This window comes from Rhododendron vialii, chromosome 2a (genome assembly GCF_030253575.1).
Source record: "Rhododendron vialii isolate Sample 1 chromosome 2a, ASM3025357v1".
In the NCBI taxonomy this organism is placed as follows: domain Eukaryota; kingdom Viridiplantae; phylum Streptophyta; class Magnoliopsida; order Ericales; family Ericaceae; genus Rhododendron; species Rhododendron vialii.
In genome coordinates, this window is record NC_080558.1 from 14814077 (window position 1) to 14886165 (window position 72089).

General features: G+C 39.6%; 2 protein-coding genes and 1 long non-coding RNA gene across 4 annotated transcripts; 1 reads left to right on the plus strand and 2 right to left on the minus strand.

Moving 5' to 3' along the window:
• Positions 1-13475: 13475 nt before the first annotated feature.
• Positions 13476-14857, minus strand: LOC131314176 (acyl-CoA--sterol O-acyltransferase 1-like). Its single transcript, XM_058342671.1, has one exon. The coding sequence runs from the start codon at positions 14751-14753 to the stop codon at positions 13554-13556; it is 1200 nt and encodes a 399-aa protein (XP_058198654.1). The 5' UTR covers positions 14754-14857; the 3' UTR covers positions 13476-13553.
• Positions 14858-31919: 17062 nt separating this feature from the next.
• LOC131314183 (acyl-CoA--sterol O-acyltransferase 1-like) lies at positions 31920-33206 on the minus strand. The gene has a single exon (XM_058342682.1). The coding sequence runs from the start codon at positions 33196-33198 to the stop codon at positions 32005-32007; it is 1194 nt and encodes a 397-aa protein (XP_058198665.1). The 5' UTR covers positions 33199-33206; the 3' UTR covers positions 31920-32004.
• Positions 33207-52430: 19224 nt separating this feature from the next.
• On the plus strand, positions 52431-54774 carry LOC131314191 (uncharacterized). 2 transcript variants are annotated; one of them, XR_009196327.1, is made up of 3 exons: positions 52431-52955; positions 53475-53558; positions 54203-54774. It is a non-coding gene; the product is annotated as an uncharacterized LOC131314191 (long non-coding RNA). The 2 variants fall into 2 exon arrangements; XR_009196325.1 differs by having other exon boundaries at positions 54216-54774.
• Positions 54775-72089: the final 17315 nt, after the last annotated feature.

Sequence of the window (72089 nt, forward strand, 5' to 3'; positions counted from 1 at the left end):
CGTGTACAAAGTACACTCCTCCCCCCAACTAGAAACAAGCGATGTCCCCAGAGCATGGAGACACAGCAAAAGAAAAACAAAAGGGAGAAGAAATGGACCAACGGATGGCAGCCAACCACCATGACCTCCGTGCAAGTCACCACACCCTGCACAAGACATTAGTACCGCTCAGGTTGTGGTATCCGTGCTCCCAAAACAAAATAAAAATATGCCACCAAATCTTCACACAATCAACGTGTTATACTTTTCTCTCCATCCTTCACCGGTGCACAAGGAACATGTGGCTAGACAAGACCATGATGCTAATTTTTTTTCTTTTCAATGTTCTATTTTTTTATCTTTTTGTTTTATAAAAGAAAAAAAAAACTAAATAAAAGACAAGAATTAAAGAACTACGAAATATAAGACAAATACACATAGAGTGTGTCAAAAACAACAGAACTTAGTAAAATTCTACGTTATCGACACAAAATTGCCCTTACCAACCGTAGCTGGGCACACGATCCTTATTTTAATAGCGGTGTGCGAAGCTATAAAAAGCCAAGTCAATGATGGGTACCCCTATTGCTAGGGGCCGGGTCGACTTCTCAATGAAGAGAGTGGTATGGAAAGGCTACCCATCAAAACGTAGCCATAACGGCTATACAACAAGGTCATCTGAATAAACATGATCGACCAAAACCTCATCAGGTTCACCTACTTCCACATATTCCAAAAATGATTTTTGACGCTGCCCATTAACCTTGGAAACATTGTTATTCTTGGGGTCACAAATATTGACCGAACCATTTGCATGAACCTTATGTACAACGTAGGGACCGTCCCAACGGGACCTCAACTTACCAGGAAACAGGTGGAGGCGCGAGTTATACAGTAACACTTTCTGACCAACACTTAAAATTTTGCGCTGAATATTCCTATCATGATATGCTTTAACCTTAGCCTTATAAATACTCACACTCTCATATGCGTCATACTAATCTCCTCCAGCTCACACAACTGGAGCTTCCTATGGGCACCCGCCTCAGGTAAACGCTCGTTTAGCGTCTTAATGGCCCAATAGACCTTATGCTCCATCTCAACGTGCAAGTGGCAGGCCTTACCATAAACGAGTCGGTAGGGTGAAGCACCCAACATGGTCTTGTAAGTAGTGCAGTAGGCCCACAAGGCATCGGTCAACTGAAGTGACCAATCTTTCCTATTCGGGTTTATGGTCTTCTCGAGAATCCACTTGATCTCACGATTCGCAAGCTTAGCCCGACCGTTAGTTTGAGGGTGATAAGCAGTAGACACCTTATGAAAGATGCCATACTTGCTCATCAACGCCCCAAAGGACCTATTGCAAAAGTACGTGCCTTGGTCAGAGATAATGGCACGTGGCATGCTAAATCGCGATAGAATGTTAGTCTGCAAGAACTCTAGCACGACTTTAGAATCACTAGCCCTAGTGGGGATCGCTTCAACCCACTTCGACACATAATCCACCGCCAAGAGGATGTACTCATACCTGTATGACACCAGAAAATGGGCCCATGAAATCAATGCCCCAACAATCTAAAACCTTTATCAAAAAACTGTTTTGGAGGGGCATCATATTCCGCGGGCCAACCTTGCCTAATTTCTGGCACCGATCACACAACTTGCAAAAGACGTATGCATCCTTAAAAAGAATTGGCCAAAAGAAACCACACTCATTGACCTTGGCAGCGGTCTTCTTCGCGAAGAAATGACCTCTGCAAGCCTCGGTGTGACAAAACTCTAAAATTCCCCTTTGATCAGTTTCAGGGACACACTGGCACACAATCTGGTCTGTGCAATACTTGAACACATATGGATCATCATAAATATATTACTGGACCTCTCACAAAAATCGCTGCTTCTCAGCTGTAGACCAATGGGGTGGAATCTGCCCAGTCACCAAATAATTGGCGATATCTGCAAACCATGGACATGTATTAGCAGCGAACAACTGCTCGTCAAGGAAAGTATCCATGATGGGGAGATGAGAGGTGGGGTCCTCAAACTCCAGACGAGACAGGTGGTCGGCGACTACATTCTCAACCCCTTTTTTATCCTTAATCACAAGGTGGAATTCTTGCAGCAAAAGAATCCACCGAATAAGGCTAGCCTTCGCATCTTGCTTAGTCATCAGATATTTCAAGGCCACATGATCGGAATACACCACAATCTACGAACCCACCAAGTAGGACCGAAACTTGTCTAAGGCAAACACCAACACGAACAATTCCTTCTTGGTAGTGGTGTAGTTTATTTGTGCGTCATTCAACGTCCTGCTCGCATAGTACACAACGCAGGGATCTTTCCCTCGCCGTTGCCCTAAAACTGCTTCGACAGCATAGTTGGAAGCGTCGCACATCAACTCAAAAGGCAAACTCCAATACGAAGGTTGTATGATAGGCGGAGTACTGAGACTCCGCTTCAACGTCAGGAATGCCTCTTCACACGTCTCAAACCACACAAAGGGCATGTCTTTCGACAACAAATGGCACAACGGTCAGGAGATAGCACTGAATCTCTTAATAAAACGCCGGTAGAAACCGGCGTGACTGAGGAAAGATCGAATGTCTTTAACAGACTTTGGAGTGGGAAGATTTGCGATTAAATCAATCTTCGCCTTATCTACCTCAATACCCTTGGATAAGACAATATGTGCCAAAACAATCCCTTGGGTCACCATGAAATGGCATTTCTCCCAATTAAGCACAAGCTACTTCTTCTCACACTGTTGCAAGACCTTTTCTAAATTCTTAAGGCATTCATTAAATGAATCCCCGAAAACTAAAAAGTCATCCATAAATACCTCCACGATCTTCTCTACCATGTCGCTAAATATTCCCATCATGTACCTTGAAAAGGTTCCGGGAGCGTTGCACCAGCCAAAAGGCATGCGACGGTAGGCAAACGTACCATAAGGACACGTGAAGGTGGTCTTCTCTTGATCGTCCATGGCTACCTCAATTTGATTGTAGCTAGAGTACCCATCCAAAAAGCAATAAAATGCTTGGCCAGCCACCATCTCCAGAATTTGATCAATGAATGGGAGAGGGAAATGGTCTTTCCGAGTACTCCCATTGAGCTTCTGATAATCGATGCAAACTCGCCACCCGATTTGAACACGGGTCAGCACTAGCTTGCCCTCGTCGTTCCTCACGACAGTCACTCCAGCCTTCTTAGGCACTACCTGCACCGGGCTCACCCACTCACTATGGGCTGTCATGTAAATAATTCCCGCAACTAAAAGCTTCAGCACCTAAGCCCGAACCACCTCCTTCATATTAGGGTTTAGACGACGCTGAGGTTGCCTAGAAGGCTTCACGTCCACATCTAGAAAAATGCGGTGTGTACACACCGTTGGACTAATTCCCTGTAAATCCGCTATCATCCAACTTATTGCGCCTACGTGCTCTCTCCACAAGGTAAGTAACTTGGCCTCTTGATTCTCCTCGAGGGATGAGGAGATCACTACCGAAAAAGTATCATCGCCTTTAAGGAAGGCATACTTAAGCTTGTCCGGCAAAGGCTTTAACTCTGGTTTAGGCGGCTGGACAGACGATGAGAGAGCTTTAGGATGTGGGGCGCCCAGCGGCTCAAGAACTGGGTTCCAAGCGGCGCCACACACATCCTCCACTGCAAACATCTCCATTAAACTTCCTACCTCTAGAGAATCTAAAAATGACGTCTCTTCGGCGGTTAAGGCTATCTCCAGAGGATCCATATACAACACATTATCAACATGCTCTTGCACCAGCATGTTAATCAAACTCACCTCGTATACCTCATTATCATCTTCAACTTGGCTGTCCACATTAAAAACATTCACCTCCATTTTCAAATCCCCAAATGATAATTGGACTTGTCCAATTTTGCAATTCATGATAGCATTGGAGGTGGCTAGAAAAGGACGGCCAAGGATGATAGGAATCTTCTCAAAAACCTTCGGTATTGGGCAAGTATCCAAGACAACGAAGTCGACTAGAAAAAGAAACTCGCACACTTGAGTTAAAACATCCTCCACCACTCCCTTTGGAATTCTCACACTCTGGTCAGCCAATTGTAGCGTGACTGGAGTGGCTCTTAAATTGCCTAGGCCTAGCTTTAAGTATACCGAATAGGGGAGCAACAAAACCTTATCGAATTTTTGGCCCGCGATAGTTATAGGGATGATGGGACAACCAGGGTCCTTACACTTGGTGGGGATCTCAGCCTGGAGAATGGAGCTCACTTGCCCCGTTAGAAGCACTGTGTCTTGACTCTTGGTTCTCCGTTTTGACGTGCATAGATCCTTCAAGACCTTTGCAAACTGAGGAATTGTGTCAATGGCTTCCATTAAAGAGATAGGAAACGAAACTTTCTTGAATAATTTAAGCATTTGAAAGTTCACATTGACCTTAGGTTTCGCCACCAAGCGATTTGGATATAGAGCAACGGGTGGAGTTGGAGTCGTGGGGGCTGCATGAGCAGGCACCACCACTTCAGGAGACTCTGCTTCTTTTTCCTCTTCGGGAACACTTCCCAAGTCTGGAACGACTGCTGGTGTAGCTACCGGCAGCGGGGGTGGCACCAATTTCTTCTTTGGAGGTATGTCTTTGTCAATCACCTTCCCACTTCTGAGAGTGGTGATCACCTTAGCCTCTTCCAGACTAAGATTCGGATTACTTAGGCCAGAAGAATCGCCCACATAATGAGTACCGGCGTCAATGACTTGAGGTTGAGAAGGAAACTTTCCCTTCTCCTACTGGACTTGTCCAACTGCCGTTGATAACTAGGTCAATTGGGTCCTAATGTCACCAATTGCCTGCTTGGTCTGTTCAATAAAGCTATTCTGAGTCTGTATGAGAGCCTTTATCATCTGAGATTCGGATTACTTAGGCCAGAAGAATCGCCCACATAATGAGTACCGGCGTCAATGACTTGAGGTTGAGAAGGAAACTTTCCCTTCTCCTATTGGACTTGTCCAACTGCCGTTGATAACTGGGTCAATTGGGTCCTAATGTCACCAATTGCCTGCTTGGTCTATTCAATAAAGCTATTCTGAGTCTGTATGAGAGCCTTTATCATCTCACCAGTTTGCTTATCTTGCAGGGGATAGTTAATGCCATGGGGTGGTCCAAAAGATGAAAGACCGAACCCTTAGTGTTGCTGAGACGGGTAATGGAGCTGGATGAGTGGCCTTGAGGAGGCCGAAACTGCTAGACTGACTGCTGAGGTGGTGCCTATGCACTGGGGCTTTTTGATCCCTTCAACTTAGAAGTGGGTTTTGGGCCCCTCCAGGATTGTAGGTATTTGAATACGAATCCCAATGTTGGTTAAGCGTGTTCACCTCAGCCTGATTATTATGGTATGCATCTTTAACAATGGGAAAAGCGGGGCAAGCGGTAATTAGATGCCCCGGACACTCACACAACGCACACACCTCCTCGACTCTCACCTCATTCACGTGATGGACTTGCTTAAGGTTCAAGTCCTTTAACTGTTTAGCCATTTTTTCCAGTTGAGACTTGTCATTGTGCTCTCGCATGCTCGAAGGGAAAATGCCAGACCCATTGGGTCTCTGCGCGACCATGGCCCTATCAACAAGGTCGTAAGGTTCCCAACTTCGGTTTTTCTCAGCCAACTTGTCGAGAAAGTCCCACACATCATCTGGGGACTTGTCGAGAAAATCCTCCTCCTTACAGAGGTAGTCAATTTGTTGGACCGTAGCAACATTCAAGCCCAAATAGAAAAATGACACCAACTGGTGTTTCAAGAAACCATGATGTGGTAAGGTGCTTATCCGATTCCTAGACCTAAAATAATGGGTTGTCCCAAGCGTAGGGCTGAGACCGATGTAGCACAATACCCGGTAAGACCGGAGTCGAATCCACTAAGGATGGTGAAGTGTGTGCTGTGGAACCTCGGGTTATAGAATTAAAGTTAGCTTTTAGGTAGCCACCCCTTGTCTTTTAGTTGATTAATTAACTAATACTAACAGATAATTTGCTCAAATGATTAAAAAGAGAGGCACGGTCGTAGGGAATCCGGCGCTTGCTACCCAATCATAATCCGCTCGCTTTTCAAAGTTCTAAAAAAATGACTAAATTTAGGGAGAATTGGAAACCCCGAAGAATGCGAATCCTAAGGTTGCCGGTCCCGTACACAGCGGCGAAATGGTTTTGGTCCCCCATTCCCACTCACATGAGCCCTGGCAATGCCTTGGATTCGTCCAACGGACGTAGTTTTCACCAACTAAATTATTTAATTAAATTAATGTGCAGAAAAATTTACGAGACGAATCCTAATTGGGTCGTGGTGCGCCTTTACCCAGCGACCATCCCTCAGAAAAACTACTCACTCATTATTAAAAATTAAAGGAAAGAAAAAGAAACCTTAACTTCCATCATGTTTGAAATCTAATTTAAACAAGAGATTAAAACTAAGTTAAGATCTACGAGCAACTTTAATTAAGAACGAAACGTAATATTCCCTCCGTCCCTTTTTTTGTGTCCAGTATTCCATTTTGGGATGTCCCTTAATAAGTGTCCATTTTTTAAAGTTAGGGGGGGTAAAAGTTGGTGTATGGTCTATTTTGTCCCTAAAAGTAGATTTTATTTTGAAAAGTTAGTGAGTAAAGTGTAATGATGATGGGTAAGTAGGGAAAGTGGAGGAAAAAGTTGATGTGAAAGGTGTAATGATGATGTCTTTTTAATAAGTTGGAGTTACGAAGCAGGACACTTAAAAAGGGACGGAGGTAGTACGAGTTACCGGAAGATGAGTTCTTGAATAAAACTTGAAAACTTCAAAGGAAAGAGCTTTGGAAAGAAAAGAACGTAAAAAGAAAGCTGCTAAAATAATATCTACCCCAAAAACAAAGTTCTCCGGGGTATTTATAGGAAAACCCCTATATTCGGAATTAAAAAACAATTAAACAATCATTATTTTCGTTGCGGCCGTCGGTATCGATACTTAACATTGGGGTATCGATACAAATATGTCTGTTCAGTCTTTGACCAATTTTTGCACCACTTTGTATCGATACGGGGGATACGTGTATCGATACCGCTAAGCATAACTGCTAGCTTTCCATCCTTGCGTGGGTTTTGACCACCCGATATGCAAAAGACGTCACTCGACGTCTACGCCTCCGCTTTAGCATCCCGACAACGTATGAACCTTGGCGCTAAATCCGCCTTATTACTTATGAAAATATCATAAACACAAAACCAAAGCAAAGCACGGCATCAAGTGGAAAATAGAATAAAACGCGCCTTTAATGCGCTAAATCGCCCTACTTAGGCGCTCATATCCAAGATATCATGCGCCTATCACAAGGATAACAGCAAGTCCTTGAACCGTTCCCAGCACCTTAAAATTGACTCTCCGTCTTTCTGCTTATATGACTGAATTTGGCGAGTCAGATACTTCGATTTACTCTCCGAGAAATACTTCTTGTAAAATAGATCTCAGACAGCAGCCCATGTCGTGAGAGATTGTGGCTTCTGCATTCGCAGCCACTTATCTGCATACTCCTTGAGTGAGGCTGGGAAAAGCTTAAGGCAAGCATTCTCTCATTGAGGAGTGGTGGCAAGGGTGCGCACCAACCCCATGAAATAAGGGATGTGCTCATACGGATCCTCGTTCTCCTTCCCATAAAACAGGGGAAGGACATTATACGTACCAGGCTTTATGGTGAAAGCATTACGTGCTTCCACCATCTCGGTCTGCAGAACTATTGGACCGAGAGAAGTGGTCCTCTCAAGATGCATGTGATCACGCATCGACATTGGTGGCTCTACCATCGGTGACTCGATTATTAAATCAACGAAAAGGCCACCGATATCAAACGAATCACCACTAAAAGACTCTTCCTCCACGGTTACTCTCAGAACTCTCTCAATGGCTGACGCTTGGTATTGTCTCGATAGTACTTAAGCTTTAGAGGTGATTGCTTTCCTACGATAGAGGATTGATTACCTCTACCTATGTTAACTCGAAACTACAGAAACTAAAAAGAAAATAAAATCAAAATAACTACCCGAATTCTTAACACACGTTACCGTCCCTGGCAACGGCGCCAAAAATGCTTAACGGATTCCTAGTCCTAAATTATTGGGTTGCCGCAAGCGTAGGGCTGAGACCGATGTAGTACAATACTCGGTAAGACCGGAGTCGAATCCACTAAGGATGGTGAAGTGTATGCTGTGGAACCTCGGGTTGTAGTATTAAAATTAGCTCTTAGGTAGCCACTCCTTGTCTTTTAGTTGATTAATTAACTAATACTAACAAATAACTTGCTCAAATGATTAAAAAGAGAGACATAGTCGTAGGGAATCCGGCGATCGCTATCCAATCAGAATCCGCTCGCTTTTCAAAGTTCTAAAAATGGTTAAATTTTAGGGAGAATTGGATACACCGAAGGATCCGAATCCCTTCGGTTGTCGGTCCCGTACACAGTGGCGAACAGGTTTTGGTCCTCCATTCCTGCTCACATGAGTCCTGGCAATGCCTCGGATTCGTCCAACAGACATAGTTTTTACCAACTAAAATTATTTAATTATATTAATATACGAAAAAGTTGCGAGGAATTCTAATTGGGTCGCGGCGCGCCTTTACCCAGCGACCAAACCTCATAAAAACTACTTACTCATTATTAAAAATAAAATGAATAAAATCCTAGAATTAATCATGCTTTTTTTACTGGAGAAAGAAAATAAACGAAAGATAACAACTAATTGAATACCAACAAACAACTTTAATTAAAAACAAAAATTGAAACGAGTAACCAAAAGGTGTGTTCTTGAACAAAACTTGAAAACTTCAAATGAAAAGAGCTCTGGAAGAAAAAGAACATAAGAAAAAGCTGATACGTAATATTTAACTTTTAAAAATGAAGTACAGAGGGGGATTTATAAAAAAATCCTATTATCCAGAATTAAAGAAAAACGACGAAACAAAATTTCCTCACTAAGAACCTCGGTATCGATATTGGAATTGAGAGTATCGATACCCAACTCTTTGTTCAGTCTCTGGATCAGTTTTGCACCTCATTGTATCAATACAGGTGAGATCTGTATTGATACCGTATGCATTAGCGGTCAACTCTTGAGCCTTGCATGGAATTTGGCCACCTGACGCTCCAATGACGTCACCCGACGCCACACGCCTCCGCTTTGACTCCCTGACGACATTCAAGCCGACCTTGAGGCCACGCATTCCAACCTTGGCGCTAAAACTGCCTTATTACCTACAAAAATAGTAAAACCACAAAACACAGAAAAACACGACATTAAGTGGTAAATGGGATAAAACGCGCATCTAATACGCTAATTTGCCCTACTAAGGTGCTCATACCTACGATATCACGTGGCTATCATGTAGTATACCTGATTAACTTCATTTTTGGTACGAATGATGTACAAATGAAGTACTCGTTAATATGAAAAAGATAGGCGGTTCCAATCGGTAAGAAAATGACTTAGGTGGGGGTCGGATCTTACAATCTAATACTTTAATGTCTCGGGATGCATCAAATTGTGGTCCGATCAGGCGATCGCTGCTATCCGACGATCTTCAATGTTGGTGACAGTGACAGAATTAGTGAGACGTGAAATCCCAACAGTTTAGATTGACGATTGTAAAAATTGAGTTTGTAATTACATTTAAAATATATACGTTCAACAAACTACGTCTTGTGTTGTACTTGAATGTACAGTAGCCACTCGACCACGACACAACCGTGATGATCGAGACCATTGATTTTGTGTTTCTTGTTGATTAAATCATTCTCTTAAAAATTTAGTTTGATCGAGTTTAGAAAACTTCTTTATTGAGATAAAAATTTCATTAATAAAATAAATTTTTTTGCTCGATCAAGTGTGTAACGATACCCAATTAATTTCATTCTTAGTTCGAAGGATGTACTCTTTACTATGTAAAAAGTAGATGGTTCCAATCTGAAAAAAGAAGATATTAGTAGGTGTTTGCATGTATACACTATAAGAAAAATGAAATTTGGTGACAAAAAAGTAGCGATGAAATTTAATTTCGTCACTAAATGAGTATATTTGGCGACGAAAAAATAAATTCGTTGTTGTTTTGACAACTTCTGTGACAAAATAATTGTCACCAATTATACCTATTTAGCAACGAAAAAATATTTTCGTCACCAAAGGTACCCATTGGCGACGATATATATTTTTTGTTGCAAAAAGCCTAAAAAAGGTGACAAAATTGTTTTTCATCACCAAAGATAATAATCATTTGGTGACAAAATATATTTCGTCGCCAAATGGGACCAATTTAGTAACGAAATATTTTTTTGTCACCAAATGCTTAACTTTGGTGATGAAAAATAATTTTATCACCATTTTAATGCTTTCGGCGACGAAAAAATATATTTTGTCGTCAAATGAGTACCTTTGGTGATGAAATTTATGAATTGCGTTTTGTCACTAAATATATTTTGGACATAACTCTTTACTAAGAATTCCGATTGAGATAAATTCAAATTGGGATTGAACAATAACTCAATGCCTACAACTTTCATGTTTATCAAAATTGCTAATTTTAATATTTAAAGGTTCAAAACTATATTTGAAATATATTTTCATGTTAAACATGTATGTTATATATATTAGATATTTCAAACGTATACTGAAAAGTGTATATGGTCAAATTGGTCGAAACTTGCGTGAAAAACTCAGGGGACTCAGATTCAAAACCCAGTAGGAGCAAGAAAGAGGGATTTTTTTTCCATATGAAAACGTCTTTTGCAACAAAATTTTTTGTCACCGGTTTCTTATATTGGTGACAATCCAAATTTTTTCGTCGCCAAAAGGAATAATTGATGACAAATTTTGTCATTAAAAGCACAATAGGCGAGGAAAAAAAATTTCATCACCAATTATTCACTTTTTGGTTACAAAATATTTTGTCATCAAAAGGCACTATATGTGACGAAAAATAAATTTCATCACCAAATAAGAATTCTCGACAACCTTTAGTTGACAAATTTTTTTTTGTCACCTATATTATTTGTGACGAAAAACATGCAATTTGTAATGATTTTTATTCGTCATCCACTATAATTTTTATTGTAGTGATAGTATAAACCGAATTTAAAAAATTGGATTAAGAAAATTTTGGTTACTATAGTATAATTATTAGTAGGTGCTTCAAGCAACACAAGTACTTTGTTAGCTTAGTAGGCGCACGCGCGCAAGTGCAGGAGGTCCTGGGTTCGATTCCCAAGAGGAGCAATATTTGTTGCACTACAACGTGGGTGCGCCACACGGTTATAAGCGTTGCTAAAGCAATATTTGTTGCGCTGCCACGTGGGCGCGCCACACGGATATAACCGTCGCTAAAGAAAACATTATTAATTTTTTTTGTACCAATGCTCGTCAAAACCGTCGCTATACCTCTACAACGATGGATATCTTTGTTGCACTGCCACATGGGCGTGCCACACGGTTATAAGCGTCACTAAAGCAATATTTGTTGCCCTGCCACGTGAGCGCGCCACACGGTTATAAGCGTTGCTAAAGAAAACGTTAATAAAAAAAATTTGTACCAACGCTCGTCAAAACCGTCGCTATACCTCTACGGCAGCAGATATCTTGCGATGCTTTGGCCGACAGTTGGTGAACCGTTGATATAGCCTTTAGCGACTGTTTTTGTGTTCTTTAGTGACGCTTTTGACCATTGCTAGATCCCGATTTTCTTGTAATGCCTCTACTAGGAACCACTTTTTTTTTCATCGAAATGCTAACTTTCAAAGTTACATCTCTCAAGTGATCAGTAGTCTTTATACCTACTAGGAATCACTATTTTATATTCACATGACTAGTAGTCTAAACACTTACTAACCATCGTGTGTTTTTACTTCTATTTTCCATTCACATAACTAGTAGTCTACACAACAGTATAAAAACGAGAGATAACCACTTTTTATACTACCTAGTATATAATGCTCCAAACTTTAAACCAACAGTTCACTCCATCACTTCTTCACTCCACGCCCCATTGCCAAGAAATAATTGTTTCTGGTTTCCCAAATGTTACAGAAAACAAGTTTTGTGGACAATGATTTTAAATTCAGTAATAATAATTATTTTTCCCCAGCAAACAGGAACGTGTTTGACACGATACTTTAAAAGGTTACAAATTTCTTGATCACCAATTAATTCAATTATATATAGATGAACCCAAAAACAGTAACTTTGAAACTGATTCTAGTCAAATATCAATATTTCACTACCAATAAACAAATCTCCCACGTTACCAAACCTTGTTCAGTTTGGTATTTGGGTTTAAGACTTTCTCTCGGCGTACGGTTCTTAATAAATTTTCTCAATCATTACTCTCATTTCTCTCTATCTCTCTCCACTCAAAATCCAAATAGTTACCAAAACGAACAAGGTCCCATTCTCTGTCCTTTCACTTAATTTTCCATCAAACAAAACAAAAGAGAAATAAGTAACTTGCTCCCACCACATTACAAATACCAAATTCAATGATATCATTAGAACATCCACAATGGTATAATCAAAAACCAAAAGCTTGCTACGTTAGCAACATTTGCACAAGAAAGAACTCATATTGGAATAACCAAACTTAGCAACTCATCAAATTTTGGCTATTGAATAATCAAAACTAGCCACTTTTTGTCAATAACCAAATTTAGTTGTTATCACATTTTCTCAATCAAGTACACCATCATTACACAAAAACATTTTCTCTCTCTTTCATTTTTCAACATGTTTCTAAGAAAAATACTTTTTTTTTTAAGTTTTTTATTTTTATTTTTTCAAAAACTGTTTTTTATTAAAACTTTTTTCACAAATTTTTTTTTTGCAAAAACAATTTATTTCAAAATAGTTTTTTTTTATTAAAACTTTTTTTTTCAAAACTGTTTTCGAAAATTTGTTTTTTATGTCACAATTTTTAGATTTTTATAAGTTGAAAAAATGATGTGGTAAGTTTTGGTTATTCAATTTTGATTGTACCATTGTGGACCTCTACATTGCAAACCTTAGCAACCCTTTAAATGCATAACTGAAAGATAATGTGACAACTTTTGATTATTGACTTTTGGTTATTCGACTGTGGATGCTCTTAATGCCAAAAACAATTTCTTACTTGCTGAAACATTTTCACATATGCCAGGTTTTGAAAGAAATTAAGTTCTACATAAATTTGCTTTTCCGATTTCCCTTCATTTGAAACACTAAAAGCTGTTGCAAAAAAAAAAAACTGTTGCCCCCGGCAACAATGTAAAACTGTCTCAAAGTGTCAAACCTAGCAATGATTTAAAATGGTTTGTAACAGTTAACAAAATAAAACATGGATTAAATTGGTTCCATTCAAATTAAAAGAACCGTTTTCTGATGATTAATTTGTTTCCCTTCCATGCACAACGAAATATAACACCAACATAGTAGCAGGGATCTAATAAAACAAAATACCAACAAAAAAAATTATTGAACTCTCAATATATAATTATTGAACTCCTGGGATGGGGAGATCTTTAATTCCCATTCCATTCAAACTGTAAACTATACGATCGACTTCACAACACCAGCAACAATGTCCTTCACAAACGCTCCCACCACCGCATACTCTTCCGACGCTCTGACGTAACTTTTGCACCTCAACAGCTGCGGGAAAAACAGCCAATACCCGGTAACCATCACGAATCCGAGGGTCATTGGTGTTGAGATCAGCCGAGGCAACCGCCACCTGTCCGAAACCACCTTCTTGATCCAAATCTCCGCCACCACGCACGCCCCGTGGAGAAGAAAGAACCGTGTGACCTCCCACGTTGGCTGCAAGCGGCCGATATAGTAGAATATAATCTCGTGCATCAGGGCCGAGACTACGAACGTGCACATGACGGCCGGAAGCGAAGCCCACTTCCGGCCTATGACCTGTGACGATACGCACAGCGCCGGCTCGTATACGGTGGAACGCAGGGTTCGGGACGCGACAAGGTTCCATCTCCTACCCCAGAAGTTCTGGACAGAGGTCGAGAGGTACGGCTTGTCGAATGGCGGCTCGAGCTCTAACCCGAATAGGGCTCGAGCGGCGGCTGCAGCAATGGTTAGTACGATTTTCAACATGAAGTAGGTGTGGAAGCAGTAACTGACCAACATGACCTTTGGGTGTATGTGGTCACTATACTTGTAAACATGCCAAGACAAAGCTAGAAAAACAACCTTTATAGCATCATTCCAAATCGATGTGTTTCCATTATGTGTGATTATGGGATATGGGTTTTCTCTATTATGCCCTTTTGGAGGTGGGTTTTGGCTATGGTGGCAATCTTGATCTAATGGATATGGGTTGTCTCTATTTTGAGATGTCAGTGAATTTTCTTGATTTGCATGGGATTTTGGAGGTGGGTCTTGTTGGATCCTGATAGGGAAACAGGCAATAGCAATGAAATGAGGCAGAGAGAGAGAAGGGTGGGAGAGAGGACCTTTGCCAAAGGCAAGAAGGAGGAGTTTGAAATTGGAAAGCCAGGCTATGGCGAAAGCGGTGGGGCCGCAAAGGTTGACGGAGTGAAGTTTGAGAGGAAGGGCAAAGAAGAGAGAGACAATAGGGATGATTGAGAGAAGCCTGGGCATACCTTTTGAGATGAACTTGGCTGAAAAATAGCAGTAGCATAGAGAAACAACTACTGAAATCCATACCTTGATGAAGTTGCTGATCTCTCTCTCTAAGGTGTAGCTTGGATAGTAGATCTCACCCTCCATCTCTCTCTCTCTCTCTCTCTCTCAAATGTTTTGGCTCTTTTTTTTCTTACAGTAGGTTAAAAGAATTATACTATACTAAGTCACTTTCCAATTCTTCAACTTCTTTTCCAAGTGATTGAGGAAGTAAACACCTTTTGAACGCTACTTTGGTTCACAATTTACTCCTTCAAACATGAAAACGACATTGGCGGATGCTCAAAGCTAGAATATATTTTTCTAACACATATGTCTTGGTCGTGTCTTGCAGATAAGGAGGGCTAGGAACGTGAACCTTGAGTTAGATATTCTTGTGAGAATGATGATCCTAATTGAATTGCAGCGAAAACCTCACCTGCACACGGGGAATATAAGCAACATATATACAAATTGCACCCAAAATACTACTATGAATCTTTGAAAGTAAATAGGACGTACTTCTTGTTCTACGAAGAATATTGAAGCTCGAAGAACGTGTTCTAGATCTCTCACGTTAGTCCAACTGGAAAACTCTATATTCATGTTAACCGAAGAAGAAAATGCAAGAACGACGCAAATTAATTATTTTCTGTAGGTACAACAATTGAACCAGAAGACAAAAGGAAACATATATTTTTTTGAACGGCGAAACAAAAAATTTTATTGAAGAAAAAGGATTACAAAACGAGCTCTTGTTGGCAAGAAGTCAACAAAGAAAAACCCCAATGGAAGGTCTAAACAAGTATAAATATAACAATAAAGCCCATAAAAAACACATAACTCAATACAACAAGAAACCCAAGATGCCGAAATAGCCCAAGAACTAAAAGGCATAGCCTATAGACAACATAGGCCAAGCCGGATACCAACTCATAGACAACATAGGCCAGCCTAACCCATGGGATAGAGCCCACACCTGTTGGGCCGAAGCCCGCACCCTATGGGCCTCAAAGCCCATATTACAAACAATTCAGCACAAGAAAACCCTTAGGCGCCTCAACTTCCTACCACCGTCGCCTTCAACCTGCCACAACAGCGTTCCTCCCTTCACTATCACCATCCACGACCACCTGAGAAGACGGGCCGCGCACTGCCACTGCCGTCATTGGAACCCAAGGAACTGAGCTCCTGTTGCTGCCCATAAGAACGGCCCGACTGCCCCACATCAAGATGCCCCTCCACATTCAACCACCTCCAAAAGCCCACCAATGAGTCACATCTAGTAGCCATCACCTTCGTTCGGCCCAAACACGATCACCACAACCACCCAAAGCGACTTGAAAAAAAAACACAAAAAAAACACTAAACCACCTGCCGACGAACCTATGTGTTTCCCACTTTTCCGCCAGGTAGGCGTGAGCGGAAAATTCAATGGCGTATGCGGTGTGAGTGCGGTGAGAGTTCTTCGTTGGATGCAATGGTACAGGACTGCGTGCTTATATTTTCTTCAATTTGACCCCCAAAGGTCTGAGCAGAAGGATCATCACGCCCACCATTTTGGGATTTATGCTGTTCGGGCAGGTCTGAAGACATAATATGTGAATAGCCTTGTAACTTGGCATTAAAGAGACGGTTTACCTCATGATGTAATTGGCGATCTTTGTTTTCAAGCTTGTCAACTTCGTCTTCAAGCCTTTGAATTGCATCATTGTAGGAGTTTAGTGCGCGCATCATGAAACCAATCCTGTGTAGGTTTGAGTCGACGCCTCTCACAATCAAGGCGGTAGATTTCGTCTTCAAGCTCGTCGACTTTATCATCGTGCCAACGAATTTCTTCATTAAGACGCCGAATTTCAACATCCAATTCAACGTATTGAATTGACATGTCAGTGAATCGGCGTGATACCCTTTGAAACGATTGGGGTCCCACTGGACGTGCCAAAAGATGTTTCCCACTTTTCCGCCAGGTAGGCGTGAGCGAAAAATCCAATGGCGTATGCGGTGTGAGTGCGGGCGTGCCAGGACTTGTCATCGTCCAACGTATGGAAGGCGTGAGTGCGCCTCGATCTGACTTTGTATGTAATGCGACTGCGTGTGACCCAAAGGGTTCGGCCACAAAGAGGTTCGTGGTTTTGCCACAACAATAGTGGACTTATAATTTCCCAACCGTGTGAGAAAAAGTAGAGAACATCGTAGAATAACTTTATTATATCATCATAATAAAGTTAGGAATACAAGAGAGATATGAATAACTTTATTATGTAGTAATAATAAAGTTGGGGTCCAAGAGAGATAGAAATGGGAGAGAAATGAGATAATTGCTTCGCTGGGAAGGCTTTGGTTTAAGCGTTGAGCTTGATTGGTGTGTGGACCCATTTTCCGTCTTCGATTATGCTATTTATAGGCTCCAAGGTTGTGCAGAAAAAAGTAAAGAAGCAGCCCGTATTGTGGAAGAGTGGCCGAATAAATTCAGATCATGGGGAATGGGCTTCTTGTATGTTGACATGTGTCCCATGTTTTGGCAAAATAACTTCCATCCTTTGCTCTTTAGATGCCAAGTGTCCACAATTACTTGTAACTTCCACGTAAAAACTCAACTGCTACTGCATCGTGGGCCACTCCACTTTCTTTTTCTTGTAAATCATGGGGTAATGGGAACCCATTACTTGTTTTCCTTCTGTTGCACGTGTAAACCAAGCATAACAGAGCCATTTTGACAAAGTCAAATGGCTTTCCACTTTGATTCTAGAAGAATTCCATAACTGCTCCAATTAGGATTTCCTCTGGTAACCGAAAATAAAACATGAGCCAAGTTTCAAGACTAAAATTAATCGGGTCTTGCTCCAAATCACAAAATTAATGTGACCCATTAATTTTTTAGCTCGAGCAACTCATAAATATCGGCCCAATTTAATCGAATTTCAATTAAATGGCCTTCCAGCACTAGTCCAAGATTTGGTGCCAAAAACGGGTGTAAACAATGCCCCCCTATGCCTTGATTCTTTACTTTTAGGATCAAGGCATGTATAAAAAAGAAAACTGTTTTTGGCATCCAATCAGCCCTTTATTGTAGCATATCTTCTTTTGTTTGCCTTGTCTATGGACTTAGTAGGCATTAGGCATTTTCCATGATTCCTTCAGACATTTGACCAAATTCTTTGATTTCAAACCTTGGAAGGAGTCTGCCAGTTGTCTTTGGACAGGCCTTTCAAAAGCCTCTCTTAGAGATAAATGCCTCATTCTGCATCCTTCAGGACTTCTTAGAGTGATATGATGATGCTCGCACCTTTTATCAGGCCTCATATTGGAAGGACTGAACCTCCACTTTGAGCGCTCATAATAATGATTCAGTCCTATGGGAAAGGTCTGAACTTCTGTTTGAATTGCTTATAATATTGGCTCGAGCCTAGACAAAGAGCTCAAAAGGCCTTCAAACCTATAGCAAAATACCAATAGAGTCCTGCGTCCAGGCCTGGTTGTATAGAAATAATAGAACTTCGAAAAGGCCTAGAAAGGACTGAAAATATATTTGAAGGTCTGAACCTCTGCTTTGAACTTTCAGGCATGTTTAATGAAATAAAAGGCCTCCACCTCTGCAAAAAAGGCCTAGTAAAACTCTGATAGGGCCTACTTAAGGACTGATAGGCCATGGCCGAACATTATAGAGGTGCTAGTTCGGCCCATGAAGGACTCTTCTTTGTTATTAGCCCTTCTTGACACCACTTTGGCGTTTTTGTGTAAGCCAAGTAAACAACACTCGCTTTTGATGTGCCCCACAAATCAACGTGGGCGCAATTCTACACATTTTAGGCCTAAAATTGGCCTAAGCTGATAATGCCTTTTGGCAGTTTGGACAATGCCAAAAAGGCCTTCATGAACCGGGGGAGGAGGGGGATATCCAATTACAAATGAATCAAGATCAAGTCCTGGAGTGTCGTCGCTTTCTTCCTCTTCATTCAATTCCTGCTGTTCTGGAATGGGTGCAACTTGTAATTCAGTCCTGCCCATAGGGCTGATGGCAGGTCTGGATCGTTCATGATTTGTATCTATTATCTGCTCACTGCTCAGGACTGAATCTAGACGTGGTAACTCTTCAGACACTTGAGAAAGTTCTTGAGAGAAGAGAATGGGTTGATCTTGCCTCATAATAGGACTTTGCATGTGCTCGCTCCTCCCAGGTCTGAGATCATGTTCCCCTTGCGTTGAAGCAGACCTATCTCCTTGCTCCTTTAGGCATGGAAAGAGCTTACCATCCAAAAGTTTTTGGAAAACTCTTGAATGTTGTCTGTTGCACTCAAATCTGAGACTGTTGCCTTGATCATTTTGATGTTTATCATCCAGACCTTGCCGCTGTTCGGGAATCTTCAAAGGACTGAGCTGAGAACATTGCTCCCCGAGTTCAAGTCCTTGGCCTTCTTGCCCCCCGAGTGTAGGATTTTTAGAAGCTAAGGGCCAAGAGAAACCTGGAAGTCTAATGTGCTTGTTGGGAGCTTGTTGAGACTCTTGGCCCCCGAGTTCAAGTCCTTGGCCTCCTTGCCCCCCAAGTGTAGGGCTTTCAGCAGTTAAGGACTGAGAGAAACCTGAAGACCTGAAGTGCTTGCTAGAAACTTGTTTAGACACATTTAGGCCTAAAGTTTGGCCTAAAGTGCTAAATTGTGATAACAGTGGTGGCGTAGGAGTTGACTTCATATATTCGATGGTGTTTTTGAAATTTATTACCCATTTTTCAATCTCACGCAAAGATGCATGCAAGGGATCTATGAACTCCTGTGAGAGTTCTTCGTTGGATGCAACGGTACAGGACTGAGTGCTTATATTTTCTTCAATTTGACCCCCAAAGGTCTGAGCAGAAGGATCATCAAGCCCACCATTTTGGGATTTATGCTGTTCGGGCAGGTCTGAAGACATAACATGTGAATAGTCTTGTAACTTGGCATTAAAGAGACGGTTTACCTCATGATGTAATTGGCGATCTTTGTTTTCAAGCTTGTCAACTTCGTCTTCAAGCCTTTGAATTGCATCATTGTAGGAGTTTAGTGCATCATGAAACCAATCTTGTGTAGGTTTGAGTCGACGCCTCTCACAATCAAGGCAGTAGATTTCGTCTTCAAGCTCATCAACTTTATCATCGCGCCAACGAATTTCTTCATTAAGACGCCGAATTTCAACATCCAATTCAACGTATTGAATTGACATGTCAGTGAATCGGTGTGATACCCTTTGAAACGATTGGGGTCCCACTGGGCATGCCAAAAGATGTTTCCCACTTTTCCGCCAGGTAGGCGTGAGCGGAAAATCCAATGGCGTATACGATGTGAGTGCGGGCGTGCCAGGACTTGTCATCATCCAACGTATGGAAGGCGTGAGTGCGCCTCGATCTGACTTCGTATGTAATGCGACTGCGTGTGACCCAAAGGGTGAGGCCACAAAGAGGTTAGTGGTTTTGCCACAACGATAGTGGACTTATAATTTCCCAACCGTGTGAGAAAAAATAGAGAACATCGTAGAATAACTTTATTATATCGTAATAATAAAGTTGGGGATACAAGAGAGATATGAATAACTTTATTATGTAGTAATAATAAAGTTGGGGTACAAGAGAGATAAAAATGGGAGAGAAATGAGATAATTGCTTCGCTGGGAAGGCTTTGATTTAAGCGTTGAGCTTGATTGGTGTGTGGACCCATTTTCCGTCTTCGATTCTACTATTTATAGGCTCCAAGGTTATGCAGAAAAAAGTAAAGAAGCAGCCCGTATTGTGGAAGAGTGGCCGAATAAATTGAGATCATGGGGAATGGGCTTCTTGTATGTTGACATGTGTCCCATGTTTTGGCAAAATAACTTCCATCCTTTGTTCTTTAGATGCCAAGTGTCCACAATTACTTGTAACTTCCACGTAAAAACTCAACTGCTACTGCATCGTGGGCCACTCCACTTTCTTTTTCTTGTAAATCATATGGGGTAATGGGAACCCATTACTTGTTTTCCTTCTGTTGCACGTGTAAACCAAGCATAACAGAGCCATTTTGACAAAGTCAAATGGCTTTCCACTTTGATTCTAGAAGAATTCCATAACTGCTCCAATTAGGATTTCCTCTGGTAACCGAAAAATAAAACATGAGCCAAGTTTCAAGACTAAAATTAATCGGGTCTTGCTCCAAATCACAAAATTAATGTGACCCATTAATTTGTTAGCTCGAGCAACTCATAAATATCGGTCCAATTTAATCGAATTTCAATTAAATGGCCTTCCAGCGCTAGTCCAAGATTTGGTGCCAAAAACGGGTGTAAACGCTATGCCACCATCCCCGCCATGCCGCCACCCTAGAAAACCAGGCACCACCAACCACAACCCTAGCCGAGTGCAGGCGGCACAAAGATCACCCACCGCAGACGACCAAACCCCTAAAACTTGACCTCACCAAGACCACCAGACCCCGACGAAGACATTGCTGCTGATATCTGCCGCCACACACCGCCATTGTGAAAACTCCCATTAAAGCTTGAGCGAACAATTGCCCCAGGTCCGCGGCCAGCCCATCAAGCCAAACGTGAGCCCCCATCGCTGATAAGCCTAACCCGATTCACTTAGGAGTGAACGGGGTAGGAGCCACATCATCTCGCCCCCCAAGCCCCACAACCACGTCACGCGGTTAAGCATACCGGCGACACCAAGTGAGGAAGCCAGCAACTGTCCAGAGGAGAGGGGGCTAAGTGGGTAATAGGAGACGACAGTGGAAAGAATGGCAAGAGAAGAGATCCAACAAGTGAGGAAAAGAAGGGGAAAAAGAAAAAGAGGAATGGGGAAAAAGGCGGAGCCTAGGGGAGGAGGAAGAGGTAGCGTCCCAGCCAGGCGGTGGGAACCCTAAACAGTTTAAGAGAGAGAGAGAGAGAGAGAGAGAGAGAGAGAGAGAGAGAGTTCAAAGGCCAGGACTTGTGGAGATTAAGACAAAAGGAAACATATCGAAGAGTATGATATTGAGGATTCCAGAATTGAAGCTCCATTTTCAAATCAATGACAATTGAGTCACCAAAGCCATAAATCTAGAATTAAACTAATCACTTATCAACCTAATCGAAGGCCACCCATGCAAGTATCACTGAGAATGTAATGAAACTATGATAATTTGACTCCCATTTCAATGGAACGACAACAAATTGACTCCCATTTCAATGGATAATGTTATTAAAGACAAATCAACATATATATTTATATTTCCTAAAAAGAAAAGAAAAAGAACAAGTCATACTAATGTTGGTTTAGCCAGCATACCCAAAACAAAACAACCAATCAAATGGTAGAGCTCAAATGTAAGAAATCACCAAAACCCCCACTTCTCACATGTCGTGGGAGAGAGAACGGTGAAGGTTTTGATGTACGTGGGACTGCAGTGTCTGTGTGCTAAGAAGATGAGCATGTGAGGAGAAATTTCTTGCATGAGAGAATTCAGAAGGACCAGATAATAACTTCACCCCAAATACACACAAATACTCAAGGAGCTATCTATGGAGAACTGCCTATGCTGAAATATGCTGCTTTTGGTTGCTGTCAAATTTGGATGCTACTGGATACTAAAAGGGAGGTTTCTACTGCTACAACTAAAATCACCAAGTAACATGATAAGGTTTTACTTGGCTGCTACTTTGGAATTCTATCTTTTTGCGGCTACCCTTAGATGCCGAACATGGTGAAGCTGCTGCTATTTGAGCTGGTAATATTGCTTGGCTGACACTTTGGTATGATGGTGAATAGTTGCTCAATCATGGAGTGTAATGGTGGACAACTCCATTGCCTGGAATGCTCTTAATCAACTTGATATGAAATGTTTTTGTGGACACCTCAATTTGAACCTCTTGAAATTTCTTAATTTGTGGCTTAGTGGCCCCTGATGATGAATTTGGATTAATACAAGCCACGGTTGCAATTGAATCTTGCTTCTTGGACTTTCAAAAATCAAAATCAATTTGATAAAATCAATCCCAAGCGCTCTAGACCATTCCTAAGCGCTCAAAACCTGCTTCCAAAAACCCAAATTCCCCTCACTTCCGAGCGCTCAGAAGTGATTTTCCCAAGCACTCAGAACCATTCCAGAGCGCTCAAGTCAATTGTTTTTCCATCAAAACTTTAACTTTCAGCTTTTTTAAGGAGCACATGGCAATATTTCTTTAGATTATTCGGTCTTGCTACAGTGATTTATACCAGGGAAATCACAAGACCAAATGATGCTGTTTTATTCCCTCCCAAAATAAAATATTTTATTTTCTATTTAAATTTCAAAATTCAAAACCATTTTTCCATGGCCTATAAATAGCAGCCCGTACTGCATTTAGGGCACCACGAAAATTTGGCAACCTTACTCTCTGGTTTTCAAAGGAAAAATTCCCTTTTGCAAAGGAAATCTTCTTTTTCAAGTTTCGCCCAAAATCAAAACTATTTCAAGCACTTCAAGGAAAATTCAGAAAGCCTAGAAATCATACTCAGCCCTGGTTTCTTGAATTTTCTCACTTCCTTCCATCTTCACAATCCGTCCAAGAAGCAAGGTTCTATTGAAAAGGTAGATTTCTCCTATCTTTTTTTAACTAAAAAAGCTATTTTTCTTCTGAGGGAGGTCATTCAGCCTACTCTAGTCCTTCATGCTGGATGTGTGGCTAAATGGCCTTTACTATAAAGCGAGTGTAAAAAAGTTGCAAACAAAATTTTCAAATAAGCTCCGTGGGACTCTCGAGCGCTTAGGAATGATCCCAAGTGCTCAGGAGTAGTTTCTCTTATTTTTTTCTATTGAATTTCCAAGGAAAGTGAATGTCTCATGGACCCGGTGGCTATATTTTCTAAATATTGTCGGGAATAATTCAGGTTTTCAACCTTTCTCGGAGACATTTTATTTTCAGAAAGCAAAGTGAAAATGAGATCTAAAAACTGGCATGGAAAAGAACCATATTTTCCTTGGAAATTCTATTTTAATGTCCTTGATTAGCATAAAAAGCATTCTGGAAACTTTCAGAGCCTATTCAATTTTAATTTCAAATGCAATGAGGCAAGGTTTGGATGGCCAAGACCAGTTCTTGGCTGTTTAAATTCTTTGCTAAGCATTAGCCCATATTATTAATATTTCTTTCATTTCAAGCATTACAGTATATTTGCCTAACCAAAGTTTGCAGGATCAGGCAACAGAACTCCTAACTTCTCAGGAGTGCAGTTCCGAGCGCTCGGGAGTACTCTCAATGTCAGATTTCCATTTCATGCATCATTCTAATATCTTGCATTATCTTATCATATGCACTGTACACCAGCACAGACATGCACCTCCTTATTTTCTATATTTGTGAATACTTGCTAGTTGTCCAATGAAACAAAATATTTTTGAAAATCCCGTAAAGATTTAGTAGAGACCGATTTTAAATCGGGCGAAGGGAGGTGCCGTAAAACCCTTCCCTCCTCGTAACATGGCTTCTGAATCCACAAGTGAATCTCTGGTTTTTCAAATTCAATCAATTATTTTCAAAACAAACGGTTTCCTGGATGGCGAATTATAAATCCGGGTGGCGACTCTTCAATTTTTCAATTCAAAACATTGTTTTTCGGGTCGCCCTGAATCCACCTGGCCGTGGTAGCCCATAGTTTTGGTGCTAGCGTGCGTATGCTGAATGTCATTCTTTTGGTATTTTCCGTTTGACCAAAAAAAAAAAGAATGTCATTCAAAGGCAGCCTAATTTCTTTTTGGTTGTAATCTGCTTTTTTTTCCTTCTTCTTCTCAACTACTCGTTTGGCTCTCTCTTTTTTTTCCCTTGATGTACTCATTATCGAGTTTTTCAATAATAATTTTGCAACTTCACACCATGGCACCACGTAGCCCATTATGTAGAAAACGTATAATGACAAATTTGGACAACCCAACAAGCACAATGCCCCAGCAATATAATTAAGGGACAAATTTGTCCAAATTGGACCAATTTGGCTAGCGATTGAATTGCCCAATGTGATTTTATTTTTAGAAGGAGTAGGATAGGATAATGCCAGACAAAGATGTATTCGCCTCCATATTTTATTTTTATAGAATGGAAAGAGATATACTAACATAAAAGTATTAGTGCCATGGCCATAAATCTAATTTAGCAAGTTGGCTAATCAATTGAAGGAAATTGTGACCGAGTTTACGTACAATCTAGTAGTAAGCAAAATTTGGCCAATAGAATGAGTAGAACCAACATGGACATGATCAATAGTCCAACAGAAAAACTTATTTACGGACCTTTCTATGTATTCACGTTTACGGAGTTAAATTGTGTGCGTCCAAAGTGTATTGGACGGTCTGGATTGTAAAAAACTATTCGTGTGAAGAGTTAAAACTCTTTCAACGAATAGTTTTTTTCAAAGGTGAAAGTACATAAACACCCCCTCAACTATCATTTTTTCTCATAAATACCCCCTCACATTTAAAAGCACCTATGAAGACCCCCTCAGCTATTGGCCTCCTCTCATCACCGACGCCGACTTCAAGTCTCTATGGGCCCGCACCCCGTAGTCGCAGAGCTTCCAAGGCCGAGCCACCGTCGCCATTCGTCCTCGGCGGCACGGAAACAGCGACGCTTTGGTCGGGCGGGACCGCGACGAGGGCGCGCGAGTTAGGATCTGGGTGGGGGGGACTGCTTGGCAGCGAATGTGGTGCGGAAGGCCTCGGAGATGCGGTCATACTCGGAGTAGACATTGGTGGTGGCAGTGGTGTTTGGTTGAATTCTTGAGAGAGAGAGAGAGAGAGAGAGAGAGAGAGAGAGAGAGAGAGAGAGAGAGAGAGAGAGAGAGAGAGAGAGAGAGAGAGGCATATAGTAGTGAAGGGCATTTTTGTCCAAAAAAGCCCATGTGACTCACATGGACCATCCAGCTAACGGTTCTAAGATGGAAGGGTGTCACATGGGTAACGAGAGTAGTTGAGGGGGTCTTCATAGGCGCTTTTAAATGTGAGGGGATGCTTATGTACTTTTACCTTTTTCAAAATCCGAATTGTACGTCCAATACAGAAACAAACGGATGTGATTGCATAGCTCCGTGAACTCCGTGAAAAAGTTTATCTCATAGTCCAAACACCTACAAAATGAAGATTTGAGATCCAAACGAGATATTGAAAAGTACAATGAACTTTGAATAGCTTATTGCTGAAACTGCTCACTATTTATTCAGTGTCATTTTCGGTAATTGCCAAAAAAAAAGAAGTGAACGCTGTAGTAATGCCACTGGAAATAGTTTAAAATTGATGAAGTCAAAAAAAAAAAGAGGCTCAAGCAGCCCCGCAACGTGGGATGTAAAACATCTTAGAGAATATAGTAACAAACATTTGTAACCTCAAACAAACAAAAGGGTAAGAAGCATGTATTCGCTGCATATATATAGATCAAGATATTACTCCCTCCGTCCCTTTTTTATAGTCCTGTATTTCATTTTGGGCTGTCCCTTAATAAGTGTCCATTTTGTAAATGTAGTAGGTAAAAGTTGGTGCATTGTCTATTTTATCCCTAAAAGTAGATTTCTTTTTGAAAAGTAAGTGAGTAAAAGTGTAATGATGATGGGTAAGTAGGGAAAGTGGAAGATGGAGTGGGGCTGGGTCAGAGCCAGAGGGGCTCACGTGTTGTTTACCTTGCGATTTTCAAATTGGCCCCAAAACGCCCTCAAAACGACGTCGTTTTGAGAGGCTGCAATTGGCAGTGAGATTCCCTCACTGCAGGGACGCGGGATCCCAAATTTTCACATATGCCAGGTTTTGAAAGAAATTAAGTTTTACGGAGTACATAAATTTGGCTTTTCCGATTTCCCTTAATTTAAAACACTAAAAGCTGTTGCCAAAAAAAAAAACACAATGTTTTCTTTCTTTTTTTCGAAGTATTTTAAAACTGTAAAAGATTCTAACATTTATCTCTCTCTCTCAAATGTTTTGTCTCTTTTTATTTTCCTTAGGTTAAACGGATTATACTATCCTAAGTCACTTTCCAATTCTTCAACTTCTTTTACATTTGACTGAGGAAGTAAACACCTTCTTACGCTACTTTTGTTCACAATTTACCTTTTCAAACAGGAAAACGACATTGGCGGATACTCAAAGCTAGAATATATTTTTCTAAAAAGATTTATAAATCTTTACAAAAGGTTATAGAGATTAAATGGATCAAAGGCACATCAACACAAAACCATTCAAGACTGAAAGGAAGATAAGACGCCTACAGAAATACCAAAAGCCCAAAGAGACAACACAAATAAAACACCTAACAAGACCCAAAGAGACAACAAAACTCAAAGAACCAAACTAACCCAAAGACCAAAAAGCAAACCTCCAACAGTAACACCAAAAATCAAAACACCAAACAGAAAACCAAATAAACCGAAAAGTCAAACATCAAACCGCAAAAAAAACTTAGCAAAACCCGCAAGACAAGAAAAAGACAAAACCTAAAACTCTAGCGAAAGGGAAGCATTATCTTTCCCATCAGAAATTTCACCCTCTTCTACCTCAGCGCAATTCTTCAAAGCTTCCTCCCTGTCAGCAATATCATCTTCTTCCATCTCAACAAAGCGCTTTAAATTAATTGTCCTCCACCCTACGAGGTCAATTCCCAGCACAACAGCTGTATCTAACATCTTGCGAGCATTCCTTAATAATAAAGCGCTTCTATTCTGAACATCAGCGGTAGATACCGAAGAAGCCAAAACCCCACCTGTGAGAATGATGATCCCAATTGAAGGAGTATTATGAATGTTGGAAAGTAAATAGGACATACTTGTCGTACTACGAAGAATATTGAAGCACAAAGAACCTGTTCTTGACCTTAGTCCACCTGGAAAACTCCTTATGCAAGTTAACCGATCGAAGAGGAAAACGCAAGAACAACGCAAATTAATTATTTTCTGTAGGTACTACAATTGAAGCATAAGACAAAAGGGAACATATCGAAGAGTATGATATCAAGTGTTGGATCAAGTGCTAACCAATTCACCTAAAAACAATTGCTGTTAGGAAAATGCACAACTTAATCTTTAAAGGATAACGCAGAGCCCTGCACTTAGCGGTAGGCGGACATGGGGGGCTTCACAATGCTGCTCATACAGCACCGACGGGTGAATGCGGTTAGTCATCCCAATACGGTTGCCCCGTGCTAGCAAATGGCGTCTCGAATACAGGGTGGATGCTTGCCCTCATAAAACTAACATCAAGAATTCTAGAATTGAAGCTCCATTTTCAAACCAATGAGAAACCAAAACCAATGACAAACCAATGACATTTGAGTGAGCAAAACCATAAATCTATAATTAAACTAATCACTTATTAACCTAATTGAAGGCCAGTCATGCAAGTATCACTGTAATGAAACTACAACAAATTGACTCCCATTTCCATGGATAAAGTTTTTAATGACAAATCAACACACACACACACACACACATATATATATATATATATTCCCTATAAAGAAAAGAAAAAGAACAAGTCATACTAACGCTGGTTCAGCTCGCATACGCAAATGTGGGCTACCACAGCCCCGGGTGGATTGGGGCGGCCCGAAAAATAAGTTTTGATTTGAAAATTGACGAGTCGCCACTCAGATTTATAGTTTACCACTCAAGAAACCATTTTGATTGAAAATGATTGTTTGAAATTGAAAACCAGAGATTCATTAAGGGTTCGGAAGCCATGTTACAAGAGGAAAGGGTTTTACAGCATCCCCTCGCCCGATTCGAAATCGGTTTCTACTAAATATTTGTGGGATTTTCGAAAATACTTTGTTTCATTATACAATTAGCAGGTACCCACAGGTATGCCAAGTAAAGAGGTGCATGCATGCATGTGCTAGTGTACAATGTATGATGATGCCATGATACTAGATGGAAAACTGAATAAAAATTGAAAACTGTCACTGAGAACACTTCCGAGCGCTTGGGACTTCACTCCTGAGTGCTCAGGAGTTCTGCTTCCTCATTCTACAAATTTTGGTTAGACACATATATAGCAATGTTTGAAATAACTACACACTAATATAATGCATCAATATTGAGCAAAGAGTTTAAACAGCCAGGAACTGGTCCATGCCATCCAAACCTCGCCTCCTTACACTTGAAATTAAAACTGCTTGGCTTTGGAAACCACCAGAACACTTCCAGTGCTAAAAGTGAGTGTTCAAAGAGAAATGTGATTTTTCCCAGCTGATATCATTCCAGAGCGCTCAGGAGTGAACTGCACCCCAAGCTTTAATTTGAGCAGAAGGATGACAGATCTTGATATGATATTCTCATTCTATGTTCTGAAGATGAAGAACCAATGGAAATAACTGGAATTCTTTGTTTTTGAATAAAGAAAGTATACTTGTATCTTCAAAATGTGAGTCATCCACGACAACATGTCAAAGATTGAAAAAGTGAACATGCAACATGAACGTGAAAGGAAAAAAGCTTGAAAAATTTTAAAAAATAAGCCTCAACCATTCCACACATAGGAATCGAACACACAAGAAAAGCACTTTGGCCAACAACCCAAAAATCACAAAACCATATGAACAAACCGAAATTATTTTAGCAAACTTACTAGAAACCATAGATTGTGTATTGTTGTCCAATTGGTATCTTGTGTATTGTTGGGGTCCACCCATAGTGGTGGGACTTTGCGAGAGATACCCATAGTATTGGGCGTCTTGTATATTTTACCCGGTGCCCTTATATATATAGCTTGTAAACCCTATTAGGATTAGGATGTGACATAATGTGAAGGAGAGGGTGAGGTAAGTGAGGGAAGCCGGTCTGTGGCAGAGGTATTAGAAAGGAGAGATAAAATAGTACTTGGTTTGGATGGAGGATTACTTGGGGGTATAAGGAGGACGGATTGATGTAAAAAGCTGTTAATTGACTTTTTTGCCCTTATGCAATGTTTTATTATGACAAAATTTGTTAGTTTCATTATAATTAGAATAAATATGTGTTGAAAAAAAAATTAAGTGTTTCAAATTTCAATCGATTGAATGGGTAAAAAGATTTTATTTTTTTGATAATTTCATTATAAAGTGTCATAATTAAATTTTGACTATATGGCTTTCGTTGATTAGCCCTAAGAAAGTTGTAGAACCAAATATCTTTTATGGTTAACTAACGAGAGCTCTGAAGCCAAAAATTAATTATGACCCTTTAGAATAAAATGATCAAAAAAATAGGATCTTCGTTCCGGTTCAAATGGATTGAAAATTAGAGTACTTAATTTTCTAACCATATTTTTAATATATAAACTGTAGGTTGAAAAATTAAGTATTCCAATTTTCAATTGGTTTGAATCAGTGCAAATATACTATTTCTCTGATCATTTTATCCTAAAGGATTATAATTAATTTTTGGTTTTAGGGCTCTCGTTGGTTAGCCCTAAGAAATATTTGGTTGTATGACTTTCTTAGGGATGACTTTCTTAGAGCTAATCAACGATAGTTTTAGAGTCAAAATTTAATTATGACCATTTAGGATAAAATGATCAAAAAACTAAAAATTTTCTACTGGTTCAAATGGATTGAAATTTGGAACACTTAATTTTTTTTTGCTTTTGCTCAGCTTTCTCTCTCATCTCTTCAAACAGAAACAAAACAACTGCGACAGAAATGGCAAGCTGGAGCTGGCTAGGAGAAGGGGGATAAAGAGGGGTGTTCTCATCAATTTTTGAGGGGGATTAGAGGGTCTAAGATATGAACGCCTTAAACTCTACCCATCGGCCATACCCCCAAATACCCCTTCTCCGGTGTTAGCGAAGAACGGGAGAAGATAATCCCAAGTGTCAAACTGCTTCCTAAAGCCGGGCTTTGACTGTGGGATCAGGCTTAAAATGGGAATATTGTTAACACCCCTTAGCTGGCATCCAAACGACCCCATAGGTTCTCTGTCCTTTCACTTATTTTTCCATCAAACGAAACAAAAGAGAAATCAATAAGTAACTTAATACATATACTTTTTGAGAAAATACATAAACTGTTTGAGAAAAGTGTTTCAAGAATGATCCTACTGGTTTGTTCGTCAACATAATATTCTTAAAGCCTAAGGGATCTGGATTCAAATCTTGTGCAACAACATTGGAATTTTTTTTTTACCTTCTCACTGAAACTAAGGCACTGTTTGGAGCCTAGGGAAATAATATAAATAATAGATGAGAAAATTAGAAAAAACCTAGAAGAAAGTTGAATTGAGATTTGAAAATTTTCCTATTTTTTAAGAACCAAACAAGAAAAGGAATTTTTTTAGAATTTTCTCATTTTTTCCACTTCTTTCTACATATCCACACAAAGCCTAAGACTATATGCTTGTCACTACTTATCTTTAGATCCACAATCTTTTAATAGTAAATATTTTTGTGACAATAATTTTAGTAATTGATTTTGGCACTCTACTTTTTGATACCCACATTCCAATACTTGTTTTTTAGTGTTCAAATTACACATCACATAAAAGACAAATATTAGAGTGTGGTTGTCGATATTTGGAGTGCCAAAATTAATCCCCATAAATTTTTGTCATTAATATAGTTTAGTGACAATTTATGTATGTCAATATTGGTCAATTTTCTTGTAGTGTGAATTGAAAATTTTGCTAAATAAGATGTTTTTTTAAAAAAAAAAATCGGATAGTGTTAATCATAAAGCCCTGTAACCAAAGTTTCATTTTGATTTTTATTTTTTGATGTAATTCAAACTAAAAGCACAATATAGCCTTAATTTTTTTTTACTTCTATTTTTTTTTTAATTTTTATGACTTAATAATAAGCGGGCAACCAAATTTGGGGTTGGGCTTGGGTAACCCATCATCGAGGCCGGCCCTAATCCCATGACATTACAAATACCAAATTCAATGATTTCATTAATGCTAAAAACAATTTCTTACTTGCTAAAACAAATTTTCACATACGCCAGGTTTTGAAAGAAATCAAGTTTTACATAAATTTTGCTTTTCCGATTTTCCTTAATTTGAAACACTAAAAGCTGTTGCAAAAAAAAAAAAACAACGTTTTCTTTCTTTTTTCGAAGTATTTTAAAACTGTAAAAGATTCTGACATTTTTCTTCTTTCCCCAAGCAACAATGTAAAACTGTCTCAAAGTGTCAAACCTAGAAATGATTCAAAATCGTTTGTAACAGTTAACAAAATAAAACATGGATTAAATTGGTTCCATTCAAATTAAAAGAACCGTTTTATGATGATTAATTTGTTTCCCTTCCATGCACAACGAAATATAACACCAACATAGTAGCAGGGATCTAATAAAACAAAATACCAACAAAAAAAATTATTGAACTCTCAATATATAATTATTGAACTCCTGGGAAGATTTTTCCCATTCCATTCAGATGGTAAACTTATACGATCGACTTCACAACACCAGCAACATTGTCCTTCACAAACGCTGCCACCACCGCATAATCTTCCGACGCTCTGACGTAAGTTTTGTGCAGCTGCGGAAAAAACAGCCAATACCCGGTAACCATCACGAATCCGAGGGTCATCGGCGTTGAGATCAACCGAGGCAACAGCCACCTGTCCTTAACCACCTTCTTGATCCAAATCTCCGCCACTACGCACGCCCCGTGGAGAAGAAAGAACCGTGTGACCTCCCACGTTGGCTGCAAGCGGCTCAAATAGTAGAATATAATCTCGTGCATTAGGGCCGAGACTACGAACGTGCACATGACGGCCGGAAGCGAAGCCCACTTCCGGCCGATGACTTGTGCCGATACGCACAACGCTGGCTCGTATACGGTGGAACGCAGGGTTCGGGATGCAACGAGGTTCCATCTCCTACCCCAGAAGTTTTGGACAGAGGTCGAGAGGTGCGGCTTGTTGAGTGGCGGCTCGAGCTCTAACCCGAATAGGGCTCGAGACGCGGCTGCAGCAGTGGCTAGTATGATTTCCAACATGAAGTACATGTGGAAACAGTAAATGACCCACATGACCTTTGGGTTTATGTGGTCACTATACTCGTAAACAGGCCAAAACAAGGATAGAAAAACAACCTTTATAGCATAACTCCAAATCGATGCACGTCCCTTTTGCGTGATTCTGGGATTCGAATTTTCTCTATTATGACGTTTTGGAGGTGGGTTTTGGCTATGGTAGCAATCTTGATCTAATAGATATGGGTTGTCTCTATTTTGAGATGTCAGTGAATTTTCTAGATTTGCATGGGGTTTTGGAGGTGGGTCTTGTTGGATCCTGATAGGGAAACAGGCAATAGCAATGAAATGGGGGAGAGAGAGGGAAGGGTGGGAGAGAGGGCCTTTGCCAAAGGCAAGAAGGAGGAGTTTGAAATTGGAAAGCCAGGCCATGGCGAAAGCGGTGGGGCCACAAAGTATGACGGAGTGAAGTTTGAGAGGAAGGGCAAAGAAGAGAGAGACAATAGGGATGATTGAGAGAAGCCTGGGCATACCTTTTGGGATGAACTTGGCTGAAAAATAGCAGTAGCATAAAGAAACAACTGCTGAAATCCATGCCTTGATGAAGTTGCTGATCTCTCTCTCTAAGGTGTAGCTTGGATAGTAGATCTCACCCTCCATCTCTCTCTCTCTCTTAAATGTTTTGGCTCTTCTTTTTTCTTAAGTTAAAAGGATTTATACTATCCTAAGTCACTTTCCAATTCTTCAACTTCTTTTCCAAGTGACTGAGGAAGTAAACACCTTTTGGACGCTACTTTGGTTTACAATTTACCTCTTCAAACATGAAAACGACATTGGTGGATGCTCAAAGCTAGAATATATTTTCCTAACACATATGTCTTGTCACACTCCAAAATGAGAAGTGACCGGTCATGAACTATAAAACCAAAGCTCATAGAACATGCAACATGCAACATAAAAAGAAATTTAATTAAATTCCAAAGCAAAGATCTACTAAGTAAACAACCAACCACTTTTTTTTTTATTAAGAACAACTCCAACCATTTAAGTTCAACAAAAAGCATGGGCACAAAGATCCCATAAACCAATCACCATCCAATGATTCAACAATAATAAAAAGAATCCATTATTTGACAAATGTTTCAAATGCGGAAGCGATTATTAAAATAAAATGATGAGACACCCTAAGAAGGTCAAACAAAAGATATTCACGAGATGACACCAGAATCCTCCTAACTATACAACTTGCCTGAAAAAGAAATTGGAATAAATTCGTCAGCTGACGAACTTAGTAAATTGCCAAGCATGTATATTAGAATAACGTTCTAAAACAGGAATTAAAATAATTTACCATAACAACATAGATTTGGCAAACAGTTGAATCACAAAAGGGCAAATTTTCGTAGTTGTCCTTGTAGTTTTACAGTTGTCTTACTTTCGTCCCTCTAATTTCAAAGTGCTCTAATTTCGTCCCTTTAGTATGTTTTACGTTCCAAATTGGTAAAATAGTTAACACCGTTAACGAAACTAACCGAAAAAAAAAATAAAGTGTTCCAATTTTCAATCCGTTTGAACCGGTGAGAAGATCTTATTTTTTTGATCATTTTATCCTAAATGGTCGTAATGAATTTTTGGCTCTAAGACTTTTCAATGAGCACCCGACGACTCCTTATTTAGTTACAGGGCTCTCTTAGGTGGCTAATTGAAAGGCCTTATGATGCAAGAGCATGATCAGGAGTTGAAAAGTCTATTTAGATTTATTTTATTGTGTTAGTCTTTGAAAACCTTTTGACTTCTATGTCTCATTGTTTTGTGTTGTTAGTCTTGGAAGTGTAGTTTGCTTTGGAAAGTCTTAAAATATTAAGTGTTATGAGGGTAGTCATAGAGTCATCTTTTGTAATCTCTCTATATATCTCTGTGAATGAAGTCTGCTGGCAGTTTTTGGAGTTTATAAAAATATTTTGCAAGTTCTTTTCTTGCTTGAGAGTGAGTGATTCCTCTGATAATCAAGTGTGTGACTTGGTCGCGTGAGTGTCTTCCGCGATTAGCAACGTTGAGTGACTTCCGTTGCCCCCGGTGAGTGTCTTCCCCGGATTATCCCAACCTTGCGGGTCTCGGCCGGCATCAAATTGGTATCAGAGCTAGAAAAAAATCCAGAATTACAGGAGTTTTTCTTTGTTTCCAGTGACGATGCCTCCAAGGCGGCGACGGACTGTTGAGGATGTCACGTTGCATGATGAGCTTGCTGAATTGCGGCAGTCTAATCAAACGCTTCAACATACGATGAATGAAATTCTCCAAAGGATGCAAACTTCCCCCGGGCGAAGTCGAAGAAGTCACTCTAGAATTTCAGGAAGTCAGAGTGATATGGATGAGGGATTTGATTCATTTAGTTCGAAAGAAAATTTGGAAGCTGCTTTTGGTGATCGTTGGGCCATGGAACGATTGGCGAGAGCTCTTGAAGGAACAGATAGGAGTATTCAAGTTCACGTGCCGGACTTCGAAGGAAAGTTAGACCCTGAACAATATTGTGACTGGATTGCCTCTTTAGAAGCATTTTTTGAATGGAAAAACATGACAGAAGAGAGAAAGGTGCAGTTTGTGGCTACAAAATTGAAGGGCCATGCCTTGGTTTGGTGGCAGCAATATCAACGAAGTCGAGATAGAAGAGGAGTCCCGAGAGTTGGCACATGGGCAGAGATGAAGTTAAAGTTGGATGAGAAATTTCTTCCGCTAGATTACTCTCAGTCCTTATACCAAAAGTTCCACCGTCTTCGCCATCGCAATGAATAATCTGTGGCTGATTACACGGAGCAATTTTACAAGTTGTTGAGTCGCATTAATCTAACGGAGACAGATGATCAACTTGTTGCTAGATACACAAGTGGTTTGAAACTCAACCTTCAAGGGGAATTAATGATGCATCCCATCCATTCACTTGAAGAGGCATATCAGATGGCGCTTAAAGCAGAAGAAAAGGTTAAATGGGCTCCTTTCGGAAAAGGTGACAGTAGTAAAGCTTTGAAAGGGAAGACGGTTACCACAAACAAGAAAAATTCAGCACCCAACTCTGAGTGTCCAAACCCATATGCTGGGGGAGGAAAAAAGGACTTTGGTAAAGCTAAATCGTCTTCAAGTTCTAAGTGTTTCAGGTGTGGTGAAGCTGGTCATCGTGCTTATGAATGTCCTACCAAGAAAGCTGAGGTGAATTTAGTTCAAGAAGGGCAAGAAGAAGAAGAAGAGCCTATTTATGATGAAGAGCCTATTTATGATGAAGAGCCTGAAGGTGGAACTGAAAGGGAGTATTGTGAACCTGAGTACGATGCCAAAAGTCTTGTGATTCAACGGGTAATGATTGTTCAAGAAGATGATCAGTGGCTCAAGCATAACATCTTCCGAACTTATTGCTTGGCCAATGGGAAAAAGTGTACCTTGATGGTTGATTCTGGAAGTGTAGAAAATATGGTGTCTAAGATAATGGTCGGGAAGTTGAAACTTGCATGTGAGCAGCATCCTAAACCTTACAAAGTATCATGGTTCAAGAAAGGAGGAGAGGTTTTGGTGACACAACGATGCCAAGTGAAATTCTCTATTGGAAAGTATGAAGATAAGCTCTACTTTGACGTCCTTCCAATGCATGCTTGTCACTTACTTCTTGGAAGACCATGGCAATATGATCGATTTACTCAGCATGATGGGAGGAAGAACACCTACACACTTAAGAAAGGTGTTGAACCCTTTGAAGGATATCCCCACAAGTGTGGCATCCCAAGGCCCAGTTAGCTTGCTGTCCTATAGAGCTTTTGAACAAGTTTTCAGCAAAGAGAAGGTGGCATATGCTTTAGTGGCTGTAGGGGAAGATAAGGAAGATGCGAGAGATGTTCCTGAAGAAGTTTCAAGTCTATTCTGTAGATTCAAAGGCTTAGTTCCAGATGAATTACCTGCTCGCTTGCCACCTCTTCGTGATATTCAGCATCGAATTGATCTCATACCAGGTGCAATCCTTCCTAACTTACCTCATTATAGAATGTCACCAAATGAACATGCTGAATTGGAAAGACAAGTTGAAGATTTGCTAAAAAAAGGACTGATTAAGGAGTCATTAAGTCCTTGTGCTGTTCCAGCCCTTCTAACACCAAAAAAAGATGGAACTTGGAGGATATGTATTGATAATAGGGCAATAAACAAGATAACTGTGAAGTACCGGTTCCCAATTCCCCGTCTTGATGACATGTTTGATATGCTTTGTGGTGCAAAGGTCTTTTCTAAAATTGATCTCCAGAGTGGATACCATCAAATTCGAATTAAACCGGGAGATGAGTGGAAAATAGCCTTTAAAACGAAGAATGGCTTGTATGAATGGCTAGTCATGTCATTTGGGCTCTCTAATGCCCCAAGCACGTTTATGAGGTTGATGACTCAAGTTTTGAAGGACTTTATGGGGAAGTATGTTGTTGTTTACTTTGACAACATCTTTGTGTATAGCCAAGATAGAATTTAGCACGTCGAGCATCTGAAAAATGTGTTCAAAGTCTTGCATGACAACCAACTTTACATTAACCTTAAGAAGTGCTCTTTTATCGCTGATCGAGTTGTATTTCTAGGTTATGTTGTGAGTGTAGATGGTATGCAAATGGATGAAAAAAAGGTGAAGGCGATTCTTGATTGGCCGACTCTGAAAAGTTTTAGTGAAGTGCGAAGCTTTCATGGCTTGGCTTCTTTTTATCGACGGTTCATCAAAAACTTCAGCACTCTTATTGCTCCTATGATGGATGTCCTAAAAAATAAGGAGTTTTGTTGGGCTAAGGAAGCAGAAGAGAGTTTTCAACTTTTGAAGGCAATGCTCATGGAAGCTCCGGTGTTAGCACTACCCAACTTTTCAAAAACTTTCCAAGTCGAGTGTGATGCATCCAACATTTGTATAGGTGTTGTCCTAATGCAAGAAGGAAGGCCGATTGCTTATTTCAGTGAGAAACTAACTGATGCCAAGAAGAAGTATTTGACTTATGACAAGGAGTTGTATGCGATTGTGCAAGCCTTGCGACATTGGGAGGAGTACCTCGTTGGTGTGGAGTTTGTTCTCTATTCAGACCATGAAGCTCTACGGTTTCTCAAGGCACAAAAGAAGCTGAATTCTCGACATGCTGGCTGGGTATCTTACATGGAAAAGTTCAGTTTTGTTCTAAATCACAAAGCAGGTTCCTCTAACAAAGTTGTTGACGCTTTGAGTAGAAAATATAGCTTATTATCTGCTCTCTCTTTCGAAATTGTTGGATTTGATCTCTTGCCAGAATACTATGCAGCTGACACTTTCTTTTCAAAGGTTTTACAAGAGCTAAGTGATGGGAAAAGCCAAGATTATTTACTCATGAATGGGTATCTTTTCAAGGGAAATCAGTTGTGTGTTCCAGAGGGATCATTGAGGCTTTTTGTCATTCAAAAGTTGCATGGTGGGGGACTTGGAGGGCATTTTGGAAGGGACAAAACTGAATGGCTGGTTAAAGAACACTATTTTTGGCCATCCTTGAAGCGTGATGTTGCTCGTTTTGTGCAAAGATGCTTGGTGAGTCAAAGGGCCAAAGGAGGAGTGCAAAATACAGGTTTATACCAGCCACTTCCTATCCCTAATGTCCCTTGGGAGGATATTTCGATGGACTTTGTTCTGGGCTTGCCAAGAACGCAGCACGGGTATGATTGCATTTTTGTAGTTGTTGATCGCTTCTCAAAAATGGCTCACTTTATACCATGCAAGAATGCCACTGATGCTTCCCATGTTCCTACTTTATTTTTCAGAGAGATAGTTCGTTTACATGGCATCCCGAAATCAATTGTATCAGATCGTGATATGCAATTTATGAGTCATTTTTGGAAGACACTTTGGAACCTTTTTGGAACTCAACTTCAGTTTTCTAGTGCTTATCATCCTTAAACTAACGGGCAAATTGAAGTGGTGAATAGATCGCTTGGAAATTTATTGAGGAGTTTGGTATGAGACCATCCAAAAAGGTGGGAGTTTGTTATTCCTCAAGCTGAGTTTGTTTACAATAGTTCTTTCAATCGATCAACTAAGAAGGCACCATTTGAGGTGATTTATGGCAGAAAACCCCATCAAGTTATGGATCTTTTGCCATTAAATAACCAAGTTCGAGTTAGCATGGATGCAGAGGAGTTTGCTGCCCACATCAAAAGTATTCATGATCAAGTTCGAGAGCGCTTAAAGGAAGCTTCTAAGTATTACAAAACCAGGGCAGATGCACACCGGAGGAATAAAGAGTTTGAAGAAGGAGATCTTGTCATGGTTTATCTACGCAAGGAAAGATTTCCAGTGGGTTCTTATAACAAGCTCAAGCAAAAGAAGTTTGGACCATGCCGAATAATCAAGAAGCTTGGACCAAATGCTTATCGTTTAGAATTGCCACAAGGGTTCTCTATCAGTCCAGTTTTTAACATCAGTGACTTGTATGCTTATTATGGAGATGATGGTGGTGATTCCTTGAAGCTTGAAGACTTGCTTGCTTCACCAGAAAATTCACATCAAGAAATCATTGATGTCTTGGATGTTCGTTCCACCACTACTCGTCGAGGAATCTATACGCAATATCTGGTTCATTGGACAGGAAAAGCACATTGTGAAGATGCATGGGTTTCAGCTCAAGAACTCAAGAAAATTGATGAAAGGCTTTGGGAAGATTTGGTTGCGAATTCCAGGAGGACTTCTTTTCCAGCGGAGGAGAATGATGCAGGAGCATAATCAGGAGTTGAAAAGTCTATTTAGATTTATTTTATTGTGTTAATCTTTGAAGACCTTTTGACTTCTATGTCTCGTTGTTTTGTGTTGTTAGTCTTGGAAGTGTAGTTTGCTTTGGAAAGTCTTAAAATATTAAGTGTTATGAGGGTAGTCATAGAGTCATCTTTTGTAATCTCTCTATATATCTCTGTGAATAAAATCTGCTGGCAGTTTTTGGAGTTTATGAAAATATTTTGCAAGTTCTTTTCTTGCTTGAGAGTGAGTGATTCCTCCGATAATCAAGTGTGTGACTTGGTCGCGTGAGTGTTTTCCGCGATTAGCTACGTCGAGTAACTTCCGTTGCCCCCGGTGAGTGTCTTCCCGGGATTATCCTAACCTTGCGGGTCTCGGCCGACATCACCTTAGAGCCAAAAATCCATTATGACAATTTAAGATAAAATGATCAGAAAAATAAGATATTTGCACCAATTCAAACGGATTGAAAATTGGAACACTTTTTTTTTCTGTTAGTTTCGTTAACGGTGTTAACGATTTTACCAATTTGGAACGTAAAATAAACTACAGGGACGAAATTGGAGCACTTTGAAACAAAAGGGACGAAAGTGAGACAACCGTAAAACTATAGGGATGACTACGAAAATTTGTCCATCACAAAATAATCAATTAATCCGATTAGCAATCCATCCGATAAATCTTAATGGTGATCACAATACAATCTTCAACAATAATGAAGAACCACAACCAAAATCAATAATACCAAGTAATTATTCTCCTACGTACACACCACCCGTCAACATCTAAAACACCTTGACCAACCATCCTCAATCTATACAATATAAAACTTGTTCCTACATATGCTATAACCCAAAATATGCATTCACCTTCACACCACCAAATCTCCACGACAATAGATCACCACCCACACACACTGCACAAACTTCCAACCTGATGTACGTCCAAACTCCATGGTCCAATAGCATGATGGAATGAAAATAGTTCTCGCCAGAGAACTTGTGCAAAACTTCAAACAAAACCATTTATCCAATTGTTAACTCCATTGATCTACACTACCGATAAACCCAAGTTTTGTTTTCTAGTTAAGCCCATAAACTACTGTAACGAGAGAAAAGGAAAAGAATGAAAAGAGAACAAGAATGAAGAGGAACAAACCACTTACTTGGGCAAATCTCCAACTTGACTGCTTCGGCCTCTCTCTCTCTCTCTCTCTCTCTCTCTCTCTCTCTCTCTATATATATATATATATATATATATATATATATATATACACACTCCAATGCAAAACTGTAGTCTCAAATTAGTGACCCACGTTCTCCCCCTAAACCTCACCTGTGAGAATGATGATCCTAATTGAAGGAGCTAAAACCCCACCTGCACATGGGGAATATAAGCAACATATCTAGAAATTGAACCCAAAACACTAATATGAATGTTTGAAAGTAAATAGGACATACTTGTCGTTCTACGAAGAATATTGAAGCACGAAGAACCTGTTCTTCACGTTAGTCTAACTGGAAAACTCCACATGCAAGTTAACCGATCAAAGAGGAAAATGCAAGAACAACGCAAATTAATTGAAGAATAAAACGATAAGATCAAGAAACAAACTCATTTTTCATTACACTTTCTGTAAGTGGAGTAACCACTTATATACATCAACTAAACCAAATACAGATTACATCTAACTACTTGCAACTAATTTTGTTTTAACAGAATTCTAATCCCCTACACGTAGATCTACAATACACTCACTGCCTTCATTCAATAACCTTTGCTAAGATGGCTTAGTCACAAATTCAGGTTATGACAGATCTAACCGTAGAGGCACAGTCTCTATTTCACCAACATTCCCCCTCAAGCTAGTGGGTAAGGAACAAACCACTAGCTTGTCTTTCAAATAATGAAACCGAGAAACAGATGCAGCAACCTTTTCACGAATGAAATGGTAATCAATAGCAATGTGCTTAGACCGTGCATGGAAGACTGGGTTTGAAGCCAAAGCCAAGGCACCAAGATTATCACACCAGAGGATTGGTAAAGAAGACAGAACAATGGAAAAATCTCAAAGCAACATTTGTAACCAACTTTACTCAGCCACGGTATGAGCCAAGGCACGATACTTTGCCTCTATTGATGATTGGGAGACAGTAGGCTGCTTTTTAGCAGGCCAAGAAATAAGATTGTGGCCCAAGAAAATACAAAAACCAGATGTAGAGCGACGATCACTACTACAATAAAGTTAAAAGATGTCAGTTGTTGAAAAAACCGTAATTAAAAAGATTGTAATAGATAAATAATGTTAGTCATCTAAAAAACTGTAATATAATATATTTATGATTTCACTTTCTAAAATAGTGACATAACTATTTTTTCTTTTTAATGTCAGTTTCTCATAAACTGTGATCTAATTGTTGGGAGGTATTCCCGAACAAGCACAATTAGTGCCCGAACATGTGATATATAGGAGCCCGTGGGAGATGAGACAGGTTGTGGGCTTCCCGACCGCATACCCGAAGAGTCGCCACCCGGATTTTTGAGATAGATGATCCGAGAAATCAAGAGTCTGTTTGAGAGAAAAAGGCTTTTGATCAAGTGAAAACGTTGAGATTTTGAATTCCGGAGCCACGTTACAAACAGAAAAAGTTTTGTTGAAAAGCAGTCCGCTCTACTCAACATTTTTAATGGGGGATTTAATATCGTTTGAAAAACTTAACTTTGATTAAAACATGTATGGGAAAGGGACATGGGGTTTAATATAACACATTGACGTGCTTGTACTGCGAACTGTACAGTATGAAATGAATGAGCAATGTACAGAAAATGAAATAACAACATTATAGCAGTCTACCAATATCATATAGAATACCGCACGATGGACCGGATACATCACACGGTGTGACTAAACCACTGTTCGGTGTACCTGTCAACGCTTTCCAAAATCAGTTCACTTTTACATGACAAAACAAACATAGGTCCGCAAAATAATTTTTTTATTTTTTGAATATCTGAAAAGTGGTTTACGAGACCTTTTTGTTCATCTTATCATGTAAAGCAATGTTAAAAGATTTAATAAAGTAAAAAAAAAAAAAAAGAAGACTTTTAACATGAAATTTGATTCTGAAATGTACCCGCACAGAAAAGTAATAAAGAGACTAAATAGAATAGCATAAGAAAGAATATGTACAAAAAATAAAATAATGCACGGTGTAATATACTACGCCGTGCGATATTGCAAAACACCGCACGATGTAGTGTATCAAGTGCAAAAACTGTTTTTTGTGCTTTTTGAATATAAAGCTCGTTTGAGACCCAAACTCGGTATGAAAAGACCGAGAAGGGCCTCGATCGGCTCCCCTCAAAGGTAAACGTGATTTAGCCCAAGGAATTTGTTTATTCCTTTTGATCGAAAGTTGGATGTGCTTGATGATGGAGGAGTGGAGGTTGATTCGGACCGAAAGCTTCCACTATTAGTTTTCTAAGATTAGGGGAGATTTGAATGAGTTTTTGTAGAGAGAGTACGAAGAAAAATCAGTTTGAGACTGATTTTGTAATAGCCTAGCTTGTGGGTTGATGTAGAGAGAGTGAGAGGCCAAAAAAATGCCAGAGTAATTTTATCTGGAGTTAAAGGGGTGCTTCTCAACTAGAGGAGGATTGTATTTATAGGCCAAAATATGCTTAGAGTGCACCCAAAGGAAAAAAACGTGCAAAATGTGCTCTGGCCAATCTGGTAACGCGCATGGCAATCTGTTAGACGCTCCTTCTGAAGGCCATGCGGTGGAGTGATTTTTGAATTTTTCTGAAATGCCATGCGGTTTTTCGAGACAACACAACACACTAAATTTCGCGGGGGCGCTCCGGACACTCCCGAACTCGGATTTGGGTGTGGTTCAAAGTGTTGGAAAGCTTGTCAAGTCCTCTTTCTAACCCAATTTAATTCACTAAAAGAAGTTTTATATATTGACATGTGTGATCATTTTACCATCAGTGTGTCATGAAAAAAGTTATTTTTGACCAAGCAAACGCATTTTTCTCTTTGCAATTGAACCGGGGGCCACCTTATATGATTGGGAAGGGGTTTTCTTGAAGTGTAGAGAAGGAGTAACAAAGGAGCAACAACCCAAGCCTTAAAGGTAAATTTTTCCTTATTTCATCATCGGGGAAACTTAAAGATCAATTCAGAGGTCCAGATTGGAGTGTCTATAGTAGTCCCTCTTTAACAGAACTTAGGTACCATTTCTTGGTGTAAGTGACGGTAAAGATTTAGACATTCCAATCCATCGCTCCAAAGTCTTTAAGTTAAATGCAAGAATGCAATAAAGGTAGTCACGCTCATGCTGCTGCCTATATACCCTATTGTAGGGATCAGACCAATGTAGTTTAATTGAGACAATGCATGCAAAACTAGTCCTGAAGGACGAATTAAATAGTAAACTTGAGAAGATTGAGTGCTTGAGTGCCATGAAATTTCTTGATACGACTCACAGGGGAACTAAAATTGAGACAAGTCTTCAGAGGACTTAAAATTGAGACGAGTCCTCAGGGGACTTAAAATTGAAACGAGCCCTCGGGGGATTTAAAATTGAGACGAGTTCTCGGGAGACTTAAAATTGAGACGAGTCCTCGGGGGACTTAATTTGAGACGAGTCCCAGAGGATGAAAATGTGATGGGTCCCGGAGGATGAAAGTGCGCCTTTTAAACAAGGCACAGATTTTAATGCTTAGACGGCGAAGAGACTTGATTTTTTTGAAATTGACTTGAATTTTGAATTTTGAAAATAGCTTTAGCTTGAATTTGAATAGTTTGAATTTCGAAAGAGACTTGAATTTGAATTTTGAAAAGTTTGAATTTTAGAAGAGACATGAATTTGAATAGCTTGAATTTTGAAAGAAACTTGAATTTTGAAAAGCTTGAATTTTGGAAGAGACTTGAATTTGAATAGCTTGAATTTTGAAAGAAGCTTGAATTTTGAAAAGCTTAAATTTTGAAGGAGACTTGAGTTTGAATAACTTGAATTTTGAAACGTTTGAATTTTGGAAGAGACTTGAATTTTTATAGCTTGAATTTTGAAAGAGTGGCTTGAACCTGAAGAGCCTAAATTTGACATTTGATTGAGACAATACATGAATGATGATGCAAGTTGATATGTCATGGAATGTTATGTGATCATGTAAAATCAATGCAAGTATAACAAAAGTGAGTCCTAGATGATGAAGTACAGATAAAGTGCGAGTCCCTGAGGACAAAGTGCGAGACAAAGTGCAGTCCCAGAGGACGAAGTGCAGATAGAGTGCGGTTCTGGAGGACAAAGTGTGAGACGAAGTGCAGTCCCAGAGGACAAAGTGCAGTCCCAGAGGATGAAGCGCATACAGAGTGTGAGTCCCGGAGGACGAAGTGCTAGACAGAGTGCAAGTCCCGGAAGACGAAGTGCTAGACAGAGTGTAGTCCCGGAAGATGAATCACAGCTCGAGAGACTAAAAGGCTTCTAGATCGGTTAGACCATAGCTTGAGAGAAACTACAGGCTTAAAAGACCATGGAGTGATCTTGGAATTGACTCTTGAATAATCATTCGAGACTCACCTATGACACCGAATGACAATGATGATGACATTCCTTGAAAAACAGAAGACGTGTCTGAGCACCCTATTTGCTTTAGTGTCTTTGGCCAGTGGACCGGTATTCTCAGGAGCTTCGAATTTGGGTTGGATTCCGTGTCAGATTTGAGTTGGGGTTTGCCTTTGGCCGTGGTTTGAGTCTTGGATTTTCTTTCCTTGGTAGACGGCATTGAGCCGATGTACCTCAATAAGTAACAACTCCCAGTCCTGATGGTTTTGACAAGCAGTTGACCAAGCGTAACCTAGGCTATGATTATAGCCTAACGAGCTTCTCTTAGGGGTGACTTTCACGAGTTTAGGATTGACTAGACTAAGATGACTGGTTCGACCTTTTACCAAAGGGAGTGCAATTTGACAAGACTATGTTGACTCAAATATGGAAGGAGGGAAATACCATTTATGAATGAAGCAACTTTCGAGTAGTGCTTCTGATTAGGCGGAGAGTTTGACTCTTTGAAGAAAACATGATTCATGTCCCATAACTCACGACAAACCAAGTTTTTGTGATTTTTCCCTTCGAAATTTATTTTACTCCACCAATTGATCAAAACACGAGAGTTTTTATCACGAACCAAGTTGCTAATGATGATCCATGTCCCCATTTGGATTTTTGCTTTGATTGATGCAAGTTTCACACAATGCCTTGATGATTGATGCCCTTTAACGTAACACCTAAGATTTTTGCTATCAAGTTGTGCTTTCTAATCCGAAAGGACTTTTTGGGTTGTAACGTGGGCCATGGTTTGGGCTTGACAAAGAAATGATATTAGGCTAAAAAAAATTCACTTTCTTTTGGGTTTTCAAAGCTAGCAGCTATCTTTGAATTGTAGGTGCCTTCTTTTCATTTTTCATTTGCTTTCTCATGCCTTCAATGCCTTTTAGTGTGTTTGGCACTTTCATTATGTTGATGCTTTGAATCTCAATGTGTTTAGCACTTTCACCCTTTTAATACTTTGAATTTCAATATTTCTTTTGGCACTTTTATTTTCATTTCACCCCAATGCGGGGGAAAGTTGGCTAGCTGGGTTCTTTTTCAAAGAATTTGATTGTAGCTCAAAGAGGCTATCAAAGGATATATCTTTATGCGTAGGACGAAAGAAATGATGGCCTTTCTTCATTTTAGATTGCACAACCTAACAACTGAATCCGAGATGCTCATTGAGAGGCTTTTATTTGCATGCTCTAACTTTTGCCTAGGTCAGATTATGAGATCTTGACCTAGCGAGCTTCTTCTTTTTTTTTTACTACAGAGTTAAGGCATTGTTTATTGGAATGGCGTCGGGGAGCGGTCCCTTGAAATTGTTCTTCTTGCATGGGGTGAAGGATCAATCAAAAATCATCTCATGTTTGAAGTGATTATTATGATTCCCAAGTGATGGCGGAAAACAATTCCGAGTTGAGCCGAGGATAATTACAAAAACATGAGTTTATTATGACGATTTTGACACAAATACACGACACTTGAAAGACAACGGCCAAACCAGCTGGGGTTGACTCGGAAGACTATGACCGAACCTTGGGATTGACTCGAATGCTCGTGACCGGGCCTCAAGGTGAGGCTGCCTATGTATCCCGTAAAGGAATCAGGTCACAACTTAGTTCAAGATTACAAAACTGACTCTTTGTTTTGATTTTTTTTGTTGACATATAGACACAAAAGTGAAAGCATGAAAGATTCGAAGTATAGACTGACACAACAAGAATGAAAACTTGACTCGAAACTTTGAAGATTTTCAAAACTCATGGAAAGTCGGACAGTTGCATGGCTCTTGACATTTTACTCCTCTTTGCTGAAAAAGGCGGCGTTGATGCAAGAATTGCGCTTGAGCACGGGGTTTGACTTTGGTTGATGAGGTGCCTTAATGACCTTGTTGTCAATGAGGTCTTGGATAGCATGGCGAAGGCGGATGTAGTCGTTTGTGTTATGGCCGGGCATTTTATGGAAGATGCAGAAGGTATCTGAGTTATGGGATGCTGAGAGCTTTTGAGGTAAAGGAGCTAGAGGGAGGGGCTTGATGAGACCAGCTTTGAAGAGCTCCCCATAAACCAAGGATTGGGGTGCGGAGAAGCAGGATGAGATTCTCGATTTGGTGCTGCCATTAAGTTGAAGGCTCATTGTGGTATCGGGGGTGCCCCTAACGGAATATTTGCTTGTGTTGCAGGCCTCACTTGCTTCGGCTAGGCCCTTGAACATTTCGGAGAGCTTCATCTTTGGGGGTGAACACCTTTCATCTATGTCTTCCTTAGCATTTCGCTTTAGATTTGGATCCGAGACTATGAAGGCGAGGAGACTATCCATCTTTTATGTTAAAGCCCCTATTTGGATCATTTGCGTATCCATTTTTTGGCTCATTTCCTCCACAGCCTTTCTCAACTCTTTAAGTTTTGTTTGCTCCGTTGTTGGTTCCAATTCCATTACTAAAATACTGGATTCATCGGGAATGGGTACAATTGGTTTGGGTAGGTGAGCAGGGATGATATAATGAGTGGGGTCAAATATAGGCTAGTGATGATGTAGTTAATGTTGTGGTTTGACAAGGTGCTTGATTCTTTTGGTAGTGAAAGGATGATTTCGTTATCGATAAGGTCTTAAATTTTATGACGGAGACGGTGACACTTATCGGTAATATGGCCGGGCATTTGGTGAAAGGCACAGAAGGCATTTGGGTCGTGGTAGGCTGAAAGATTTTGAGGTAGAGGGGTTGGAAGGAATGGCTTGATGAGATCAGCTTTGAGGACCTGTTCATAGAGTGTGGATAGGGGTGTGCTGAAATGGGTGAAGGTGTGAGTTGGTTTATCAGCTATCTGGTTTATTTCGAGGGGTTTGGCATTTGAGGAGTTCCCAACGTGGAAGGTATTGCTGTTTCCGAAAAGGACTTCGTCATTGTCGGGATGGAGTCCATTACCTTTTAAGACGGGTTCTTTCTTCTCGAGGGTACCATCCCTAAGGGCTTCTTCAACAGCCAATCCAGAATCGTAGAAGGTCTTGAAATCGGGAGACGATTGAGACAAAACCATGTAGGGGGCAAAGGCACTGGGCAGGTTTTTAGTGATGATATGTATCTGCTCTTTTAGGTCTGGCTTATTATGCATTTGGACAGCCTTGGCTCTCCACCATTTTACATAGTTAGCGAAACTCTCATTTTTGCCCATTTTGGTGTTCTCAAGTTCTCGAGTGGTCATTTTCAGCTCAATGTTGAAGTCGTATTCGGACATGAAAGTCATTCCAATGTCCTCCCACGTCTTTTTCTTCGAGGGTTCCAAGGAAAGGAACCTTTGTAGAGCTGGACTAGTAAGTGACTCGTGGAACAAGTGAGTCATGGCATCTTTTTCGACCCCTCGCATGGAGAGGGACCCAACATACCCTAGAAAGTGGGCCTTTGGATCAGTAGTCCCATCGAATTTGGCAAAATCCATCCCTTTGAACTTCTCAGGTAGTTTTGCATTGGGAAACAGACTTAAACGACCCATGTCTATTTTACTCCTCCCTATCCTTTCTGTTTTGAGGATAGATTCCTCGAGTTTGCTAATTTTGGCAATCAAGTGTGCCACTTGGAGGTCAGCGACGGGCGCATCTTCGGCAAGCGATGATTTTGGACTTGAAGTAGATTTGGCTGATAGGCGGTCACTGATTTCTTGCATTGATTTGAACAACATGGTCATGTTCCTTTGGACATCAGTGACGACTGACTTGAGCTGACCATCTATGTTCGTAATTGACTGCCTGAGTTGATCCTCTAAGTTAACCATGGTCTGCCTAATTTCCTCTATTTCATTCCTTTGACCCACCATTTTCGATATCACCACTGGTGACCGAGCTTCTCTTTGCAAACCCACCTTTGAGCTGGACGGTTCCAATTGGGTGAAGTCCTTCAAATGTTTCAGAACTGACAGTAAAGCAAAAAGGCGGCACAAATTCTGCCCAAGAATCATGTCCATGCAATGTCATCGGCGTCGTCTACATCCTAAGACCTACCTCAGCTCCAAATCTCACTTAGGATATGACTATACCAAGGGTTTCAGCAGCCACGGGTAAGTCGTGTCAGACAGGTTAAATTCCGAATGCTTCGGAACTAGAGTCAATCTCCTTATCTTGACCATCCGAGACAAACCAATGAGGTTGCCAAAACCTAGATACAAGCACATCCAAAGGCTAGATTCAGACCAGAGGGGCCGTTTGGGCACGGCGAACACTGGAGGTATCTCAAACTCCATAGATTTTAAGTCTCCTAGACTCACAGAAAATGGTTTTTTTTTTAAAAAGTTGCCTCGATCCTCAGAGTTTCTTTTGACAATGTATCCTTTATAAACAACGAAGATTAAGAAATGTCAAAACAAACTAAGTCTTCATTTGTTTTTGTTTTTTTCAAAGGTTTAGTTTCCGTTTTTGAAATGACGTGGTAAAAATGACGCGGTATTATGACCAGGTGGCGTGAGTGACGTGGCGCTATTAGCCTAGACGGTGTAAATATCACAACATTATTACTTTAGTCATTCCTTCAATTTTTTTTTCTTTGAACCTTTGATTGAAAGATGCATTGAAGACTTAGTAAGAATTGATTTCTCCCAAATGCATCATTTTAAGGACTAATTAGTATTAAGTAACGTGCGTCCCATGGGCATGACTCTTCATCGGGTGTTAGCAACCTTTTAAAGACCATGGAACCTAGAATTATTCTAAAAGGCAGATTAGCCTACTAGTTTGCGGGGACCTGACCTCTAGCTTGCTTGAGTGCGTGATGAATGTGTGATGTCCATGAGGCATGACAATATAAGATGAGCACGTAAGCAGGATATGGCACATAGTAAAAGTAAAAGGGTCCCTGTCCTAGTTTGGAAGGTCCTACGATTATGTACAAGTGCAAAGGCCGGTTTGGGTCTCAATAGGGTTCCCCGGACTAGAGCCAATATGTACTTCTCATTGTCAAGTGTATTGCAAGATAATGGTCAAGCAGTACGATGGCTCATCATGGTCGAGGGTTGCAAGGCATCCGAGGAGAGTTTGTCACCAATAAACCGGGCAAGATTGCCGGAACACTCTGGCGAGACTTGTGCTGTGCAGAGTGTAAAAGAAAAAAAAGTTAAATTTTTTGAACGATTTTAAATCCGCCAAAGAAAATGCCTTTCAAGCTTGGCCCTCTTGATTATTCAATACTTTTTATTCCCTTTTTTTTAAAAAGTATAAGTAAAGTATTGAATAAAAGTCCCCAACAGAGTCGCCACTGTAGGCTTCCCGACCGGCGTGCCTGAAGAGTCGCCACCCGGATTTTTGAGATGGATGATTCGAGAAACCGAGAGTTTGTTTGAGAGAAAAAGGCTTTTGATCTAGCGAAAACGTTGAGATTTTGGGTTCGGGAGCCACGTTACAAACGGGAAAGGTTTTATTGAAAAACACCCCACTCGCCCGGTAAAAACTGGTCTCGACTGAATATTTTTAATGGGAGATTTAAAATCGTTTGAAAAACTTAACTTTAATTAAAACATGTACGGGAAAGGGACATGGGGTTTAATATAATACATTGACGTGCTTGTGGTGCGAACTGTACAGTATGAAATGAATGAGCAATATACAGAAAATGAAATAACAACATTATAGCAGTCTGCCAATATCATATAGAATACCGCGTGACGGACCGGATACATCGCACGGTGCGACTAAACCACCATGCGTTGTATCTGTCAACGCTTTCCAGAATCAGTTCGCTTTTACATAACAAAACAAACATAGGTCCGCAAAATAATTTTTTGTATTTTTTGAATCTCTGAAAAGTGATTTACGAAACCTTTTTGTTCATCTTATCATATAAAACAATGTTAAAAGATTTTTGAAATGTTAAAAGATTTAATAAAGTAAAAAAAAAACTTTTAATATGAAACTTGATTTTGAAATGTACCCGCACAGAAAGTAATAAAAAGACTAAACAGAATAACATAAGAAAGAATATGTACAAGAAATAAAATAATGCACGGTGTAATACACTACGTCGTGCGATATTCCAAAACGCCGCACGATGTAGTGTATCCAGTGCATAAACTGTTTTTTGTGCTTTTTGAATATAAAGCTCGTTTGAGACCCAAAATCGGTATAGAAAGACCGAGAGGGCCTTGATAGGCTCCCCTCAAAGCTAAACGTGGTTTGGCCCAAGGAATTTGTTTATACCTTTTGATCGAAATTTGGATGTGCTTTAAGATGGAGGAGTGGAGGTTGATTCGGACTGAAAGCTCATAAGATTAGTTGGGTTTCTAAGATTAGGGAGATTTGAATGAGTTTTTGTAGAGAGAGTAAGAAGAAAAATCAGTTTGAGACTGATTTTGTAATAGTCCAGCTTGTGGGTTGATGTAGAGAGAGAGAGAGTGAGAGGCCAAAAAAATGCCAAAGTAACTTTATCTGGAGTTGAGGGGTGCTTCTCAACTAGAGAGGGTGTATTTATAGGCAAAAATATGCTTGGAGTGCACCCAAAGGAAAAAAAATGTACAAAATGTGCTCTGGCCAATCTGCTGACGCGCATGGGAATCTGTCAGACGCTCCTCCTGAAGGTCGTGCGGTGGAGTGATTTTTAATTTTTCTGAAATGCCGTGAGGTTTTTCGAGACAGCGCAACACACTGAATTTCGCGGGGACACTCCGGACACTCTCAAACTCGAATTTGGGCGTGGTTCAAAGCGTTGGAAAGTTTGTCAAATCCTCTTTCTAACCCAATTGGTTTCACTCCAAGAAGTTTTATATATTGACATGTGTGACCATTTTACCATCAGTGTGTCACGAAAAAAGTTATTTTTGACCAAGCAAACGCATCTTTCACTTTGCAATTGAACCGGGGGCCACCTTATATGATTTGGAAGGGATTTTCTTGAGGTGTAGAGAAGGAGTAACAAAGGAGCAACAATCCAAGCCTTGAAGGTATATTTATCCTTATTTCATCATCGGGGAAACTTAAAGATTATTCGGAGGTTCAGATTGGGGTGACTGCACAGGCTGTACTACCAATGAGGGCGGTGTTCGGCAAAGGGACCAAAGACATGAGAAGTCAGTAATCCAAGTCATTGATAGAGATTCAGTGACGTGTGAAGTCACTGGTTCAGGTAGTCTGTTCGGCAAAAGGATGGTCGAACAAAGGAAGAACTCTAAAGAAATATAGCTTTAAGTGATAAGGATGTAGGAAAATTCTAGAAGGTTCCAGGACAGTAGTACCCCGCAGGGAATAAGATCTTGAGAATGTAGGATCTAGGAAAGATATCCAACGGGAATGGAATGTTCGCCCAGTTATGGAAAGGATTCCTGAAAGGACTAGGGCAATAAATAGATAAGGGAACGAGAATCCAGAGGCTCCTAGATTTCCAATACGTGATAGGAAACCTAAGGCAACAAGGATGCTTCGGCAGCAAGCATACGTATGCCTGTATAAACAAGGTTAACTTAGAGGTAAAAGGTACGCAATACCTTGCATTATTATATTCCTACGGATAATTAGGGTTTCTAAAGTACGTTATACTAACTTAGGCATCAGCACTACAACAAATAGAGGTTTTCATAGCATAATTTAACAGCGTTTTTTTATAAATGCTATTGTAGAGGGACAATAATAGCGTTCTTGCTCTTGAAAGACACGGAGAGAAGCCGAAGTGAAACTACAGCGTTTCATTAATTATATTATAGCGTTCCACCCAATTTTTTTTTTATCCGCTTCCACCCAATTTATCCGACCCACTCCTCTCTCTCCATTCCTCTTCCCCACTCTGCATCTTCTCGTTTCAAGACTCTTTTTGTCTCTCTCTCTCTCTCTCTCTCTCTCTCTCTCTCTCTCTCTCTCTCTCTCTCTCTCTCTCTCTCTCCGCAATGAAGTCGGAAGACCCCAGCGTAGCCGACCTTGCGGATATATATCAAGCCCCCAAAAAGATCCTCGAGGAAGTGGCCACTATCCCGTCGAAGCTCCTCCGCAACAAGATAGCGGGATTCTCGACCGACCTCATGAAGCACATCCAGAAGGGCCGCCCAATCAGGACTTCGTCCTGATTTCGTTCTACGTTCCACTCAAAGGTTTGTTCCTTCTTTATTTTGCAAAAATCTTGTCCAAACAGGTCTCACACCCTACTGTGCGGTAGGAGTAGATCTACTTTCGAAAACCCTTGTCACGAGCAGATTAGATCTCGAAAAACCTGGTAGGACTATATCTAGGGTTTAAACTATGTGACCCACTTGATTTCGTACTGAAAACAAGAAGATTAGGACGCGAATAGGCTCGAATCAAGTCCAACAGCCTTCAAATCAACTCAATAGGGATCGAGTTTCAAAAGCCAAGCTTCAAAAATAGTGAAACCCTTGATTTCGAAAATAGCTTCAAAAATAGTTTAAGGCAGGTTAGTGGGGTTCGCTTCAATTATTCTTTGTATCTCCCATTTTCTCTGTTTTACTTTTGGGGTTTGAGGGGGGCAGGTTAGGGGGGCTTTGTTTTGGTGTCTGCATCTGCATTTTAATGGTCTATAACATGTGAGTTTACATACGGGCTCACTTTATGTCCATTCTAAGTAGTTTTTTATTTTTCCCTTCTCCATGTAGCCCGTCAAAACCCCTGTACCAAATATTGGTGATATTCATGGGCAATTCCATGATCTTGCTGAGCTTTTTCGAATTGGAGGGAAGGTATTATTCTTGTACAAGCACTCTGTTGCCATATATGTTTCAACATAGATACTTTTGATAATGCTTAATCTTTGAGTGGTTTAATTAAGCTTGGAAATTTTGAAAATGGCGCTAATTCTATCTCCATTGTAACTCAAGAGGATGCATGTTAGGCCCAACATTATGAGGATATGAGACAGCCGCATTCTTTGCTCTTGAGGAGAAAATTTGAGAAATGATAAAAAGTACGTGTGGCTATCTCACATCCTCATTTACTTCATTTGCTTTTGATCAAGCTTTTATGAACAAGTTTAGTATAATTGCATAAACACTTGATCAAGCATTTTCTTTACTCTTATATGGTATGTTTTGAGTAGTAAGGGTCTTAGGTAATGCTTTCTTATTGTCCCTTCATATGGTCGTATCGTGGCTATTATTCAGTTGAAACCGTAACGGTAAGTGCATGATTCTTTCTTTTCCTACATATCGTGAGGATAGCAATTGTGATAGGCTTACTGCCCGACCTGGGAAATTAATAGGCTGCATTACAGATAAGAACAAATAATGATCTCTATGTTTCTGAGTGAGAGTTACTTAGGAAACTTTTTCAATTGAATTTGCATCCTGCTGTTTAATGTGGTGTAACTGTTTTGATATTTGATCAGTTCATGTGTTCAGCTTCTAGTGGGCCTGAAAGTGTGCTATCCCCAACGAATTACTATTCTAAGAGGAAATCATGAGAGCCGGCAGGTATACTACGCTGTTGTATCTGTTTATTATGATTTTCTTTCTTGTTTATATAACCTCGATGTTCCTATGAGTAGAATTAGTGTGAGTGAAAGGAGCTGCTGATAGCTACTATGTCTTGTATCCTCAGGAATGGCGGTGATAATTGGGGATTTAAGTTTTGGTTTTTGATAAGTAATTGGGGCTTTATCTCATTGGTTCCTTATTTGGTGCTTTTTCTTATTGATTCATATTTCGGGCTATATAATGGATTCTCTCACTCTATAACAAATTAGTAAATTTTCTGAAGAATGACCATCTAGCGACTAACATAGTTAAAAAATTGCTTTGCATTCCCATTTTTTCTTGCCCTATAGGTTGATTATCCTACCTATTGAGCCAAAAAGGTTAAATAGATGTTAGAGAGTCTAATTCTCAGAATATAAACTTTTATCAGCCCTTCTTTTATGCCACTTTGATGTCCAGCAAATAAGAAGTTTAGTAGTGAGAGGCGAAATAATCAGCTAGAATTTGTGCACTTGTAAAATCGTAACTTTGTGAACTTTAGATAAATGACACCTAGTAGGTATGCTCAATTGGGAACGAGTACCAAACTTGCCAAAGAGTGTGTTATCTAATATGCTAGTTTTACTTTTTATCAAGTTTTCAGGTAAGTTTGGCTGTATAGATAATAAGCAATAAGTGGATACCACCTTTTTAACTGTAATTTAAACTCTAATTTTTGGAAGTAAAAAGGGGGGGAAAAAAAAAAGATTAACGCCTTTCGTTAGCTCCATCCGTTATAAATTGACGGAATCAGACGGCGGCACTACAACAAAGATTAACGCCATTGTTGAACCAGAGCACTTTATACTATCATCAAAATCCAGAACCAAAATCAGTAGAGATTGTTTTTGCTCACAGTTTGTATCTCTAATAAGATCTCATGAATCCTTTACGAGAGACCCACCAATCAATAATTGCGTAAATAGAAGAAAATGGCTGTCTTTTAGTGGATATAGTCCTGTGTTCTTCCCAAATGTGGCATACCTTTGTGCTCTTAATTTTAGTTGTATAATCCAAAAAAGACCGAAGCTTAGTGGGTCAATCAATTAAATGGATTTCATTCTTGTAGAGAACTCTTTTTCCCCACCTTGCTGAATAACACTGTGACCTCTCCACCATCATGTAAGTTGCCTTTGGTGATGGACCTTGATGTTCCCTTCCTCTTTCCCACCTATGCAAGTCTAGAACAGATCAATTTGGGATATTGAGTTGTAGTGGACATGTGTTGAGAAACGAGCACTTTGAATTTAGTTGTAGGGAGGTTAGTAGCATTATTTAAGATTACATTTGTGAAATAATTTAGCGATGCAAATTGTCATTATGCAAACTTCAAATATTAGCCTATACTAGTTTGGGGTTTGGTTCAGCATCTCCATATGAAGAAAAAGTAGGGCTAACGTGTCCTACCTACTAGGTCTCTAATACTATTACTCTTTATAGGTAGGAGCCTTGTACAAAATTGCATTCTTTATTCTGACATTCATTACTGTAGATTTGCATTCTTTACGCGAAGTTTTTGTTGGCCCGGTCTAACGTTCTTCATGAAAGACCTGAAAATAGTTACAATCGCAAATGTAGTGTCAAGAACGAGGTTCATTGGAGTTTTATGTTTGCATGGTTATGTTGAAAAATTAGATTTATGCAACTTTGTGGGTGATTGAGGTGTATAGGAAGGATAGACTTCGGGTTTTTTTTTTTTTTTTTTCATTTGTTTATGTCAAGGTTGGATACTCTGACCTCAATAGACTAAGTCAAATTTATTCAACTCATATTTGTTGTTGTGGTGTGCTGATACTGCAATCCTGAATTATGAATTACATGTAGGAAGTGAATTTGCTATTGAGTGCTGGAAAATAGTATTTTTGTTAAGATAAAGAGCTGGAATATGATATTTGTTGCTTAATATACCATAGTTGCTGAACTGAAATGAGCTGACTGCTAAAATTGTAAAGAGAGCTAGAACTATAGACTTAAGTCTCGGAGTTTGACGTTAAATGCTGAAAATGGGTTAGTTTGCTTGATATTGAGATGAACTACTGAAATGCAATGTTTTAGAGCATTCAATGTTAGTTACTGGCTACATATTTGTCGAATAATACCATTATCTTAACCATTGTGGTCCATGTTGTCACTAACCAACAAAAACACCCCAAAAGGAAGATGAAATCCCAAAGCCTAACAGTGCAATTGTTTTTTTTTTCACTATATACTATTTTGTTTTCATTGTTGAGATTAGTCTTCTTTGTGGGGCAGTTGGCCTCACCTCTCATCAAGTCAGTCTCTCTCGGCCGATATTAGGGACCAAGAAGATTTTTTGAGCCTCCCACTGAAATTACTCTCAGCCGTTTGATGTGCAAACTGTGCTCTTTCCCTCTCTTTCCCCTCTTATGGTGCAAAGGTAGCAAAAACAACTGCTGAGTTGTGTCAGCCAAAGCCGAAAGAGTTCGAGATAGCAATGTTCAATAAGTAGAAACTAGATTAGTTTAAATCCATGTATCTGCCCACAATGGTCCCCCTGGTTGGGGCAACTCACGAATAGTCACACCTCAACCAAGAGTTGTATCCACTTCTTTCACTGGTAGTATCCACTTCAACACTAGATTCATTAGTGAAATTGGAGATCTTTATAAACAAAATAGGAAGCAAAATTATCTTCTGCTGCATTTCTGGGATTTCCAGCAATAAGTGGCTTGCTCTGAAGCTTGGATGCCGATACAAGACAGAAATACGATAGGATACGGATACTGCTATGCAAGAAAATTTTGTCTTTTGTATGTAATGAATGATATTGCTGTGCCCACTAAACTAGTGTTCACTTTGCATTTTAGTTTGAACGGAGAACAATTGAACCACTTCATATCAGGAAGAGAGCATGTTGAACCACTTCAAGAAAGGAGAGACGAGTAGTTCGGAAAATCATTAGAAGATGTAGAAACTCCATTATACTAAGGTTGCCTAAACTACACAAAGTTATCAACAGTTGTAACTTTGTATAAGCTTAAACATATGTATTGCTACATTTGTTCCCTGCAGATAACTTGGCTGCTTACTTTTGTTTGTACACACATGTTGCTCAAAAGATTGCAAGGCCATGGCTCCTTTTTTTATTTATGTGTTTTATGCGGACTACTTAGACTAATGTTTTGTTTGTTTGTTTTTAATTTTTTGAACATTTTAGGTTCACAATCTGGCAACAATGAAGAAACACCAGCTACACCCTTTGTTTGTCCCTCGGTAAACAATTATATATTTTAGCATTTGCAATGGAGGGATAATTTAATATTCTTGCATCTGAGTGAATCTTGCTTTTAGGTTTCTAATTGCCGGAATAGAAACTACTTGGTGAATTCTCTACACAAGGAGAAGTTACTGAAATAATGAGGAGGTATATTCTCTGAAGTTGTCGGCTACACCCTAATGTTCCTTTTCTTGTTTTCTTCTCTATTTTCACCTCTTTTTTGTTTCTTTCAATCTCTCTTCAAGTGGACTATATGATAACTGTGATTATACTTTATCACGTTCTCTGTTAAATCATATTTTCCTTTTTTGTAATAGGAACCTGATTTGGGCTTTTAGCTAGATCTACATAGGAACCATGCCAAGAATTCTTAATTTGCTAATCAACTGGATTGGGGAGAAAGTAGGAAGAGCAAGCTTGTACAAAGTTGCAACTCCTCACTGTTTGACAATCGTAGTCTAACAATGCCAAAGTTTGTGTAATTGGTAGGAAGAGCAAGTTTCTTAATTTGCTGACAACCTCAATCCCTCTCCTGTCTCGCTCTTTGTACATATGCTTTAGATTTGTATAATTAGTGTGTGTAACCAAGTCTTAGTACTGTTCTTGATTTCTGCACTCACTTTGATGTCTTTTTGCGTATATAGATGTATAACCAAGTTCCTTCCCTCTTCCCCCCTATCCAAGTCTTGTACTGATCAATTTGGGACATTGGATCATAGAGCATGTGTTGAGAAACAGACACTTAGAATCTAGTTCTAGGGAGATTAATTAACACTCATAAAGGTATATAATTACGTACACAAGTGAAAAAATCCACTAGGCTTTGGGACACAAATAAGACTTAGGCGGGACACTTGCTATTCTATATTTTTCACTGCTGCAATAACACCAAAAGAAATTGGTGCAAAAACTATACTAGCCATCAATCATGTGTGGGCCAATTTTCTTAGCTCACATAGCCTTAGTTGTTACTGAAGTGTGCTAAAATTGTAAAGAGACACGGGGATAAGTAGAAGAAAAACTCTTTCTCCCATAGCGTTCAACCAAATTTTGGGCGCCAGTCTCTTTTACCTTTCTTTCCCTTGTTCTTTCAATGTCTTTCTCTACCATATATTTTGCTGGTTCTTGCTAGTTTATTAAACACTACAACAAAATGAACAAATTATACTTTTGATAGCTTTGAGTTATGAGTGGTTTAGTGGAGATTCCTATGAATGCTCTACTATTATTATACCTAGCTATTATCCCTTTTCTTTGTTTTGTCATAAGTTCATCCACTTTCCATTTTTCTGCTAAATCTTAATTGATAAGAAAATTCCTTGATAAATTGGTAGTTCAAATGCAACTTAGAGGGTACTGGTGTAATGTGGATACATTGATGATAGTGAATGACTATATCCCAATAGGTTAATGTGAACTGCTCTCGCCCACTGTGTGTATGTCGACACTCGCACAAAACTCTAATCCATTTGGTTAATGGGGATGATTAGTGATACCGGTGTCATTTATCTTTTGCAAGAGCACCATGCTCATTGTCTGCCACCATTGATCAATAATGTATGTGTTTGAATAGCTAAGTGGCTCGGCTGGTAGTTAAATACGTGTGGTTGAAGTTCCAGCTTTTTACATAGTTTTCTCACATGAATAGTTATGTTCCACAATCGCGAACGGATTGGTATATGTCGTTCACCAATTTGTCATGGTATGGTTGCTTTTGAGATTGTTCTTGGTTCTTGCTGACAATTATCCATCATATTCTTCTTTTTCTAACTGCAAACATTATGTTGCTTTAAAGTTGTTTTTCTCGTTAATAATTTTTACTATATCTATTGGGTTACTTTGAATAGTTCTATATTTACAGGTTATGTGTCCGACATTGGGAGCAAAAGGGTATAAACTTGGCAAAAAAGTAAGCTTCAAATAAAGAACATCTGCATGGGTGAAGAATTGGGGTACTTGAATGAGATGGTTGCCTAGTTTAGGATTACATTTTCTGGAAAGAGAGATTACATTAGTGTTTTTTTATAGTGTAATTAGTCTGACTCTTAAATGTAGTTTGTGATGGAAAATTATTCTTCAAGCTATTGTGATGAATCTTTGGTTGAATTATTTATCTTACATTGAAATTGTATCGCGTTTGGATGTACTTTGGTGTTGAATGGAATGCAGATTTTCTGTATGAAAATGCTAGTATATTGGCATTTGTAGCATTTAAATAAAAAAAAGAAGAAGCTAAAATTGGCTAAGATAACGTTCAGAAAAAGCTATTGTTTACTTTTTAATAGCATTCATTGCATGTTGTAAAAAGAAATAAGATAATAGGCAAAAAACGCTATCAAAGGTACAAAATACAACAGCGGACAATGGATGCTATAGAAAGTTTTTTAACAGTGGGCAATGAACGCTATAGAAAGTTTTTAACAGCAGGCAATGAACGCTATAGAAAGTTAAGACTTTTAATTGCATGGGCTAATAAGGCGTTCTTCGGAACGCTATCTATTACCTACTATAGCATTTTTTGCATGCTATTAAAAGCATGTTTTGTTGTAGTGCGGAGGGCCTTTGCCACGAGAGGCAAATGTGCGCTCATCCCTTATCTATTTTGCATATTAAGGTTCCGACGACGAACTAGGGTTCCACTCAAGAACCACAAGAAGCCGTTACGATCTTGAGCCGTTCTAAGCACTGTTCGTTTTTGTCCACCTACAATTGGCGCCGTCTGTGAGAAACGAAAGAGTTCCCTTTGAATAACGACCATGGTGGAAGGAGATCCATTGACGCCGCTCGACCCAAAGAACCTACTGGAAGGGGGAGGAGATAAGTCCCCTCCAGGGGCTTCGAGAAAGCCTGAAGGCAGACATGGGAAAAAGGCGACGAGCAAAGGTAACCCCTGACTGTGCTAGATAGCTCCAAGAATAGGGAGGGCAAGACGACCACAGGGTCCACATAGAGGACTAAATCCCACCGAGAAGGGGAGTCAGTTGCACACTCAAGAAGCGTACACAATAGTAAAGATATCCTCGATAAAAAAATATCAGAAATTGAGGAATACGCTCATTTGATCAAGAGACGGGAACATGAGATTTGAGAGCTAGAACAGATTTGAGAGCATCCTGAGGACTCTAGACTTTCACGAAGAAATTCCAGGGGAGACAGGAATGCCATGGTGGAGTACAAGAAGACTCCTTCACGAAGAAGAAAGAGTAGGAGTCCTCTTCCTAGGCGGAATAGGGCTTCTCCACGAAAAAGGAGGAGCAAAAGTAAAAGCCGAATACCAAAGCGACAAAGGGCTTCTTCATGAAAAAGGAGCAGAAGCCAAAGCTCCACCCCCGAGGACAAAGAAATCAGGAAACACCACAGAGACAGGTACGAGAGATCTGATTCGGATTGGGAAAAGAATGCTCCCAAAAAAACGAAGGAATGTGAGGAAGGGACCATGTCTGCACAAGAAGCAACATAGGCCCTCAGCAATATAGCATCCTCCCCCTTTGCAAGGAGGTTGCAGGAGGCAAGGCTTTCGAGCAGGGTGAAGCACGGTACGTTCATCCTCTATGAAACAAATACAGATCCCGTAGTGCACATACAGCACTACTAGCAGGCAATATTCATGCACGATGAGGATGATGCAATTATGTGTAAGATGTTCCCATTAAGTCTTAGGAAGGTGGCTTTATCTTGGTTTCATAAACTGGGACCGCACTCCATACGTGGATGGAGGCAGTTGGCCGAGGAATTCACTGCTTGATTCTTGACAAGCAGGAGAGCCCCAAAGATGTTTAAAAGCCTTTCCACAATGAAGCAGACGGAGAGTGAGCCGATCAGGGACTATGCTAAGAAGTATTGGGTGACTTTCAACGAGATTGAAAGTTGCAGTGAAGAGTATGCAATTGCTACTTTCAAAACTGGCTTGCCTGTTCAGGAAGAGCTACGCCCGTCATTGAATGTGCACCCGGTAGCAACACTGGCTAAGCTAATGGAGCGAATTGAGCAACATGCCAGAATGGAAGATGATATACTCCGAGAAGAAGGCAAGGCTATCGCCGAACAGTCCAAGATACCAGCAAAGAAAGTGGATAAACCAGAGCCTAAGACCTATAGGGAAAGGAAAGAGTACGAACAGGTTAAGAAAAAGTCGTACAAAGAAAAGCAAGCACCTGATCCTAAGTCTTTCTTTTCAATCAACATGGTTTGGAAGGAACCAATCTATAGGATTCTTTATCGAATAAAGAACCAACCTTACTTCAAATGGCCCCCAAATTTGGGAGGAGATAAAGATGCAAAGCGAGCTACGATTCAGCACTGCAGTTACCACAAGGATTGGGGTCATATGAATGAAGACTATGAGATGTTCAAGAGGCACCTTAATGATCTAGTCTCTCGAGATTACCTCAAAGAATTTATCCAGGAAGACCCCAAAGATAAAGGGAAAGCCATGGAGATAGATTACGAACAAAATCCAAAAGGTGTGATCCATATGATACATGGATTGGCTACATCTTACACAAGAAATGAGGTGAGACTGCTCCAAAAGCAAATCAAACACGACCAACACGTTATGCAGTTGGTGTTAGGAATGCCTTGTATTCTTTAGTCCCACATTGGTTAATTATGTTGTTCCCGTTTTGTAGCCTATTATAAATAGGGCTTTTGGGGGACTTCTAGGAATTATCTTTTTGGGCTTTCATATTGTGGCCTTTCTAGAGTTACGGATTATAGCCGGCTCTTTGTATCTCTTCTTCACGTTGGTTAGTGAATCCTCTCTCTCCTCGCCCGTGGACGTACCCAACTTGGGGAACCACGTACATCTTGTGTCTTTGTGATTTCTTGTTTAGTTTTCAATTTCACGTTCTTAGCTTGCGTTCATAGCGTTCGTTACAACAAACTGGTATCAAAGCCAGGTTGCAAAAACTAGGGTTTCGTTTCCGATTGTGGCTATGGCGGCTAAATTTGAGATTGCGAAGTTTGATGGGCAAAGCAGCAGTTTCAGTCTTTGGAGAGTAAATATGAAGGCTCTGCTAACCCAACAAGGATTGCACAAGGTTTTGTTAGGCAAGACTAGTTCTGGAATCAAAGAGGAAGATTGGGATGATACGGATGCCAAAGCTCTGAGTTCTATTCAGTTGAGTCTGGCAGATGATGTTCTTCGCGAGGTGGAAGAAGAAACTTCAGCAGCAGGAATTTGGCTGAAGTTGGAAGGCATATATATGACGAAGTCGCTCACCAACAGGTTATATCTCAAACAACGTCTTTATACGTTTCGTATGCGAGAAGGTATACCTGTTAAAGATCATTTAGACGAGTTCAACCGTATTATTATGGATCTGAAAAATATTGATAGTAAAATTGAGGATGAGGACCAAGCCCTAATTTTGCTATGTTCTTTACCACTTTCGTATGAGCACTTTGTTACAACCCTATTGTATGGCAAAGACACGATATCCATGGAGGATGTTAAGGCCAGCCTATATTCGAAAGAATTGAGAAAAAAAGTGTCAGGTGAGGGTGATGCACATGCGGAGGGTTTGTTTGTTAGGGGAAGAACAACAGAAAGGGTGGAGTCAAGTAATAGGGGAAGATCCAGATCATCAGGTAAGAAGAAGGGAAAGTGCAATTATTGCAAGAAACCCGGGCACTGGAAAAGTGACTGTTTAAAACTCAAGGAGAAGGAAAAAGAAGACCAGAAAGGGGGTAAAGTAATTGCTGGAATTGCTGAAAGTTCAGATGAGTCAGATAATGTGTTATCAGTTACAGAGGGCGATTCTCGCTCTAATACCGAGTGGGTTCTAGATTCTGGATGTTCATACCATATGTGTCCGCATAGAGAGTGGTTTTCTACTTATGAGGCGGTCAATGGTGGTACAGTTTTGATGGGCAACAACATGGCTTGTAAGACTGTTGGTTCAGGAACGATTCAGCTTAGGATGCATGATGGTATTGTTAGGACTTTATCTGAGGTTCGACATTGTTGAAAAATGTATGCATTATAATTTGTGAAAATTTATATGCATCTCTATTAATTATTTTGATGATTAATTCAATGATATTTTTATTCGGCAAATACAAAATTATCGAAAAGTCGATTCCCGAATTAAATATTTTCGTGACCTTGAAATATAGCATAAAGTCTCTTGGATTCATGATTTATATTTACAAAGACTTTATTGAGCTCAATACATGCTTTAACGGTTTATTTAGATGAAATTGTGAGCCACAGGTTGACGAACCGGCTGACAAGCCGGCTGTCTGAACAGAAAGCTGTGACAACCGGACGACCACCCGGATGACCACTCTATCAAACGGCTAGTTTCCAACGGCTAGTTTCCAACGGCTAGTTTCCAACGGCTAGTTTCCAACGGCTAGTTCCAACGGCTAGTTTCCAACGGCTAGGAAGCATATGGATGGCTATATAAGGCATCAAGAACTCATTAATGAGAACACACACAAGCTACAACATTCCATATTATTGCAAGAGCAAATTCTCAAAAGATCAAAGCCAAAAATTCTCATTGTTCTTCCACTTTCATATTATTCTTGAGAGAAAATTTGTACAAGTCGTGAGCGATAATTTTCATACCTTCTTCACATACTTGTATTTCATAAGTGAGTGTTTGAGTCAAACACTTGAAAGCTTAGAAGACCAAATTCGGGTTGGAATTTGGGTGTTATTGTTTTTGAGAAGTTTTCGGAGAAAATTCTTGCGGTTGTGCTAGCTCCTCGGGAAAGCTAGAGGCATTCGGTTCTTGTAAGCACCCGCAAGACTTACAAGTTGTAATCTTTTAAAGATTAGTCTAACCTTCAAGTAATTGCTTGAGGAGAAGTGGAGTAGGGCCGGACCGTGGACAAATCCGGACCGAACCACTATAAACGGGTTCTATCTCTCTATCTCTCTATTTTGATTGCATACTTATTGTTTGCATATATTGTTAGAGATAAATTTTTATTGGTAATTATTACTAGCAATCCTATTCACCCCCCCTCTAGGTTGCATAATTTGGGTAACAATTGGTATCAGAGCCTCGGCTCTTGTTTGTAGATTTAACCATCTAAGAGTTAAGATCCATGGCAACCACTAGTAATGTTTCTTGTATCGAAGGTCAATCGTCCAATAGACCTCCCTTGTTCACCGGAGAAAATTACTCTCATTGGAAAAATAGAATGATGATCTTTATTCAATCCACGGATTATGATCTATGGAAAATTATCAAAAATGGTCCCATTATTCCTACTAAGAAAGTTGGAGAAGAGACTATGCCTAAACCAGATTATGAGTGGAGTCATTTGGAAAAGGCTTCAATAGAAAAGAACTATAGAGCTATGAACCTTCTTTTTTGTGCTATTACTCCCAATGAATATGATTGTGTCTCCGCATGTGAATCGGCTAAAGAAATATGGGATAAGTTAGAAATGTCACATGAAGGAGATAGTCAAGTTAAGGAGTCCAAAATTGATATTCTTGTGCATAGCTATGAGCTCTTCAAAATGAAACCGGATGAATCTATATCTCAAATGTTTGCTAGATTTGCTAGTATTACTAACGGTTTAAAAGCTCTTGGAAAGATTTACAGTCAATCCGAAATGACAAGGAAGGTGCTCCGTTCCATGCCAACCAATTGGGACACTACCACCTCCATCATCCTACAATCCAAAGATTTCTCAACATACACGATGGACAAGCTCATGGGATCTCTCATGACGGAGGAAATGCATCACAACCTCAAGGGTGAAAAAGAGAAGAAAGTTAAGGATCTTGCCTTCAAAAGTACAACAAGCAAATCAAAAAGCAAGGAGGATTCAAGCAACGAAAGTGAGGATGATGAAATGGCGCTCATCACAAAAACGTTCAAGAAACTCCTCAAAAATAGAGCATCTCGCAAAGGTAGAGGATTTTCAAGAAAAGATGGAGGCAAAGATGAAAGTAGCAAAAAGGATCCAATCATTTGCTACGAGTGCAAGAAGCCCGGCCACATCAAAAGTGAATGTCCATATGCCAAAAAATATTCAAAGAAGGACAAAAGGAGAGCTATGATGGCCACATGGGACAATAGTGACGATAGTAGCTCCGATGAGGACGATGAGCAACAAGAGGTCGCTAACTTGTGTTTCATGGCCATCGAAGAAAACGAGGTAGATCTCGACTCATCCTATTCCTTTGATGAATTGTTTATTGCCTATAAAGAGTTGAAAGTAGAATTTGAAAAAGTTGTTTCTAAAAACAAATTTCTTAAAAAGGTTGCTAAAGATCTCTCACTAGAAATGGATGATTTAATTGAAGAGAAAGATATTTTGGAGGAAGAAAATGAAAGTTTAAGAACCTCTTTGGCAAAAGAAAAAGAGTATTTGAAGGATACTTCCAAAAACGAATCTTTAGAAAAACAAATTGACGATTTAACTAATTCTCTTTCAAAACTCACTAATGGAAAAGAAAGTTTAGACATTCTTCTTGGAAAACAAATGGTTTCTTTTCACAAGGCCGGAATTGGTTATAATCCCACTCAACACAAAAATCTTTTTGGAAAAGATGTTCCTCCTTCTAACCATTCTAAATTGACATGTCATTATTGTGGTAAAATTGGTCATATTTCTCCTACATGTCCTATGAAAGGATACTCATCTTCTAATGCAAAAAAGGTTTGGGTTCCTAAGAACCGTATCAATGCTAACCTTCAAGGACCCAAGATGATTTGGGTACCAAAAGTCAAGAATTGATGTGCTATTGTAGGTATGCTTCAAAAGTTCTCTCAAGGAAGGAAGTTGGTACCTTGATAGTGGATGTTCAAGACACATGACCGGTGACAAGAGGGCTTTCAATTCTCTTTCGCCTAAAGATGGTGGACATGTCACATTTGGAGACAACAACAAAGGCAAAATCATAGGAATCGGTGATATAGGTAATTCTCCTATTATTGAAGATGTTTTACTTGTTAGTGGTTTAAAACACAATCTTCTTAGCATAAGTCAATTATGTGATAGAGGAAATCGTGTTATCTTTGAAAAATCCAAATGTATCATTGAAAATGTCAAAAGCAACAAGACACTCTTCGTTGGACAAAGACTTGAAAATGTATATGTTTTTAATCTCAATGATTTAAGTAATTGTGATATAAAATGTTTTTCCGCTTTGAGTGAAAATAGTTGGCTTTGGCATAGGCGCCTAGGACATGCAAGTATGGATGCTATTTCAAAACTCTCTAGAAAAAATTTGGTAAAAGGTCTTCCTAAAATCAAATTTGAAAAAGATAGACTTTGTGGTCCTTGCCAACAAGGAAAACAAACCAAGGTTTCTTTTAAGTCCAAAAATGTTGTTTCAACTACTAGACCTTTGCAATTACTTCATATGGATTTGTTTGGACCAACTCGCTCTCCAAGTCTTTGTGGAAACTATTATTGTCTTGTTGTTGTTGATGATTTCTCTAGATATACATGGGTGATGTTCCTAGCTCATAAGAATGAGGCTTATCCTAATTTCACTAAACTTTGTAGAAGAGTTCAAAATGAAAAAGGCTTTGTTATTTCTAACATTCGTACGGATCATGGAAAAGAACTTGACAATTCTTTATATGAAAAGTTTTGTGATGAACATGGTATTGGTCATAACTTTTCCGTACCTCGTACTCCTCAACAAAATGGAGTAGTAGAGAGAAAAAATCGTACTCTGGAAGAAATGGCCCGCACTATGCTTTGTGAAAACTCTTTGCCAAAATATTTTTGGGCGGAAGCCGTTAATACCTCATGCTATATTTTGAATCGAGTTTTAATTAGGCCTATCCTCAAGAAAACTCCTTATGAGCTTTGGAATGGTAGAATACCCAACATTAATTACTTTCATGCCTTCGGTTGTAAATGTTATGTATTAAACAATGGAAAAGATAACTTGGGTAAATTTGATTCAAAATCAGATGAAGGCATCTTTATTGGTTACTCTCTTACTAGCAAAGCATATAGAATTTATAATAAGCGCACTAATCTTGTTGAAGAATCTATTCACGTTTCCTTTGATGAATCTAATCCTTGTGCTACTAAGGATGTTGTTGATAATGATGACTTAGAAATTACACATGAGATTCATGACTTGAAAATTCAAGAAAAAGTTGATGGTGATACTCAAGTAGAAAGCTCTCAAATCAAAGAAGATGAAGTTATTAATCAACCTCAAGATGCCATGGGAGACAACCAAGATCTTTCCAAGGATTGGAGATTCGTGCAAAACCATCCAAAGGACTTGATTCTTGGAGAAGTTTCGAAAGGGGTAACCACTCGCTCGTCTCATAGAAATTTTTGTGAAAATCAAGCTTTTGTTTCTCAAATTGAGCCTAAAAACTTTCCGGAAGCTCAAGATGATGAAAATTGGATTTTGGCCATGCAAGATGAGTTAAATCAATTTGAAAGGAATAAAGTTTGGGCATTAGTACCTAAGCCTCTTGATCACACTATTATAGGTACTAAATGGGTTTTTCGTAACAAGCTAGATGAATCCGGAAATATTGTTAGGAATAAAGCTAGACTTGTTGCTCAAGGTTATAATCAAGAAGAAGGTATTGATTTTGAAGAAACTTTTGCACCGGTAGCTAGATTAGAGGCTATTCGCATATTACTTGCCTTTGCATCTTTCAAAAATTTCAAGCTTTATCAAATGGATGTGAAAAGTGCATTTTTGAATGGGTTCATAAATGAGGAAGTTTATGTCAAACAACCTCCCGGCTTTGAAGATCATGTATACCCCGATCATGTTTTTAAACTCTCAAAAGCTTTATATGGTTTGAAGCAAGCACCACGTGCATGGTATGATAGACTTAGTTCATTCTTGCTTGACAATGGCTTTACTCGTGGAAAAATTGATACTACTCTTTTCATTAAAGCCAAAGGTAAAGATATGCTCATTATTCAAATATATGTTGATGATATTGTCTTTGGTGCCACTAATGATAATATGTGCAAAGAGTTTGCTAAGTGTATGCAAGGTGAATTTGAAATGAGTATGATGGGGGAGCTTAACTTCTTCCTCGGACTTCAAATCAAGCAAACTAATGAGGGGATCCTAATCAACCAAGCCAAGTATGCGAAAGAACTTATTAAGAAGTTTGGCATGGAAGGATCAAAGCCAACGAGCACACCAATGAGCACATCAACTAAGCTAGACAAAGATGAGAATGGTAAGGCCGTCAATGAAAAGATGTATCGAGGTATGATCGGCTCATTACTTTATCTCACGGCAAGTAGACCTGATATAATGTTTAGTGTCTGCATGTGTGCTAGATTTCAATCATGTCCTAAAGAATCGCATTTAAAAGCTATTAAACGTATTTTTAAATATGTTGCCGGTTCTCATGACTTAGGATTGTTTTATCCACGTGGAGTTGCATTTGATTTAATTGGTTATTCGGATGCGGATTTTGGAGGTTTCAAAGTTGATCGTAAAAGTACAAGTGGGACTTGCCAATTTCTAGGGCACTCTCTAGTGTCTTGGCATAGCAAGAAACAAAATTCCGTAGCTCTATCTACCGCCGAGGCGGAATATGTAGCGGCCGGAAGTTGTTGTGCCCAAATATTGTGGATCAAACAACAAATGGAGGATTTCAATTTGCAATATGATCATATTCCTATTAAATGTGATAATACTAGTGCAATTAGCTTAACCAAGAATCCAATTCAACATTCTCGAACAAAACATATTGAGATTAGACATCATTTTATAAGAGATCATGTTCAAAAAGGGGATATTGAACTTAACTTTATTAGTACCGACAAGCAATTGGCGGACATTTTCACAAAACCCCTTGGTGAAGAACAATTTTGTTTCATTCGACGAGAACTCGGCATGTCTAATCATTTATGAAAAAGTTGTGTTCTTGATGTCAAAAGTTTTTTTTTGGATTCAATGTTGAGTTGATTGAATTCGTAAATATCATACTTGATGGAGAGTACAAATGATCTTGATAAAGAAATCACCCTCCAAACATTTTATCATATGATTCATTTTCCTGTGTTTGGTATGCAGAAAAACAGTTTTATGGTCTTTAATGCTACTCCTCTTAAACGTTTTCTGGACTTAACCTGCATTTGTCAGTGTAGAGACCCGTATTTTATTTCCATAATTCTTTATGTTTTATTAAGGCATGAGTTGTGATATAAAATGGAGAATGAGTTCGGATGTCGAATGTGCTAGAATTTAGAAGTTCGGGATGCAAGTGTAATATGCATGGGTGTATAAGTGAAGGTGTGTGTAGGGGATAATTCTCCCCCACATATATTTCTTTTCTTTTCCGGGCAGACACACACACGTTTCTCTCTCTCTACTCCCTCGACCGACTCTCTCTCTTTCTCACCTCTCCTCCAAACTTCTCTCTTCGATTTCATCGCCTTAGAATGAGATTTCGGAAAAATCCCAAGTACTAAAGTTGTTCTACGCGACGAGATCTTCCTATTGATCGAAGAAGAATCATGATCGGAGCACTTTGAGGTTTCCTCCATGTTCGGGCTTGCTTCTAACCCTCGAGGTAGGGATCTCCTACCTTCTTTACATGTTTAAGTGTTGGTTAGATGTACAAGAATCAAGTTTGATCATTTATTTTGAGTCTTGAACAAATCTGTTATATGCTGATAATTTCGTGGGTTTTGGAAATCTGTCTTTTGGGAGCCCTCTGCTAGAAATCACTGGCATTTGTCATGATTAAGACCTCAAGGGGCGGGTCAGGGTCGTGACAGTCAGTCGGATGTCCAAGCGGATGTCCAACCGGACAACCGTGAGGATTGAGACTTATTCAAGCTTTTGCGTTGCTAACTCTGATTTATTAAGTCTGTTACACTTAGTTTGTATGAACTTCATGGCTTAGTGCTTAAATTGTCTCTTATATACTTCGCCGATATGAATTTCTTGTCTCTAAGCTTGCAGGGATAATCATTCTCGGTAATACCCCTCGCATTCTTTAAAAAGCTCTCTTTTAGGGGGAGCATGTATTAAGGGGACACAACAATAAACACCCGAACACAATTTTCTTCCCCTATTCTTGTTCTTTTCGGCGCCACCCCTATTCTTGTCCTATTCGGCGCCGCATCCCCTATCCTATCTCTATTCGGTGCCGCATCCCCTATTATCTCTCTTTCGGCGCAGCAATTCAATCAATTCGGCGCACCATTTCAAACAATTCGGCGCAGCATTTCAAACAATTCGGCAATCTCATACTCTATAAATTCAACAACACAATCTCTATCTCCTCATCTATCTATCTCTCCTTCTCTCTCGGCCTAAATCTCTCCAAATCTCTATCCTTCCAAATCGAGCAATGGCAAACATACCGCAAGGGTTACCGTTTGAGTTTTACGAAAGAGATGCCGAACGAGCAGAGTTTAGGTTGTTTATCCAAACCATTTGGATGCAACTCTTTATCTTCATTCTGCTGTGTGCGTTACTTACCATGAGAATACCACCATGGTTCGGATGGAATGTAAATGTGGATACTCTGTGGTATTGGATTGGCATTATAGCTGCCGTTGTAGCAGCCATTATTCGAGAATACGAAAATCAAGGACGCCAAGCTCTCAATGTACGAAGATAGAGTGCTACAGGGCAAGAGCGGCATGGTGCTGGAACCATGGCCCTATTGTTTTTCTCTTTTTAGTTTTTTTTTATGATGTCACAGGGGGAGAAAAAGCCAAGTTTTAATTGATCTATCTTGCCATTTTGGGCAAATTTAAAAAATTGCTTGCTATGATCTGATGATTATTGCTATTACTCGTTGATCGTAGATAACTGCTTTGGTGCATGTATTAAGGGGGAGATTGGCATAACTCCTACTTGAATAAAAACTATCATTTTGTGTCATCATCAAAAAGGGGGAGATTGTTGAAAAATGTATGCATTATAATTTGTGAAAATTTATATGCATCTCTATTAATTATTTTGATGATTAATTCAATGATATTTTTATTCGGCAAATACAAAATTATCGAAAAGTCGATTCCCGAATTAAATATTTTCGTGACCTTGAAATATAGCATAAAGTCTCTTGGATTCATGATTTATATTTACAAAGACTTTATTGAGCTCAATACATGCTTTAACGGTTTATTTAGATGAAATTGTGAGCCACAGGTTGACGAACCGGCTGACAAGCCGGCTGTCTGAACAGAAAGCTGTGACAACCGGACGACCACCCGGATGACCACTCTATCAAACGGCTAGTTTCCAACGGCTAGTTTCCAACGGCTAGTTTCCAACGGCTAGTTCCAACGGCTAGTTTCCAACGGCTAGGAAGCATATGGATGGCTATATAAGGCATCAAGAACTCATTAATGAGAACACACACAAGCTACAACATTCCATATTATTGCAAGAGCAAATTCTCAAAAGATCAAAGCCAAAAATTCTCATTGTTCTTCCACTTTCATATTATTCTTGAGAGAAAATTTGTACAAGTCGTGAGCGATAATTTTCATACCTTCTTCACATACTTGTATTTCATAAGTGAGTGTTTGAGTCAAACACTTGAAAGCTTAGAAGACCAAATTCGGGTTGGAATTTGGGT

What these genes read in the sequence shown, in the direction of transcription:
- LOC131314183 (XM_058342682.1), bottom strand. Translation starts at nt 33,198, where the DNA reads ATGGAGGGTGAGATCTACTATCCAAGCTACACCTTAGAGAGAGAGATC.
- LOC131314176 (XM_058342671.1), bottom strand. Translation starts at nt 14,753, where the DNA reads ATGGAGGGTGAGATCTACTATCCAAGCTACACCTTAGAGAGAGAGATC.